The sequence below is a fragment of the Pipistrellus kuhlii genome, unplaced genomic scaffold (genome assembly GCF_014108245.1).
Source record: "Pipistrellus kuhlii isolate mPipKuh1 unplaced genomic scaffold, mPipKuh1.p scaffold_m20_p_1, whole genome shotgun sequence".
Taxonomy (NCBI): Eukaryota; Metazoa; Chordata; class Mammalia; order Chiroptera; family Vespertilionidae; genus Pipistrellus; species Pipistrellus kuhlii.
In genome coordinates, this window is record NW_023425404.1 from 60,844,633 (window position 1) to 60,916,403 (window position 71,771).

Consider the following 71,771-nt stretch of genomic DNA (forward strand, 5'->3'; position numbering starts at 1 on the left):
TGGTAGAAGATATTTGGAATATTTTCTCTTCCATAGAGATCATTGACCTACTCCAGGTCCTTTATAATGCAGGCCACAGTATGGGTCATTATTATATTGAGTGTGCCATAGCTGTGAAAACACATATCTTCTCCAAAAACCTGCTTAGAGTATTATCATTGCATTCTCTGCTCTGGCATTAGGGCAAAGGACTATTTCCTAAGAAATCACATGGCAATGGAAGGGATTGCTTGCTGACTTGCTGATGAAACTAGCAGCTGGGTAGCAATCCTAGCACTTGTTGCTCTGGTTCTCTGTTCTCTCACAACCTAAAGCTGCATAAAATGAAAAGTCATGTGACAGGAAAGTCAGTCTATATTTTCAAGTGAATCATTTGAGGAATTGAAGTTGGTCAACTTTGCAAAGAAAAGAAAACAAAGCCCTCACATGCCCAAGCACTTTGAAGATGGTTATATGCAAGGAAGACAATTCCACAAATGTGAAAAGGAAAATTTCTGTACAGACACAGCATAATTCTAGTAGCTGAGATATTTCAACTAAAAAACAGCCTTCTAATTTTGAAGGAATACAGATACTTTATACAGTAAGGGAGAGGAGAATAATTTTATCCAGACTGAAGCAAGCAAAGGAAATAAAGAAAAATGGAAGTTGCAAAAGTGATCATTGCCAACACTTACTGAGCATTTAACATGTACCTGGCATTATTATAAGCACTGAAAATCGATTTTATAATTTATTCCTCATAATATCCCTAAAATGTAGGTATTATTATACTCACTACTTAAGAGGAATAACACTGAGAGAGGTTAAGTAATTTTCCCAAGATCATGTAGTTAAAGTGGCAGAGCTAGTTCTTTGGGATCACATTATCAAAAGAAGTTCTTATTGAGAATCAGTGTGGCAAAGTGGAGGAAGTCTTGGGGCAAGTTCTGACCAAAAAAGTAAGTGTTCGGATGGTTTGAGGAACAATTCATTTCTGTTGTAGTTAGAGTTTTTAGATAAACTCATTGGTGGCTACATTGGACTTGTTGGCAAATATTTGTTGATGTCTTGTTAAATCAGTTTGTTTTTGTGGCAGAGGCTGTGGATTTGCTCTTGCATGAATAGTTTAGGTCTTCTCTGTAGCCAGTTATCTTTCTAAATCATATCTTGGTCACCAAGAAGCAGCATGAGAAAAAGTTAGACAGTCCCAGGAAAAATAAGAAGTGCAAGATTAAACCATGCAAGATCAGATTTGGGGAAAATAACCCAAAGTACATTGTTGTGATGAAGCTATGATCCAAGTGCTAAGTGTACCTTCATTAGTCTTAAGATGAGGAGTTAATCAAGCATCTTTTCTTCATGCCACTCTTGTTCCCACAACTGTTTCCTTCTCTCTCTTCCTAAGTCCATATCTCATATTTCATATCTATAGCTATAGGCACTGAAATGTGACCTAGAGCTTTCCAGTTTTTTGTATACAAGCAAAATGTGGCTGTGACTAAAGGAGATAGCATTGTAGAGAATGAAGGTATGTTAGAAACTGGTATGCAGATCCCTCATCAGCCATTTCAGTCACCCAGACAGTGTGACCTGCCATCATGAAGCAGCATTTTTGAAAACAGAGGGCAGTAGTACCCATATATATATCAAACAGGACTTTAGCTATGATCATCCCATGGACTGCATATGTAGAAATGGTCCTGTATGACCCTCAAAAAACTGTCCTTTCTGTTTTGGGTTGCTCACTTCCTGTTGAGTCAGAGATTAATTTTATTTGCTCTAGTACAGCAATTTTCAACTGGTATGCTGCAAGAATTTAAAAATATATATATATATATATGTTATTGATTTTTTACAGAGAGAAAGGAAGAGAGATAGAGAGCTAGAAAACATCGACGAGACAGAAACATCAATAGCTGCCTCCTGCACACCCACCACTGGGGATGTGCCCACAACCAAGATACATGCCCTTGACCAGAATCGAACCTGGGACCCCCAAGTCTGCAGGCCAACACTCTATCCACTGAGCCAAACCGGTTTCTGCGCTGCAAGAATTTTTAAAACATGCAATACTGACTATTTAGTCAGGAGCACTGACTTCTTTTCTCTTAGGTTGTCAAATTAAAATATGACAACCAGCACAATAGCTGCCTGGTGTGAATGAATCAAAATTATAGCTATTTATTTTGTCAGATTAACAAATGATATATTTTTTGGTGTGCTGCAGAATTTAATAACTAGTTTATGTGTTCCTTGAGATGAAAGAGGTTGAAAATCATTGCTCTAGTGAATCAGTACTGCCTCAATGCCAGGGTCAAGGAGAATCACAGTTCCTGAGTTCATGCCAATAGCGAGAGTGACCATCAGATGGCAGCATCTAACTAGTTGCTGTTGGTGAGGGATTCCCACTTCCACTCTTACCCTATTCCACCCCTGATTAAACTCTGTTGCTAGAGAGAAGAAACTCTGAACATAAATGTTTTGAGTATCCTGAATATTTGGGAAGTGGAAACAGAAAGGCTGCAGAAGATGTGAAAAAAGCACTAATTTTAGACTCAGATAGGTCTTGGTATCTTTCTCTACTCGGTCAACAAAAGCAACGTTCTGGCACTATATGGCAATGCTTTCTTTGTTGTGTCTCTGATTTGTGTTGTTTTTATTTTTATTTTTTAAATTTAATAAATCTTTATTGTTCAGATTGTTACAATTGTTCCTCTTTCTCCCTCCCATAGCTTCCCTCCACCCAGTTCCCATGTCACACTCTGCCCTTAACCCCCTCACCCCCCACTGTCCTCATCCATAGGTGTACAAATTTGTTAAGTCTTCTTGCACCCTCCACTTGCCTTTCCCCTTGAGAATTGTAAGTCCACTTCATTTCTATGCCCCTGATTCTATTATATTCACCAGTTTATTCTGTTCATCAGATTTTTCTTATTCACTTGATTTTTAGATTCACTTGTTGATAATATATGTATTTGTTGTTCATAATTTTATCTTTACCTTTTCTTCTCCTTCCTCTTCCTCTTCTTAAAAAATACCTTTCAGCCAAAACCGGTTTGGCTCAGCGGTAGAGCATTGGTCTGCGGACTGAAGGGTCCCAGGTTTGATTCCGGTCAAGAGCATGTGCCTTGGTTGCGGGCACATCCCCAGTGGGGGGTGTGCAAGAGGCAGCTGGTCGATGTTTCTCTCTCATCGATGTTTCTAGCTCTCTATCTCTCTCCCTTCATCTCTGTAAGAAAATCAATAAAATATATTTTAAAAAAATACCTTTCAGCATTTCGTATAATACTGGTGTGGTAGTGATAAACTTCTTTAGCTTTTTCTTATCTGTGAAGCTCTTTATCTGCCCTTCAATTCTGAATGATAGCTTTGCTGGGTAGAGTACTCTTGGTTGTAGATTCTTGTTATTCATCACTTTTATATTTCTTGCCACTCCCATCTGGCCGGCATGGTTACTGTTGAGAAATCAGCTGACAGTCATATGGGTACTCCCTTGTAGGTAACTAACTGTTTTTCTATTCCAGCTTTCAAGATTCTCTCTTTGTATTTTGCCCTTGGCATTTTAATTATAATGTGTCCTGGTGTGGTCCTCTTTGAATTCCTTTTGTTTGACGTTCTCTGTGCTTCTTGGACTTGTAAGTCTATTTCTTTCACCAGGTGGGGGAAGTTTTCAGTCATTATTTCTTCAAATAGGTTTTTAGTATCTTGCTCTCTCTCTTCTTCTGGCACCCCCCATAATTCTGATGTTGGTACGCTTGAAGTTGTCCCAGAGGCTTCTTACTCTATCTTCATATTTTTAAATTATTTTTGCTTTTTGCTTTTCTGGCTGAGTGTCCTTTGTTTCTTTTTGTATTTCAAATCTTTGACATGATTTTTGTGTTCCTCTACTCTGTTATTAGATCTTTGTATAATATTTTTTTATTTCAGTCAGTGTATGCTTAATTTTTAGTTGGTCCTTTTTCATATCATTGAGGGTCTTACTAAATTTATCATCCTTTTCTAGAAAATTATTGAAAAACTTTAAAAACTGAGGTTTTGAACTCTATATTCAGTCATTTGCTTTTCTCCATTTCTTTAATTTGTGATTTGTTTCTTTGTCTCCACATTTTGGCTGCTTCCCTGAGTTGATAGAGTGGCTTTGTGTGGTAGGTGTTCTGTAGGACCCAGTGGCTCAGCCTCCCCAGTTAAATGAGGTACACACTCTTGGTGCACCCCTTTGTGGGCTGTGTGCACAGTCTTGTTGTAGTTAAGTTTTTTTATGATGATATCACTGGGAGAAATTGACCTCCAGGTCAACTGGCTGTGAGATCAGCTGTATCTACACTGGGAGAATTTCTGTGCTGGAGACACCCTTATGGGAAAGAAATTGCAAAAGCCTCTGTGCTCAGCTTGGATGGGGCAGAGTCTCAGGGCAGAGAAGACTGCATTGGGTTCCCTTCAGCCCTGCCCTAATAAGCCCCTGTGTCTCAGTGTCCTCTGAGAGAAAGCTACTCTTGAGTTCCACCCACTGCCAGACAGTCCAGTTTCTCCCCAAATGAGTCTGGGTCCCCAGACTCTCACCCAGAACTGGAGTTCAGTGCAGTTGGGAGCTTTTGTCTCCCTCTTGCTTGAGAAAGCCAGCTGTGTACTCAATTGCACTCCCTCTTCACGTGTGCCCCTCAGTACCTCTGCCTTCTGCAGTTCCTCTGAGTCTCAGTGTGCCTTTTTCATTCCTGACAGTACAGTTTCACCCCATATAAATCTGGGTCCCCAGAGTCTTACTTGAATTGGAGGTCGGAATAGTTGGGAGCTTTTGTCTCCCTCCCACTTGAGAAAGCCAGCCGCACACTCAGTTGCCAGTCCTCTCCACATACACATGTCTTAGTAACTCTGTCTCCTGAAGCTCCTGTGAGTCTCAGTGTGCTTCTCTCTTTCCTTCTAGTTGTAGAATTTCCACTCAGCCAGCCTTCCTGTGGTTCTGGATGATGTCCATTTTGTCTTTTAGTTGTAGTTTTGAAATTGTTGTGAGAGGCAGCGGTTTAGATGTTTACCTATGCCAGCATCTTGGCTTCTCCCATTTGTGTTGTTTTAAACTCTATTCGACATATGTTTATTTTCCACTGCCAAAAGTGCCAACAAAAGGATTCTGCAAGTAGAGACAACAGAAAGCTAGCAACTGCTACTGACAAGACAGACAAGGCATCAAGGATACATGTTTGATGATGGAGTATATCACCAGGGTCTAGTTTTTGGTTGTGCATATCAGCAAGGAAAAAAGACAGTCGAGTCCTCTTTTGTGGCAATTGTGATATTGAGATTTATTTTTAAATTTTCTTTTGTCAGTCAATTCCAAAGCCATTTTGTTTCATTCATTCACTAGTTCCCTTGTTTTGTCTCTTAGTTCATTCAACCAATATTTACTATCTTTAGAGCATTTTTGCTGGATACTCTGTTTTTATTGTTGTTGTTGTTTTGTTGTTATTTTTAAAAAAATAGGATTAGCAAGATTTCAAAAAAATCTTGATTTTAATACCATTAAAAGAATGTCAACTAGGTGAAAAGGTGAAGGAATTAAAAAGTACAGCCGGGACTGGTTTGGCTCAATGGATAGAGCGTCGGCTTTGGGACTGAAGGGTCCCGGGTTCGATTCGGGTCAAGGGCATGTACCTTGGTTGCGGGCATATCCCCAGTAGGGGGTGTGCAAGATGTTTCTAACTATCTCTCTCCCTTCCTCTCTGTATAAAATCAATTAAAAAAAAAAGTACAAATGGCCAGTTTTAAAAATAGCCATGGGGATGCAAGTCAGCATAGGAAATACATTAAATAATATTGTAATAATGATGTATGGTGTCAGATGGGTGCTAGATTTATGTGGTGACTACTTCTTAAGCTATATAAATAAGTACATAGTATACCCATAGTACAGTATATCAACTATAATTTGTTTTTAATTAAAAAAAAGAATAGACACATGAGAGGAAAGGCTAACCCTAAAGGTTACTCTATCCCGTTTTCCTACAGCTTCCTCAGTTTCCAGATTTCAGGAATTAAAATCAGTTCACAAACTCTCATTAGCATGTCCTGTTTATCCAAACCTTCGGGAATCAGCGTCTACAGGGAACTGAACACTCTCCAAAAATCACATGACTAAAGAATTTCCTCAAGAGACAGACAACTCCAGTATCATTTAGATCTGCCTTTTCACACCCTGGCCATAAGGGACATATACACCTGGGCTTCCACCTTTTCAGTCCCTGCCCTGAGTCATTGTACTGGCTACAGCACCATCTCTCTTTGAGAGAAAAGCTCTTGCTTTCAGAGAAGATCACATTTGCAAACTTTTTACTCTTTGGAAAAGTTGTGAGCAGCGAAATGGGGAGGAAAGAGTAGACTATAGAGTTGAGGAAATATCAACTTGCCATTCTCAACACCTCTCTCTGGTGCCCACTTGTTATCTTCCTTTCTCCCCAGGCAGTGATGGCTCTCCAGAAGACCCTTTCATTGCTTCTGCTCTTGTTGGTGACCCTGCTGGGGCTGGGGCTGGTGCAGCCCTCATATGGCCAATCCATGTACCAACTATTCCTGCGGCAACATGTGGACACTAAACATAGAGGTGGCACCAGTTTTTACTGCAACAGGATGATGCAAATACGGGGGATGACTAGGCCCAGGTGCAAGCAATTCAACACCTTCATCCATGAAGACATCTGGGACATTAATAACATCTGCAAGAGCCCCAATATCCAGTGCAAGAATGGCAAGATGAATTGCCATGCAGATGTAGTGAGAGTCACAGACTGCAAGCTTACATCACGTTCCCGGCGAAACTGCAGATATCAGGGCAGGGGCAGCTCTAGGCGTGTTGTCATCGCCTGTGATGATAAAACCCTGATGCCTGTGTACTTTGATGGATAGATGCTATCCTGAAACAGTTATGGCCCTGTGGTTGACCTTTTACTTACTCCTTGAACAGCAATGAGTAATGCATTTGAGCTATGTCTACTTCTTTTTCTCTATATAATCCATTCTGTTAAATGCATCAAAGAGAAATGGAGACATAAATGTATAATGCAATGGGGCTTTCTTGAATAAAATTTTCTATAAAATCTGCTTCCTTTTAAAATACTGCTCAGCTTAGCTCTCTCAAATCCTATCCTCTGGAATTTTGTTATTATATGTATGATATAACATTTCACATATTTTAAAGTATTTCCATCTCCGTTATCTAATTTTAATACCACCGCACCTCTGTGATGTTCATGTTGCTACAAAAGGAACTCAAAGTTAAAAAGATTTACCGAAGAACATGAAGATGTGGAAAAGGTGATATAAAAAAATCCATTAAAAAATCCATTTCAACTGGCTACTAATCCAAGGCTTTTCCTACTTCATGACAGGGAGTGCTTTAAAAGTAACTGCTTTTTGATATTCTCAAAAGTCAGCTGTTGGGGGAAGCATTAAACATTTAGAAATATGAACTGGAAAAATGAGAGCCCTGTCTGTATAATTTGTCAACCTTGTTATGTTTGTCTCTAATAAGATTAAAAAATCATACAGGAACTTTCTTTTTCTCTTCACACACTTTTGAATCATAGTAGTAAGTCAGAATATTAACAATGTACTAGATCATTAGGACTCATTCTCTCTTCCTGACTGGAAAGATTTTTCACATTTTCTTTGTAATAAAGAACTGCAGATATCTGAAAAGATGGTGCTATGGTTCTTGTGTGGAATTTCTTTTCTTTTATCTTCTTTTAATTCTTTTCTAGTTTATAAACATGAGCGAACAGCTTCATACCTTCATAAACGGACCCATAATTAAAACCTATTGGATCAATGACCATGACCCAGAAATATTTGTGTCATTTACTAAAGACAATTATTACACCCTTCCCTTTTCCCTTTGATTATTTTGAAACAAATTGGAGAACAGAGATGTATGAAGACACTAGCAGCTAAAAATGGAAGTATGTATGTATGTGAGTGAGTGTGTGTGTGTGTGTGTGTGTGTGTGCACATGAAAAGACTAAACTGAAAATATTTGAATTAAAGCAAATATACATTGTTTATGTTTAAGGTGTGCAACCTCATTCAGTATACTAGTACATATGCATTGTGGAAGAATCACTACAATCAAGGTAATTCACCTATCTGTTATTTCACATGATTACCAAAAGTGACCCTATTTTGGATTGTTTTCTACTCCATTCTTTTTAACACTACTGAACATCATAGCTTAGCCACCAATTTCTTCTGACTACATGTAGCTTTCACACCATTGTAAAGTTAAAATATCCTAGGCATGAAAATCCTATATAATAAAAGAATAGTATGCAATTTGTCTCCTGGACCGGGAGTTTGACCAGGGGATAGAGCCAGCTGGAGCAAGGGAAGGAGGCCATGGCCTGCAGAAGCAGGCTGCTGGGCCAAGGAATGGAGTACCTGGTCGGTAATCGGCAGCCAGCAGGTGATAACAAACATACCAGTGCACAGATTTGGTGACCTAGGCCTCTAGTTCATAAATAAAATTGTGGATAATTTTTGCTAATCCATGTCACCAAACTAACCAAATTTCAGCTTCTTCCATGGGTGAAATTTTAAACCAATCAATTTAGAATTACTTGATCAGCATTGGTGAGGTAATATGGCTGATCAGACCCTCTGCCTTCCCCTGAGTGAAGGTGTCCTTGCTTAAAATAATCCAGTCTTTTTTTTTTATTGTTCATATTATTAAAAATGTTTATTCCCCCCCCCCTCCATTGCTCTCCTCCACCATGTTCCCACCCCACCCTCTGCCCTTTCCCCACTCCCCATTGTCCTCATCCATAGGTGCACAGTTTATGTTCAGTCTCTTCCCAAATCCCCCTCTCCCCTTTTCCCCAAGAATCGTCAGTTCGCTCCCATTCCATACCTCTGATTCTATTATATTCACCAGTTAATATTGTTAATCAGATTTTTAAAAAAATTTCCTTGGTTATTGGATTCGCTTGTTGATAGTTACGTATTTGTTGTTCATAATTTTTATCTTTATCTTCTTCCTCTTCCTAAAGAACCCCCTTCAGCACTTCATATAATTCTGATTTGGTGGTGATGAACTCCTTTAGCCTTTTTTTATTTGTGAAACTTTTTATCTGGCCTTTGATTCTGAGTGATAGCTTTGCAGGGTAGAGTATTTTTGGCTGTAGGTTCTTGTTATTCATCACCTTGAATATTTCTTGCCATTCCCGTCTGGCCTGCATGGTTTCTGTTGAGAAATCAGCTGACAATCGTATGGGTGATCCTTTATAGGTAACTACCTGCTTTTCTCTTGCTGCTTTTAATATTCTCTCTTTATCTTTTGCTCTTGGAATTTTAATTATGATTTGTCTTGGTGTGGTCCTCTTTGGATTCCTTTTGTTTGGAGTTCTGTGCGCTTCCTGGACTTGTAAGTCTAATTCTTTCACCAGGTGGGGGAAATTTTCTGTCACTATTTCTTTGAGTATGTTTTCCATATCTTGCTCTGTCTCATCTTCTGGGACCGCCATAATTCTGATGTTGGTTCGCTTGAAGTTGTCCCAGAGGTTTCTTACACTATCTTGAACTTTCTGGATTCTCTTGTCTTCTTGCTTCTGTGGAGGAGTGTCCTCTGACTCTTTGTGTTCCAAATCTTCTTTGACTTGATTCTTGTGATCTTCCATTCTGTTTTTAGGACTCTGTATAATATTTTTTTTTCCAGACAATGTATTCTTTATTTCTTGTTGATCCTTCATCATTTCTTGTTCATTCCTTATTAATTCTAGTTGATCTCTTTTCATATCCTCATAGGTCTTATCGATCTTTTCTAGGAAATTCTTGAAAAACCTTATAAGCGTAGATTTGAACTCTATATCCAGTCGCTTTTTGTCCTCCATTTCTTTCATTTGTGATCTATTTTATTTCGGCATTTTCACAGCTTTCCGGATGGGCCGGGGTTTCAGGGTGGAGCCTACAGCTTTGGCTTCCATCAGCCCTGCCTTATGCGGCTCCTGAGTCTCAGGGACCTTCAGTACTTGTTGCGAGCGCCTCTGAGAGAAAGGTGCTCTCAATTTTCGCCTGCTACCAAACAGTCTAGGCTCTCCCCCAATGAGCCCGGAACTGGGGTTCAGTTCAGTTGGAAGTGGGATTGGAGGTGGTGTTCAGAGCAGTCTGGAGCCCCTGTCCCCTTCCCGCCAGGGCAATCCCGCGGCACAGCCCTTCTCTGCATGCAATGTGCGCACCGCCAGGACCTCCTTTTGCCGCTCCCCTGGGGCTCCGCCTTACAGCCCAGATCCCTATGGATGAGCCTGGGTCCGCGAGTCTGGCCTAGAACTGGGGTTCAGTGCTGTCGGGTCTGAGGTTCAGCACAGTCGGAGTTTTTATCTCCTTCCTGCGAGGGAACGCCAGCCAGGTACTCGGCCTCCCTCCTCTCCGCCCGCGCCTCGTGTCTCCGTACCTCAGGCTTTTACAGGTCCTCCACGCTTCCTTATGGTTTTCTCCTTGCTTCTCGTTGTAGAATTTCCAGTCAATCAACTTTCCTGTCATTTTGGGTAATGCCCATTTTATATTTTAGTTGTATTTTATTGAAATTGTTGTGTGCGGCTGCAGCTAGGTGTTTACCTGGGCAGCCATCTTGGATTCTCTCCCGCTATCTCAAAATAACCCAGTCTTTTAACTACATAGTCCCACCCTCTTTCTGCCTGTGAAAACCCTCCATTTTGTACAACTCACCAAAGCACCTTTCTAGTTGCCAGATCCATGCTGCCCAACTCCTGAATTGCTTAATGAAGCCAATTAGATCTTCAAACTTACTTGGCTGAATTTTGTTCTTTAGCTCCTGCCCCCAGGGCCTTGTCATTTCTTTGTATACAGAAGACTGCTTTTGATGTATGACCCCTTTGCTTCAGGCTTTACATTGTACCTTATTTTATTTTTTTTTGCACATTTTTCTTTCTCACTTCTCTTTCTTTCCCCCCATTTCTCTTCTCCTATCTCTGTATCTGTTTTTTTCTTTCCTTTCTTTTTTATCCTTTCTAAAAATGGATCTTCTTTATCTGCTTTATTGATGTGTCTTTGTTGTTTTATTCATATATCTAATTTTTTCTTTCCTGCTCCTATTCCATTTATCCTTCTCTTTTCTTTCTCCTCCTACTCAATTTTTATCTTTTTTCTTTTTCTTGTTTTGCTATTTTCTTGTCTTAATTTTATAAAACATTTTGTACTTCCTAAATTTCTATCTGCTCTCTCCTCTACTCTCTGTCAAAAAACTTTTTTTTAATATTTATTTTTCTCCTGCCTCTATTCCAAACCATGATCCTTCCATATTCATCCAATTCCTCAACCTTATATTTTCTATTTAGGCTCTGCATCTATAGATTCTTCTCTCTCCTTTTTTTTTTTTTTTTTTTTTTTTGGTGTTTTTTGTTTGTCCTTTTTTAAAATTTATTTGTTGTGTTTCCTCCCCATAGACTTCCTTTCTTTCTTTTTTCTTTTCTTTTCACATCCTTGTTCTATTTTCTAAATCTCTTTTTTCTAGCTGTCACTTTTATTAGAGTTATCGGTGTCTTGTGTACATTCATGTTCTATTCCTCCTGTGTTGGTCTTCATGCTGGGGCCCTGTCTGATCCCACTGGCCCAGGCTCAGGATGAGAGGTACAGACACTTCCTGGACCAGCACTATGATGCCAATCCACGTGGTCATGATAACAGACACTGTAATACCATGATGAGGAGATGAGGCTTGACTTCACCCTGCAAATACACCAACGCCTTTATTCATGGCACCAGTAACAACATCAAGGCTGTCTGTGAAGACAAGAATGAAAAGTCTGATGGGCAATCTTCAGAATAAGCAAGTCTCCTTTCCAGGTCACTACTTGCAAGCACAGAGGAGCGTCCCCCAAGCCTCCCTGCCGATACAGAGCCACACCAGGGTTCAGAGACATAGTTATTGCCTGTGAACATGGCTTGCCTGTCCACTTTGATGAGTCCTTCTACCATTCATAACCAGCAGGCGTCTCTGCTCTCTATTCCTGGCATTTCCCCACACAACCTAGAACAGAGGTGGCCACATTCATTGCCAGGGGCCCAGAAAATGAGCTGCCTGGATCTTTGTTTTCTGTTTAACAATATGATAATAAATAAGAATGTCTCTGAAATCAATAAGAATCAAAGTCTTCTCATCAATTCTTGGCATTTGGATTTCCCCCCATTTTCTCTACTCAGCTGCCTCAGAGAGGATGGCATGGAATACAAATGCCTTTTCCCCTGTCAGTTACTTTGTTCTCAGTCAATAGGGAGGTAGACTTTCCTTTTTTGTGAGTTTAAGGATGTTAAATTCATCTTTTCCCAGAGCTGGGAAATTCCAGGGCACATGGCTGCTAAGCAGAATTTTCAGGAGGAGCAAATTATATTTGGGGTCAAATAACTCAATATTACTTTTACAAATGTTAAACTTTGAGGAGCAGTGTTTAGAACTAAATACCAATAGATTAATAAAACTTTACCTCTCTTAAATTTTCACATTTTTAAAGATATATTTCAAATAAAACACAAGGCATATTTATTAATGAATACAAATATATCCTCTAAATTCTCTATAAGAGGCAAATTCAAATTAATTTTCAGTATCCTGTTACTCCAAAATATCTAGATATTTAATTTTTTTACTATTTAACCCAGCAAAGTCCAAAGTTTTAAATCACCAAAAATTATCTGAAAAAGCTGTATCATAAATCCTTTCTTTTAATTACATCTATTTATGTTTTTGTCATGTTGTGATTTTAAAGCTAATTGTTTTTATCCAAGCCATTTTCTTGTCAGATTTTGTAACAGGGATAACTCACTGGCCTTCAGTGGCTTTAATGTAAAAGTACTATTTTATGTTATTTTCCTTTACAAAAATAGTGAAATATGGTAGCACTCATACTTGGGTAAAAACTGCTGTTTGAATTTTAACCTTGCTATCTGACTTCGACCTTCGATTACTTGCTTGAACAATAGGGTAGTTGCAGGAGATTGACTCCCACTGACTCAGTAGATAACCTTTAGTTCTGCTTTTGTATTATGGGCAAGATAGGGCCACATTCCAATGTCAAGCAGGGTGTGACTGGGAACCTACCCTGCTGGCTGTCCCCAGTCTTTAGAATTTAGTCCTGAGAGTCCAATCAGGGTTAGCCGAGGCAGTGATATCACCGACCTGAATAAAACTCCTGGACTGGGCGAAATTCGCTCTCTTCCGCCATGCTGCCGGCGTGGGTAGGAGGAGCACATGCTAGCATGGTGAAGGCTCTTTTGTTTATTGCATCGGACTCGGCTCCCTGGTGGTCCTTGGGGATCATGACTGGAATCCCCAGCCAGGACCATGAGGGACCCCCATTCCGGAGAGCCTGACTGGCCGCGGTAGGTGTGTGTTTGTCTGTGTTTTTGTGTGAGCGCTCTGGAGGGACTGCCCCTCCATCAGGGCTCTTACCTGGGTGTTTACCAGCTGCTGTGTCAGCCATGGTTTGAGTCCAGATTCGAATCTGTAATAAATTCTAGCATGCTTAATCAAATTGGCTCCGGTGGTCCATCTCTTGGGGACTTGCTTCGTAACAAATAGGAGTTCCCCCTCCCCTGACTGCCTTCACTGCTATTTCTGCACCTTCCTGGAGGGTTTTTCTACACAGCTGTTCCTCCCAGCGCTATGGACAAAAAAAGAGCATTGGGGACTAGTTATGGAAATATTAATCTGTTAGGCATGATTGCCTACCCAGGACATAGCACCTGGCTAGGAGTCAAAGGTCCCCTCCCTCCTTGGAATGTGGTACATTCTTATTCAAGAACTTCCCATTATCATGGAAACATTAACCCTGTTGCCCAAACAATGGAGTCCCAACCCAGACTGCATTGCTTACTTCCCATGCCCATAATCCCTACTTCCCCATGTAATTCTGTCCCTATATTCATAAACCAGGGAATAGCAAATTAAGGCCCCCAAAAGAGAGAAAGCCAAAATTACATTAGACACACAGACAGAAATCTCACTAGCTAAGAGTTTCTGGTGAATGATGTCCTGAGAGGGAGAGCAGGAAGAGTACATTCTGACAATCTCTGTCCCAAATTCAGCCTCAATACACATAACTGGGCTTCCCCAAAGCAGGACATGCCCCATCTTTAAAGAAATTAAACCAAACAACAAAGAAACACAAACATCAACAGAAACGCTCTTATACAGATGTGCACAATGCACCAAAACCTGCACCACAGAGTGCCCTGCTTTAACAAACCACCTAAGCAGAACAATATCTCCTGTTTCTGGTTTGGGGACTGTCCCTCCCCTGAACTTCAGTATTGTCCCAAATAGACTATTTGGGGAAGAATTCTGTGTAGGTCTAGAATTTTTGTTTCCCATCCTCAGAAAGTCCCTGTGACTCTGTTTCTGCTCAGTCCCCCATATTGGAGATGTCTCACAATCCCCGAGAGCCGTTTTGTCCCTCTGACCATTTCCCTTATGGGAGAACAGAACCGCAGATCAGAACTCCACACTTGCTTTATATGTCAGACCTTTCACAGTCACATATATCCGACCTCTGAGGATACCCAACCACCAACATGGTATTTCCACCTTGGCCTGCATGAGACTTGCCTGGTTACTGGGCATGTACCCTCTTTGTATCATTTTCATCACCTTCCAAAGAAAAACAGTCTTGGACTAACCTATGGAACCTGCAAAGAGACAGGGCCCAGGCAAAGGGCCACCCAAAATTGGATGAGACGTGCCTACCCTTCAACCAGTGTCCCTCCCTAGTCTGGGCACGGAAATCCAGACGTGCCCCCAAATTTTGAGAAATGGCTCATCTGTCTAAATTTCAAATGATGGTCTGGGAAACAGCAACATGGCAAAAATGAGACTTTTAATAACACTATTGACAGCGGGTGTCATTGTATGGCACACAAGTGGGGAAGGGAACATAGACTATTTATTTATTCCCTCTTTCGGTTCATAATTGGCTTCATCCTATGAGGTCACCTGTTTCTTTATACATTGCCTAGGTCTTGCTGTTTCCCATTGGGCTATTTAAAATATTGGCTGAGATATTTTCTTTCTTAATTTAGTACCATGCACTCCTGTGATGCTAATGTTGCTACATATAAGAGCCCAAAGTTAAAGGATTTGCTGAAGAACATGAAGTTAGTGGAAAAACTAAAGCAAAAAATCCACTTCAATTGGCTACTAATCCAGGACTTTTTCTACTTCATCACAAGGAGTGTTTTGAAAGTATCTGCTTTTTGGTATTCCTAGCAATCAATATTGGGGAAGCATTACAAATTTGGAAATATGGACTAGCAAAATAAGAGCTCTGTCTGTATACTAAGGCAGCTTTGTTATGTTTGGGTCTAATAAGATTATGATGTAAAGAATTTTCTTTTTCTCTTCCCAAACTTTTGAATCGCTGTAGCAAGTATTAAGAATGCACTAGATCATTAAGACTCATTCACTCTTCCTAACTGGAAAGATTTTTCATGTTTTCCTTTTAATAAAGAACTCAAGCCCAGCCAGCATGGCTCAGTGGTTGAGAATCAACCTATGAACCAGGAGATCAACAGTTCAATTCCTGGTCAGGGCACATGCCCAGTTGTGGGCCAGTCCCCCATATCAGGCATGCAGGAGGCAACCAATCAGTGATTCTCTCATCATTGATGTTTCTATGGCTCTTCCTCTCTGAAATCAATTTAAAAAAAAAATATATATATATATATAATATATATTAATATATCTTATTGATTTTTCTTACAGAGAGGAAGGGAGAGAGATAGAGAGCTAGAAACGTCAATGAGAGAAAAACATTGACCATCTGCCTCTTGCACACCCCCTACCGGGGATGTGCTCACAACCAATGTACATGCCCTTGACCGGAATCAAACCTGGGACCTTACAGTCTGCAGACAGTCGCTCTACCGCTGAGCCAAACCGGTTTCGGCCAATTAAAATATATTTTAAACAAAAACTCAAACTACAGATATCTTGAAGATGGTGCTATGGTTCTTGTGTGAGATATTTTCTTTTTCTACCCTCTTAATTATTTTCTATAGTTTATAAACATGCACCAACACCTTAATACCCTCATAAACTGGTCTATGACAAAAAGTCTATAGGATCAATAACCAGGACACAGAAACATTTGTGTCATTTACTAAAGACAATTCTCACATCCCTCCCTCTTCCCTTTGAATATTTTGAAACAAATTGGGGAACAGAAATGTATGGAGGCACCAGCAGCTAAAGAAGGAAAGTATGTATCTAAGAGTGTGTGCTCACACATGTGTATGTGTGTGTGTGTGTGTGTGTTTGTGTGTGTGTAAGGACTAAACTGAAAATACTTAAATTGTAGCAGATATACATTGTTTATATTTAAAGTGTGCAATCTGATTCAGTATACATATGCATTGTGAAAGAATCATGATAATCAAGCTAATTAATGCATCTGTTAACTCACATGGTTATCAAAAGTGACTCCATTTTGGACTGTTTTCACCTCCATTCTTCTCAACACTACTGAACAGCATAGCTTAACCCAGCCAATTTCTACTGAATGCATATTGCTTTCATACCATTGTAATGTCAAAAAATCATAAGCTTGAAAAATCATGAATAAAATTGTGAGTCATTTTTGTTATGCCATGACACCTAACAAAAACTTAATAAATAACCAAATTTCATTTTCAGCCTCTTCCAGAGATGGAATTGTAAACCAATCAATTACTGGTAAGGTAATCTGCCTGATAAGACTCGCTGCCTTCCCCTGAATAAAGGTGCCTTGTTAAAAATAATCCAGTATTTTTAAAAAATATATTTTATTGATTTTTTACAGAGAGGAAGAGAGAGGAGTAGAGAGCTAGAGACGTCGATGAGAGAGAACCATCGACCAGCTGCCTCATGCACACCCCCCACTGGGGATGTGCCCACAACCAATGTACATGCCCCTGACTGGAATCAGACCTGGGACCTTTCAGTCCACAGACCAATGCTCTACCACTGAGCCAAACTGGTTTCAGCAAAAATAATCCAGTATTTAACTTGGTAATCTCACCCTCTTTATGCCTATGAAAATCTTCCATTTTGTACAACTCACCAAAGTGGCTTTCTAGTGCTAGATGGCATGCAACCCAATTTCTGAATTGCTTAATAAAGCCAATTAGATCTTCAAACTTACTTGGCTGAATTTTGTTCTTTTGCTCTTTCCCCCAGGGCCTTGTCATTCCTTTGTACCCAGAAGGCTGCCTTTGATGTATGACTCCTTTGCTCTAGGCTCTTCTCAGAGTGACCCCCAGTGTTCTAGATGAGGAGATAAACAGGTGCACAGAGTAAGGCTGTCCCCTCTTCCCCCACCACCACTGCCAATCAGTTGGAACACTCCCCCTCCCACATCTATTCCTTTCTCATTGCTTTCTTATCTCTAAGAAAAGAAAAACAACACTGACTTTGTTCTGTAGATTCACACACTAATCCCTATGGACCTGTGAACGTAAGTATAAAATCTGAATAGGGCAAGTTAGAGTTAGAAGGGTTGGTACTGAGCATGGCTGGGGAAAAGGCCCAGGAACACTGGGAGGGGCTTGCTTGACCTTCTTGGTGATAGAGTTGAGCATGCAGTGATCCAACTTGTGAGAAGCAAAGGCCCAAATTTAACTCAGCATTAAACTTACTAACTCAGCCGAAGCCGGTTTGGCTCAGTGGTAGAGCTTCGGTCTGCGGACTGAAAGGTCCCAGGTTCGATTCCGGTCAAGGGCATGTACCTTGGTTGCGGGCACATCCCCAGTAGGGGGTGTGCAAGAGGCAGCTGGTCAATGTTTCTCTCTCATCGACGTTTCTGGCTCTCTATCTCTCTCCCTTCCTCTCTGTGAAAAATCAATAAAATATATTTAAAAAAATAAATAAATAAACTTACTAATTCACACCTCCCATCCTCCCCAACATTTTCAAGCATAACACATTGAACCTGCTTAAATCTTGGTCTTCTCATCCTCTTTAGGCCATTTGAGCTAGGGATAGGGCGTCACAAATGAGAACCTGCCTATCTCTTGTTCTGTGCCTGATAGAGCACTCAAGACCCCCAAAAGTGCTCTCATGCAAATCCCATTAGTCTCTTTCAGGTCTGTAAAGGAGCTACTATTAGGCCCATTTGAAGACACCAATTCTGAGATATTGAAACTTAGAGTTTTTATAGGGCCAGGTTAACTTCTTGTGGTAACTGAGGACAGGGAGCTGGTTTAAAGGAAAGACTTTTTCAAACATCTCTAGGCCCTGATTTTGACCAAAGCAGTTCCTGTGAGGTCAGTTTTAATCTTGGTATTTGGTTGCTTTGTTTTTCTTTTAAATATTTTTATTGATTTCAGAGAGGAAGGGACAGGGAGAGATAGAAACATCAATAATGAGAGAGAATCACCGATTAGCTATCTCCTACACACCCCACTCTGGGGATCAAGTCCATAAGCTGAGTATGTGCCCTGACTGGGTATTGAACCAAGACCTCCTGGTTCATAGGTCAACCACTGAGCCACGCTGGCTGGGATTTTTGTTTGTGTGTGTGTGTGTGTGTGTGTGTGTGTGTGTGTGTGTGTGTTTATTTTATTTTATTTGTCTGTTTGTTTTGTTTTTTTTGTTTGTTTTTTTCCTTCATTTTTTCATTAAGGTATTAGATGTATACATATCTTATCATTGCCTCCCACTCCCATATATGCCCTCATCCCCCAGTGTTTCGAGTTCATTGGTTATGCTTATACGCAGCATAAGTGTTCTTTGGTTGATCTTTGCTTAAAACACTATTTCAAAACTGCATTTCTTTTATGATAGTATTCTTAATGGCAAATCAAGATGATTCAGTATGACGATAATTAGGTAAATGGCCTCAGAGAAGACAAATGGGCAGTCAGAAATGCTACCGTGTTTCAGGCAGCCATTGGGGAAGTACTATGAGGAAGTCAATAGGAGATAAGCCCCACTTGAAGAGTCCGTTTTAATTGCAGCCTGGGATTTCAGGGAGCCAAAGCCTTCCTGCTTGGGAATGTTTCCCAAGTCTACTCATCTTCTACATTCCCTTAAGGATGAGAACCTTTTCTACTTCACAGACATAAAACTTAAAATCCCATTCTCTTTCAGACACACTCTCTTATGAGAACCCATCTGGACTGTAAAACAGAGCTAGCCAGAATGCTCCTTGTTTTGGGTGAAGAGGTATTTGGAATTCTCAAAATAAATTTCATCTATTTTCTACAATTTTGTGCTTGTCTCACTCAGGCTCTAGCCTCACTCTTGTAAAGTTTATTATCTAATGAGATTTATCATCTTCTAGTCTGGAACCAAATGGTAAAATTGAGCCTAAATATCTACAATGGAATTTTAAGGTGGAACTCAGCTCAGGCGTGTTGCAGTTATGCTTTCCTCTCTCTTCCATGTAGACCCACAGGTGATCCTGGTGACTGAGATGTCTTCCTCTCTGAAGGTCCTAGGTCCTCTCTTGCTCCTGCTGTTACCCTTTTGTGGACTCCAGGTACACAGCCAGAACCTTTCCTGGAGGGAATTCATGAAACAGCACCACCTGAGCACAAGCTGGGAACTCACTGAGTACAGATGCAATGACCTCATGAGAGGAAGAGAAGCTCCAAAAGCAGGAACTATCACATCTTTATCTATACCTTCTGGCACAAAATTGAGCATGTATGCACCAGGAACTGGAGAGATCGCTACAGTAATGTATACTAGTATATAGGTGCCCAACATCCCTTCAAAATGATCAGTGCTACTCAGTGAATAACAAAAAGGGCTACAAAAAGCACAGGAGCGATAGCTACTCTACTTCCCAACCCCCTTCCCAGTTTCTCTCTCACAGAGGATCCAGAAAGGCAGACCTCAGCAGTGCTAAGGTTGTTTTATATGAGCAGGAGAGAGTATCCCACTCTCAGCAAGCATGTGTGTGTGTGTGTGTGTGTTTGTGTGTGTGTGTGTGTGTGTGTGTGTGTGTTCGTTCGCGCACACGCGCGCGCGTAAGTGTTGGTACAGGACATCCAGCTCCCTCCACCAGCTGGGACTCAAGGTCTCTGTCAACAGGTCATGCAGTGACTGTGGACAAACTACATGACTTCTCTGAGCTTAGAATTGTTTTCAGAGAAATGAAAGTCTGAAGAAAGATGATTCTAAGATTGCACTCAGTTAAAACAATTTTTCAGTGTTTTCTGGTTCTAAAGGTCTTTCTCTCAATACTTCCCAGAAAGAAAGATTGGATTGCATATATGATATATTTCCTTAAGACCTTTATACTTTTCAAAGAGCCAAAGTTGCTTTTATGGAAGTATTCATCAATTAACTGCCCTCAGTTTAAATAAAAACAAGTATCATTCACTCAGAAACACAGAAAGGGGGAGAAAAATTCTTATTTACCCCCACTCTCACTCTCCTTATTTCCTGTCAAAATGCCAGCAAAAGATGAATTTTTATCCCAAGAAGGAATTTGTATATTTTCATATTAAGTGAAATGCATAAACACCTGTCAATACTGACAACCAATCATTGCATGCTGAATATTCTAAGCCCCCATTTCTTCCCATTCCTCCTCTCAAAAGGTATGTTCACCTCTGCACTGGTTGCTATTCTCCCCTTGCGAGACAGCCTGGCAGGTCTTTTTCTCCTAATAAAGCCTTCAATCCTAGTTTTCAACTCCTGATTGGTCTTTCATTCCGGTGCCAAAACCCAGTAGATATGAACAGGAGAATGGATGATCCTCGGATGCAGCCCTAGTTTCTCTGGCTCTGCTCAGTGGCACAGTTCTGAATTGATTGACCTGCCCCAGACCCTCTCTCAAATGCTGTTGGACCAGGACATGTGGGGATCTCGTTGCTTCTCTCCCATTGGTAGGCCTTCAGACCCAACTTGCCCCCCCTCCCCACCTTTATTCTTGCTCACTGTGACCTGGAGGGGCATTAGGGTCTCAGAGTTTCCCATCTACTTGGCTACTCATTCTATAAAAGCCAGGAATTCTCTTCTACTCCATAATACAGGTGTCTCAGGGTGATGATCTTGGAACATTTTCTCAGCCCCTTCTCTCTAAAGGTTGGTTGAGTGAACAGGAGGATGCTCCTTATTCCTTCCCCAACTTCCAATAGCCCTTCCCTCCAGTCATGGGGACCTATCAATCCAAATCCCCTTGAAATACACCCTTAGGGTGTTTTGGTCTTCTGGGTGGAGAGATTAGTGAGGAGACACCATAAGGGGGTATTTCAAGGGGATTTGGATTGATAGGTCCCCATGACTGGAGGGAAGGGCTATTGGAAGTTGGGGAAGGAATCAAACCAAAGAAGCTCTGCCTGACCACAAAATAAACTCAATAATGGCTCTCAGTGGCCTGTAAAAAAGCACTTTCAATTCCAATATCCTTTGAGACCTAGATAATTTTGCCACCAGACAGGGAAAACTTCTGAAATCCCCTATGTACAGGCATTCTTTTTCCTCTGCTCTCGCCCCTCACTTTCCACTCATCAGATCCTCCTCAGGAAGTTCTCTTTGCCCTCAAACCAGTCCTCAAAACTTTTCTCTGTCTTCTCACTCTTTCGACCCAGCTGATCATTCCTCTCCACCTCACCCACTCCCACCACCCTTACAACCAAGATTGCTCTACCCACCAAAGTTATAATTTAGAATTGAAGGTCAGATAAAGAGCTTCACAGATAAGAAAGTGCTGAAGGGTATTCTTTAAGAAGAGGAAGAAGAAGAAAAAGGTAAAGATAAAAAATTATGAACAACAAAGTGACAACAAATACATATCTATCAACAGGTGAATCTAAAAAATCAAGTGAATATAAAATCTGATGTACAGAATAAACTGGTGACTATAATAGAACCAGGGGCACAGAAAGGAAGTGGACTGAAAATTCTTGAGGGAAGGGGTATTGGGAGTTTAAGAAGAGATTGGACAAAAACAAAACAAAACAAAACAAAAAAACAACAACACAGGATCTTCCTTGCCTCCCTGCTGGTACAGAGCCACATCAAGGTCCAGAGACATGGTTGTTGCCTATGAACATGGCTTGCCTTTCCCTTTGATGAGTCCTTTTACCAGCAGGCCAGTGACCCCAAGGTGGCTCTGCTCTCCATTCCTGGCACTTACCCTACACAATCCAAAACAGGGGTGACTACATTCATTGCCAGGGGCCCAGAAAATGAACTGCCTGGATTTTTTGTTTTCTGTGTTACAATCCTATATAATAAAAGGCTAATATGCAAATCAACTGAATGGTGGAATGATCAATCACTATGATGCAAACTTACCACAAGGGGGCAGACACTCAATGCAGGAACTGCCCCCTAGTGGTCAGTGCACTTCCACAGGTTTGCGCAGCTCAGCCAGAAGCTCTGTGCCAAGCCCATGGGTGGTGAGCTCAGTGGTGGTGATGGGAGCCTCTCCCCACTCTGCAGCAGCACTAAGTATGTCCGATGGCCAACTTAGGCCTGCTGCCCACAGGAGCCGGCTGTCGGACATCCCCCAAGGTCTCCCGGATTGTGAGAGGGTGTAGGCTGGGCTAAGGGACCTTCCCCCCACAAGTGCATAATTTTTGTGCACCAGGCCTCCAGTATGTTAATAAGTAAAAATGTCTATGAAATCAGTAAAAATCAAACTCTTTTAATTAATTCTTGGCCTATTGATTTTTCCACATTTTTTCTACTCAGCTGTCCCCAGAAAGGATGGCATGGAATACAAATGCCCTTTTCCCTGTCAGTTAATACCTTCTCAGTCAATAGGAAAGTAGACTTTCCCTTCCTGTGAGTGGAAGGATGGATATAAATTCATCTTACAGAGAGAACTGGAAAATTCCAGGGCTCATGGCTGCTAAGCAAAATTTTCATGAGAGGCAAATTGTTCTTACTACTCTCAAATAAGCCAATATTACTTTTACAAAAGTTAAATTAAAAGAAGTAGTGTTTAGAATTAAATACCAACAGATTAAACTTTCTATCTACCTCTCTCATAAACTTTCTTTTTCCTCTCTGTTTCTCTCTCTCTCTCTCTCTCTCTCTCTCTCTCTCTCTCTCTCTCTCTCTCTCTCTCTCTCTCATACATACACCAACACACACACACACACACACACACACACACACACACACACACACACTTGTATGAATACCAAAATTCACTCCTGGTACTCACCTCTTGTCTCAGGCAGAAGTTAATTTTGAGTTGCTTTAATTAGACTGCTCCCAGAGCATTCTCATGGTTTTCTATCTAATCTATACTAATAAAAGGGTAATATGCTAATTAGATCAGGAGACCGGACATCTTCCTACCATCTGACTTCCTTCTGGACAAAGCCACAGTGGTGAGGGCCAAGGCAGAGGTGGTTAAGGATGATCAGGCCAGCAGGGAAGGGCAGTTGAAGGATATCAGGTGGGCAGGGGAGGGCAATTGGGAGCCATCAGGCTGACAGGGGAAGGCAGTTGGGGGCCATGAGGCTAGCAAGGGAGCAGTTAGGCAGCAATCAAGCTGGCAGGCAGGCAGGTGGTTAGGAGCCAGCAGTCCCGGATTGTGAGAGGAGTGTCCAACTGCTGGGATGGGGCCCAAACCAGCAGTTGACCTCCCCCGAGGAGTCCTGGATTGGAGAGGGTGCAGATTAGGCTAAGGTACCACCTCCCATGCATGAATTTTGTGCATCAGGCCTCTAGTTTCATATAAAGAGGTGTTTTTTGTTTTGTTTTGTTTTGTTTTAACTAATTACTTTCTATTATTTTCTCTTGAATCTTTTACTTTATCAACAGATGTCAGGCAACTATGAGGTCTTCGGGAATTTATAGAAAGATTCCAAGCTTATCACTTATTCGTCTTCATCTAGATTTGTTTTTAAGTGAAGACACCTTAGGTAAACAGACACTTTCTTTATAAAATACTAGAGGCCGGATGCATATAATTTGTGCAAGTGTAGGCCCTCATAGCTCTGGCTGTCTCACAGGACCACTCCCCACCCACTGGTCATTCCAGAAGGTCTAATTATCATATTGTTTTTTTATTATATAGGATACTAATCAAATCCCAGATTTAGTGGTTAACTTTCTGTTACCTAATTTCTAGCAACAGGTGCCTGTATATTTTATTTAGAAAGTATAAATATTTCTCTTCTTTACATCCAGCGCAGCTAGAAAGTGGTCTGGTTCCTGAGTAGGGAAGAGAGGAGATTGAGAAAATGAAAGAGACATACACAAATACAGAAATAAAGCTGGGACTGGATGGGACCACTGTCCTCTGATGGAGAGACAGGGACTCAGAGCCAATTCTGTGCATTTATTTTATACAGCAATAACCAGGAAGTTTTACTAAAGCCCAAGACAAAGGAGATTATGTGCATTCTTGTGGACTCTTTGCAATCGTCACTTCTGGGTGGGATCGGATAATCACGTTTGTTCCTTGTTGAACTCCCCAAGCTTCACCAATCTTTTGGTAAAACTCTTGTAATTATTACATGCTGGAACTGGTACTCGTCAATTGGTGGCTTAATGTATGGTCCATATAGGAACCATATTTGGCAGGTGTTATGGGTTGTTCAATGTATAGTTTCTATAGGGTACATGGTTAGTCACTCAGGTATTTCCCGGCAGCAGGTTACATCGTACTCCACCCACCAGTTGGGGGAAAAGAGGATCTATCACCTCCCATCTTCCTTTCCCCCCATTTTTTAAGGTATTATATGTGTGTCTTGCCATTGCACCCCCAACCCAATCCCATACATGTCCTCACCTCCAGTGTTTTGCGTCCATTGGTTATGCTTATATACATGCATACAAGTCCTTTGGTTGACCTCTTATCTTTCCCACACCTCCGTAATCTTCCCGCTGTAATTTGAGTCTGTTTGATGCTTTACTGCCTCTGTATCTATCTTTTTGTTCAACAGTTTATAATGTTCTTTATTATCCACAAATTAGTGAGATCATTTGGTATTTTTCTTTCATTGACTGGCTTATTTCACTTAGCATAAGCTCTCCAGTTCCATCCAGGTTGCTGCAAATGGTAAGAATTCCTTCTTTTTTATGGCAGCATAGTATTCCACTGTGTAGATGTGCCATAGTTGTCTGATCCAGTCATTTGCTGACGGTTACCTAGGCTGTTTCCAAATCTTAGCTATTGTAAATTGTGCTGCTATGAACATAGGGTGCATATATCCTTTCTGATTTGTGTTTCTAGTTTCTTAGGAAATATTCCCAGGAATGGGATTAGTGGGTCGAATGGAAGTTCCATTTTCAGTTTTTTGAGGAAACTCCATACTGTTCTCCACACTGGCTGCACCATTCTGCATTCCCACCAGCAGCGCACAAAGGTTCCTTTTTTTTCCACATCACCAGCACTTGTTGTTTATTGATTTGTTAATAATAGACATTCTGACACATCTGAGATGGTACCGCATTGTTTTGATTTGTATCTCTTGGATAATTAATGACTTTGAGCGTGTTTTCATGTGCCTTTTGGCCTTCCTTTTGTCTTCTTTTGAAAAGATTCTATTTAGGTCTGTTGCCCATTTTTTTTTTATTGGATCATTTATTTACCTTTTATTAAGTTGTATAAAAGCTATATATGATAATCCCACAGCTAACATACTCAAAGGGCAAAAACTGAAACAATTTCCCCAAGAACAGGAACAAGACAGGGATGCCCACTCTCATCACTCCTGTTTGACATAGTACTGAAGCATTAGCCATTGTGATTAGACAAGAAGAAGAAATAAATGACTATGTGATTTTTATCCCTCAATTTGTTTATGTGATGTGTCACGTTTATTGATTTTCAGATATTCCATCCTTGCATTCCTGGCATAAATGCTACTTGATCATGTATGATCTTTCTAATATACTGCTGGATCTGATTTACTAGAATTTTGTTGAGGATTTTGGCATCTATGTTCATGAGGGATACTGACCTATAATTCTCTTTCATTGTGTTATCTTTATCTGGTTTTTGTATTAGGGTGATGCTGGCTTCATAGAATGAGCTTGGAAGTGTTCCTTCCTCTTAAACTTTTTGGAATAGTATGAGGAGGATAGGTTTTAGGCCTTCCTTGAATGTTTAGTAAAACTCTCCTGTGAAGCCATCTGGCCCCAGGCTTTTGTTTGCTGTAAGCTGTTTAATGACTGCTTCAATTTATTCCATAGTTATTGGCCTATTGAGATGTTCAGATTCTTCCTGATTGAGTTTTTGAAGGTTGTATTTTTCTAGGAAAATATACATTTCCTCCAGATTGTCTAGTTTATTGGAATAGAGTTGTTCATAGTATTTTTTAACAATCCTTTGTATTTCTGTGGGCTCTGTTGTTATTTCACCTCTTTCATTTCTGATTTTGTTTATTTGGGTCATCTCTCTTTGCTTCTTGGTAAGCCTGGCAGAGGTTCATCAATCTTGTTTATCCTTTAAAAAAAAAATAGCTCTTGGTTTTGTTGATCTTTTGTATTGTTTCTTTGTTCACTATGTCACTTATCTTTGCTCTGATCTTTATTATTTCCTTTCTTCTGCTTACACTAGGCTTTTCTTGTTGCTCTCTTTCTAACTCTGAGTTGTAGGGTTAGTAATTTATTACCATTTTTCCTTGTTTTTTGCAGTAGGCTTGTAGAGCTATGAACTTCCCTTCAAGATTGCTTTCGCAGTGTCTCATAGATTTTGGGTTGTTGTGTTTTCATTGTCATTTGTTGCCATGATGTTTTTTTATTTCTTCCTTGATCTCTCTGGTAACCCAGTTATTGTTTAATAGCATACTGTTTAGCTCCATGTGTTTGATTTTTTTTGGTTGTTTTTAATGCAGTTGATTTCCAGTTTTATGCACTGTGATCTTAGAAGATGCTTGATATGATTTCTATCTTCTTGAATTTGAAGAAACTTTGCCTATGACCAACATATGGTCTATCTTTGAAAATGACCTATGTGCACTTGAGAAGAATGTATATTCTGTGGCTTTGAAGATGTCAATTAATGCTATCTGGTCTAATGAGTTATTTAGGATTGATGTTTCTTTGTTGATTTTTTTGTTTAGAGGATTTGTCCAATAGTGATAGTGGGATATGAAAGTTTCCTACTATGATTGTATTGCTGTCAATCTCTCCCTTGATATCCTCCAGGAGGTTTTTTGTTTGTTTGTTTGTTTTGTTTTTTAATGTATTTGGTACTCCTGTATTGGGTGCATATATGTTTGCCGGGGTTATTTCTTCTTGTTGAATTTCTCCCATTAGTATTATGAAGTAGCCTTTCTTATCTCTTGTAATGTCCTTCACTTTGAGATCTAATTTGTCAGATATAAGTATTGCTACCCCAGCTTTTTTTCATTTTCATTCTCCTGGTAAACCTCTTTTCATCCCTTCACCCTCAGTCTGCATGTGTCTTTTTTTTTCCTGAGGTGGGTTTCTTATAGACAGCAGACATAGGGTCTTGTTTTCTTATCCAATCCATTACTCTATGTCTTTTGATTGGGGCATTTAATCCATTTACATTTGAAGTTATTATTGATAGGTACTCATTTGTCACCATTTTTATTCTTTACCCCTGTGTTCCTTCTTCACTTCCTATTTCTCTTTCTTTCTTCCTTTTTTTTTTTTTTTTTTTTTTTTTTTTCCTGTGAAGCTCTTGATTTCACCTTCAGTTTTGATTGATAGCCTTACTGGGTACAACATTCTTAGATTCAGACCCTTCCTTTGCATGACTTTGTATATTTAATTCCATTCCCTTATGGCATGATGAGTTTCTGTTGAGAAATCAGTCACTAGTCTGATGGGGATTCCTTTGTATGTAACTTTCTGCCTCTCTCTGGCCACTTTTAAGATTCTTACTTTGTCGTTGGTGTTTGCCAATTTAATTATGATATGCCTTGGTGTCGGTCTTTTGGGGTTCATTTTGTTTGGGACTCTGTGAGCTTCTTGGATTTGTGTGAGTTTTTTCTTCCTATTAATATATTAGATAAGTTTTCAGTCATTATTTCTTCAAACAAGTTTTCTATTCTTTGCTCAGTTTCCTCTCCTTCTGGTACCCCTATTCTGCAAATGTTGTTTTGTTTCGTGTTGTCCCAAAATTCTCTTAGGCTCTCCCTTCTGCTTTTTATTTATTTTTCTAGAAGCTGCTCTACTTGGGTATTTTTTCCCACCTTGTCTTCTAGCTCACTGATTCTGTCCTCTGCTTCTTCTAGTCTACTCTTGATGCTTTCTATTCAGTTGTTTACAGCATTGATGTCAGTTTTCATGTCTTCTTGGTTCTTCATTTCCTCTTAGTTCTTATTCATGTTGTCTAATTTGTCTTCCATTCTTTTAAGCCACCTTATGACCATTTCTTTGAATTCTTCCTCTGGCAGGTTGCTTGCTTCCATTTTGTTTACTTCCTTTTCTGGTGATGCCAGCTTTTCTTTCATATTCAGGCTGTTTCTTTGTCTCCCGGTGGTCTCTCTTCTCCAGATGTCTGATTATGTAGTTCTCTCTCTCCTGTGTTGATTTAAAGGCACAAAATACAATGCAACCGGGTACCACACACAAGGCACTTGTCCCAGGGGAAATCTGACCCTTCTGTGGTGGAGTGTAGAGCTCCTCTGAATCCACGTGTTTGTGCCAATTGGGGACCAGTGTTCTCAGGTTTGCAGCTGTTTGGTGGGTGCCGTAGTGGTAGATTTTCAGGCTTCTGATAACATCCACTTTCTTCTTCAAGATGGCATGGTCTCTATATCTGAGCCGGTGGCTGTGGGAGGGAACCCAGCAGCAGTGGGGGCTACCTGGTCAGAGGAACCCTGTCCAGCAGTCCGCCACCTTCTCCTGGAGTATAGCTGTTCCTTAACTCGCCAACAAACTCTCCCTGTGCGACCTTCAGCTGTTCTTTCTATCTGCTCCAGAACAAGGCTCGTGACACATCTGTTTACTCTGTAGCCATTCCCCCCCCTAATTTTTAGAGAGAGAAACATTAGTTAGTTGCTCCACTTATTTATGCATTCATTAGTTGGTTCTTGTATGTGCTCTGAATGGGATAGAACCTTTAACCTTCACACATCTGGACAACACACCTACCAACTTTACTCACTTTTATTTGGTGACTGTTTTCTAGTCTGTGAAAGGCTTTGGAAACTAAAGGCTGTGTTACAAGAAGGAGAGCAGACTTGGAGATCACCTCTCATCTTCTTGAACTGGATCTTTTTGGTTAATGAATCTTTGCTTATTTCAAACTCTGAGATTTTAAATATTGGCCTTTTTTTTTTTTTTTCCTAGGTAGGATGAGCATCATAAATCATGAATTGTGCATGCAGAGAGCTGTCACATGTTCATGATAAAATCCCAGAAACAATATTGAAGTGCTTTCTGGCATGACTGAAAAGATTCAGAGCCCCTAGTGATCCTACTTGCTCTGTGAGGTCTGACTGAGACTAAGTGGGTAAGCATGGGGATTGGTAGTAGGCCTTCATTTCAAAGAGAAAAAGTTCAACATGCAAATACTAACAAGGCACCGCTTAGAAAGAAAAAATCTTATATGAAGTTCACTTAGTGTTAATCAAAGGACTCATTTTTTTAAATCTATTTTTATTTTTTTAAATTCTTTATTGTTGAAAGTATTACATATGTTTCCTTTCTTTCCCCATTGTGAAGGCTTAAAAAAATTTTTTTTTTTTTGGTATTTTTTCAGTTGAATTTATTGGGGTGACATTGGTTAACAAAACCATACAGTTTTCTTTTTATTATTATTATTATTAATTTTTTAAAATAAATCTTTATTGTTCATATTATTACAAATATTCTTCATTATTTTCCCATCCATTGTTCCCCTCCACCAGGTTCCCACCCCACCCTCTGCCCTTTCCCCACTCCCCATTGTCCTCATCCATAGGTGCACAGTTTTTGTTCAGACTCTTCCCGCACTCCCCACTCCCCTTTTCCCTGAGAATCGTCAGTTCACTCCCCTTCCATACCTCTGATTCTATTATATTCACCAGTTAATATTGTTCATCAGGTTTTTTAATTCCCTTGGCTTTTAGTTTCACTTGTTGATAGTTTCGTATTTGTTGATCATAATTTTTATCTATATCTTCTTCCTCTTCCTAAAGAACCCCTTTCAGCAATTTATATAATTCTGGTTTGGCGGTGATGAACTCCTTTAGCTTTTTTATTTTTATTTTTATTTTTTATTTGTGAAGCTCTTTATCTGGCCTTCGATTCTGAGTGATAGCTTTGCTGGGTAGAGTATTTTTGGCTGTAGGATCTTGCTATCCATCATCTTGAATATTTCTTGCCATTCCTGTCTGGCCTGCATAGTTTCTGTTGAGAAATCAACTGACAATCGTATGGGTACTCCTTTATAGGTAACTACCTGCTTTGCTCTTGCTGCTTTTAATATTCTCTCTTTGTCTTTTGCTCTTGGGATTTTAATTATGATGTGTCTTTGTGTGGTACTCTTTGGATTCCTTTTGTTTGAGGTTCTGTGCACTTCTTGGACTTGTAAGTCTAATTCTTTCACCAGGTGGGGAAGTTTTCTGTATTTTTTCAGTATCTTGCTCTCTCTCTTCTTCTAGGACCCCCATAATTCTGATGTTGGTTCGTTTGAAATTGTCCCAGAGTTTTCTTACACTATCTTCAACTTTCTGGATTCTCTTATCTTCTTGCTTCTGTGGAGGAGTGTCCTCTGGCTCTTTGTGTTCCAAATCTTTGACTTGATTCTTGCGATCTTCCATTCTGTTTTTAGGACTCTGTATAATTTTTTTTTTCAGACAATGTATTCTTTATTTCTAGTTGATCCCTTTTCATATCCTCATAGGTCTCATTTATTTTATCGGCCTTTTCTAAGAAACTCTTGAAAAACCTTATAAGCATGGTTTTGAACTCTATATCTAGTCGCTTCGTGTCCTCCTTTTCTTTTGTTTGTGATCTGTTTCCTTGTCTCGGCATTTTCACAACTTCCGAGTTGGTAGGGTGGCTTTGTGTGCTAAGGTGTCCTATATAGTTCAGTGAGTCAGCCTCCCAGTTACCTAAGGTGGACAGTCTTGGTGTAGCCCTTTGTGGGCTGTGTGTGCAGTCTTGTTGTTAAGCCTTGCTTGTTGTTGATATCACTGAGAAGCGTTGATCTCCAAGCCAATTGGCTATGAGGATCAGAAGTGTCTCAGCTAGGAGGGTTTCTGTATTCCACTTGAATGGGGCGGAGTCTCTGGGTGGGACAGACAAGCTTTGTTGAATCCCACACAATTGGTTACAGGCATGCTCACCTCTTTGGTATAGGTGCAGACAAGCTTTAGATTCATGTCTATCACTCCCTAGGAGAGTCCTATTCACTGCGAACTCAAAGCTAGCCACTGGAGGGCTTCTGTGCTCCGCTTGGATGGGGCGGAGTCTCAGGTGGTGCAGACAAACTTTATTTAGCCCCTTCCTACGAGAGTCTGGTTTCTGAGTCCCGCAGTAATGGCCGCTGGCTTCACACACCTCCTAGAGATCTCTGCCCACTGCCTGGCAGTCTGGCCTCTCCCTGTCTGGGGCCATCTATCAGAGCAAAAGGGTGGTTCTGTTTTCCTCCCGAATAAGAAAGCTAGCCGCCATGCATTAGCTGTCAGCCCTCTTCTCGCGCAGGGAGTAAGCCAGTAGGGAACTCAGCCCGCCCTCTCAGCGCTCCACAAGCAAGCCGGCAGTGAAGTCAGGCAGCTGCCTTTTCATGTGCACATTTCTCTGTACCTTCACAGTTCCTGAGATTCAGTGTGCCTTCTCTCTCCTTCCCAGATGGTAGAGCCTCCTCTCAGCCAGCCATCCGGCGCTTCAGGGCGATGTTTCCCCTGTTTTCCAGTTCTAAATTCAAATTTGTTGTGGTAGGCTATGCCACCATCTTTGTTTTTGCCTTGAAGGATTAATTTTAATTGTGGTTATAATACAGGACGGGGGGGACTATTGACCACTAGAAATGAAGGAAGAATTTACCAAAGAGAGAGACATGAGAGAATTGGCAGGCCAGAAAAGCAGAAGACAGAATGATTTTTTTTTTTTTTTTTGACAAGCAAACAGTGAACTACAGCAGATGTTACACCTTGGTCCTTGAGTTGGGCTAAGAAAAAAAAAAAAATTCAGAGCCAAGAAACTCCAGAACAAACAAAAGTTTATTTAGAAAGTCACAGAGGAAGAGGAAGTGAACCATGCAAGAAGTGAGCCAGCTAGGCTGCATGAACTCAGGAAGCAAGTTACAGAAGCAAAGAAGGGCCCTTGGAGCTTAAGAGAAAGAAAGCAAAGATAACTTTCTTAAAGGAAGAAATGGGGAAGGAAAGGCTTGGGTATGCTCTAGCGCAGTGATTCTCAACCTTTCTAATGCCACGACACTTTATTTTATTTATTTATTTATTTATTTATTTATTTATTTATTTATTTATTGGCTTCCAAAGGGGAGGTTAAGGTCAAAAGAAGTTTTGGGTGTGCCCAGATCCTATTCATCAAAATCTGGGTAATCTCCTTATTTTTTGGTACAAGAATTAGCATATCCAGACATGGGTGAGTCAAGGTCTTATTTGTTCCTTATTCCAAGCACATGGATTAAGAAATCAGTACTGATAAGAGGATTCTGCCAGTGACCTTGGGCTCAGCTGATAAGAATTAAAAGAATGTCCATGTGCCTTCTCAGGTGGCTCTCAACATCTTACCCTTTTTCACTAATTAAAATAAAATTTAAACATCAATAATAGGGCTCTAAAATTAAAAACAATTGCAAACAATGCCAATGCAAAAACTAAACCACATATATGTTATTTTCAAAACTTGAATGTCAAGAGCAAAACTCTGGCTATTAAATAATAACAACAATGCCAATGCAAAACAACAAAATGAGAAATCAGAATTATGGACATATTAATATTTTTGGCTACTAAATGAGTCTCTTGTTGCTGGTGTAGATTTACTTGAACTTGCTGCACAAGACTTTGCAGAAGACTGGAAGCTAACAGATGCTAGCATGACCAGGAACATGATTAAAGAAGTAGCTTCCACTTCAGTCTTTAATTTCTTCAGATGACTCCATGTTGGCACCTCAGTCCCTTGCGTAGCCTTCAGTTTTCTTCTCCCACTTTGCTGTCGTCTGGGCAACTCTCAGTCCTTTGGGTGAAGGGACACAGGAGCTTCTCTGAGTCCATTGTAATGCCACGACACTTTAATATAGCTCCTCATGTTGTGGTGATCCCCAATTATAAAATTATTTTCGTTGCTACTTCATAACTGTAATTTTGCTACTATTATGAATCGTTATGTAAATATTTGTGCTTTCCGATGGTCTTAGGCAATGCTGTGAAAGGGTTGTTTGACCCTCAAAGGGGTCAAGACACACAGGTTGAGAACTACTGCTCTAGAGAGAGAGTGCACCTGAGCAAAAAAGGGGACAGGGAAAGGTATGGTTCTGAGAGAGAGAGAGAGAGACAGACTTGGCCCTTCATATCTAGTTTGATCCGAACTCTCTCTAGGGTCAACAGATCCAAAGCATTGTTCATAAGATTTTTTCATGTGGGCCAAAACCTCATTGTTCTGGGGGTTTAATGCTTAAGGGAATTGTCAGACAACGGCTTATATGGGAGTTGTATGATGCTATTCTCTGGCCCCCTTGTTTCTCCTCTAAGGGTGTCTCCCCATGACTAATAAGATGCCAAGGGATGAAAGGTTAGAGGAGAATCTGAACTTCGTGACTAGAGATATAAAAGGCAAGGAGATCTATATGCATGTCGTCGTCGTCGTCTTCTTCTTCTTCTTCTTCTTCTTCTTCTTCTTCTTTTTAAAAATATATTTTTATTGAGGTTTTACAGAGAGGAAGGGAGAGGGATAGAGTGTTAGAAACATCAATGAGAAACATTGATTAGCTGCCTCTTGCACACCCCCTACTGGGGATGTGTCCACAATCAAGGTACATGCCCTTGACCGGAATAGAACCTGGGACCTTTCAGTCTGCAGGCCAAAGCTCTATCCACTGAGTCAAACCGGTTTTGGCTATGCATGTCTTCTTGCATTGAAATCTGATCTGGCAGGAGTTCCCTCTCTCTGAATATGGGTCTCTGAAAAGCCTCTCTGCTTTTCTGATATTCTACTTTTTTTCTTTTCTCCAGTTTATCCCTCACAGAGGATCTGGAAAATCAGACCTCAGAAATGCTATGGTTGTGTTACATGAGCAGGAGAGAGTATCCCACTGTCAGTAAGCATGTGTGTGAGCATAAGTGTTGGTACAGGACACCCGAAATCAGCCTCTATCAGCAGGTCATGCAGTGACTGTGGGCAAACATCTGACTTCTCTGAGCCTTTGAATTGTTTTCTAAGAAAACATTTTATTTCTGAGACATGAATGCGTGAAGAAAGATGATTTCTAAGTTTGCACTCAGTTAAAATAATTTTTTAGTGCTTTCTATTTCTAAAGATCTTCCTCTTAATACTTCCCACAAAGAAAGATTGGATTTCAGTATAAGGTCTATTTCCATAGTTTTCAAAGAGCCAAAGTTGCTTTTGTGGCAGTATTTACCAATTAATTGCCTTCAGTTTAAATAAAAAACATTCATTGACACAAAAAGGAAGAGAAAACTTCTTATTTACCCCCCACTCCTGCCTTCCTGATTTCCTGGCAAAATGCCAGCAAAAGATGAATTTTTATACCAATATGGAATTTGTATATTTTCATATTAAATGAAATCCACAAACTCCTATCTTTTAATTTACAGAAATTAAATGTCTGTAGAATAGACATTTAAAGCTTTAATTCTATAGCTAAGATGGCACAAAAATAAGCATTGCTATTTAATACACTAATTTATTATATGTTGATTTCTAATAATGTCAGCCTGTCTGTGACTACATCATCAATTCAATGAGTAAATGAAACGTTCAGGAATAGTCTTATCAGAGATCCATAAATTAGAGATAAACTGAGGAATAGAGTTCATAGAACTAGAGGCTCTCATTATTAACTTTGGGAACAATTCAATAGAAAGTAATTATTCAGTTAGAAAAGTTCCAGTATATATTTTTCTAAGTTACCAAATGGGTGGTAAATATTGAGAGATACAAAATAATAAAATTCTTGATAAACAAATAGAAATAAGTTACTTGTATTTTCATGACCTATAAAAACATTGATGTTTTAGTGCATAATTCTCCCCATTTTATCTATGCTATGTATATATTTTTATAAAATATAGGAAATTGAAATATATATATGGCTTCTGGTTCTGCTTTTTTTCTTAAAATGCATCTGGGCTCCTATTAAAATTTAGTTTCTTAACATAGATAGTAGTGAACAAAAATATGTTTACTTTGTATTAATTTATTGAGTTTTATACTTAATTTTGTTCATTTTCTGCTTGTATGATATATTTTATATATATGACAAAAAACTTAATAAAAATATGCATCCTATTTATTTCAAGTCTAAAAATCTATATTACTCTGAATGGCTCTATAGTATTTCTTGTTAGGGATATAGCATGGTCCATCAAACAAATTCCCTATTTTGGATATTCATAACATTTACAACTTTTTATATGTATGTATTCTAAAGTAAAAACCCATCTAGACCTGACGGTGTGGCTCAGAGGTGTAACGTGGACCCATGAACCAAGAGGTCATGGTTTGATTCTATTCAGGGCACATGCCTGTGTTGCAGGCTGGATCTCCAGTGGGGGGTATGTACGAGGCAGCCAATTGATGTTTTTAGCTCCCTGATCCTCTCCATCCACTCTCTCTAAAGTCAATAAAAAATATTGAAAAAACAAACAAACGAACAAACGACATCTAGCCCTGCCTGGGTAACTATTGGTGGTAGCATTGTACCTACTACACAGCAAAAGGTCATGGGTTGGGTTCCCAGTCAGGGCACATACCTAGATTGAGGGTTCCACTCCTCAGGCAAACACCTATAGGAGTCATCCAATAGATGTTTCTCTCTCACATCAACGTTAATCTCTCTCTCTCACTTATTCTCTCTTTCTCTCTCTCAAAAATCAATAAAACCTATCCTTAGGTGAGAATTAAAACAACAAAACATCACACTTGCATTTATATTCTTTTAAAAAATAAATTATTATTAATTTCAGAGAGGAAGGAAGAAGAATAGAGAGAGAGAGAAACATCTATGATGAGAGAGAATGATTGATCCTCTGCCTCCTGCATGCCCCCTATTAGGGATTGTACCTGCAACCTGAGCATGTGCCCTTGACCAGAACCAAACCCAGAACCCTTCCGTCCGCGGGCTGACGCTCTATCTACTGAGTTAAACCCGCTAGGGCTGCATTGATATTCTTGTATCATAAGTCTGGTTCACTGGCTAACAGTCTCTGAGATAAACATTTGCATTCTGGAAGTTTACTGGGAAGTGAATAATTACCTATAGATGGGTCCAAAGGGAACCTAAGTGTGGGTCACGCTTAACTGGATACTTTAGTGGAGGCAGTATAATTCCTGCTTTGGGTGCGAGAGGTTCTGGATTCAAATCCCAGACTAGGCCAGCTTTTAAAACTTACTTTTCCTTCTTCAGGAGTTTCTGAGAAAAGTTCTGTTCCCTGCCAAAGTTCTCCTGTGCCAAACTGTTCTGCAAAGGAGAAGTGCACTGAACACTAAGCAGAAGCAGGCTGGTGACTTGTATTGGAGACGAAATTGCCTGGCTTCCTGGGTTCTGGGGGCCTCTTTGCTCCTGGGAGCAGCAGCCCCTGACCCTTCGGGCTTCTGCAGGCAGGGCGGATGTCCCCATCTTGCAGTCCCAGCTGGCTGCCTCTTGGTGACCCTGTGTCTCCAATGCAGATCTGCAGGAAAGCTCCAGTGCTGGGCAGGGACTCTCCCACTGTGCCTGGGGAGGGGACTGCTGTGGTGCCACCTCCGGAGGCGGAGCCGGGACACTTGGGGTTTTCTCAGAGAAACTGGGCTTGGTACTTACTACCCAAGACCCCCTCACCCTGGTCTCCCCTACACACAGCACCCCAGTCCCCTTAGTGTACACACACGCACGCGGATCCCACGCAGATCCAAAGCAGGAGTCAGAACAGCACCTTCGCGTTTTCTAACAGCTCCCCGTTTTCTTACAAAGGAGGAAGAAGCATGTGAGAAACAAAAACTTCTCTTTCTAAGCCCTGCCCTTTTCTGCAACTTTGTCCCCAGACCAAGATGGGTTCAATTTCTGTTCCTCCTCCTGCTTTGAGTCCTAACTTTACCAGGGCGCTTTGGCCTGGGTAGTCCCTTCTTATCGGAGGTAACTGGACAGGAGTTTGAGGGACCAGACTGGGAACTGAGGAACGAAAGTGAAAGATGAGACCGAGGGCCGAAGAACCAGGACAGAGGCTTTATTAGAAGAGAAGACTCCTGCAAGGCTACCTTCCAAAGGGAGAAAGAGTACAGGGAGAAATAGCACATGTGCAAGGGTGAAGACGCCTTTAAAAAAAATTTTTTTTTATTGATTTTTTTTTTTACAGGAAGAGAGAGGGATAGAGAGTTAGAAACATCGAGTGAGAATAATCAACCAACTGCCTCTTGCACATACCCCTCTGGGAACACGCCTGCAACCATGGTACATACCCCTGACCAGAATCAAACCTGGGACCTTTCAGTCCTCAGGCCGACGCTCTATCCACTGAGCAAAAAACGGTTTCTGCTCTTGTTACATTTTGAAACACAAATGGATAAGCACTTAGATGCACTTTAATAAAACTGTAAAACTTTCTATTAAAAAAGAACCTCATTTTCTGTTTCCTCATAACCTCATTGTGCCAAGTTGAAAATAAAACCATTAAAATGAAAGCAACCATTCACCTTTCACCTACTCTGCACTGTCAGCTGTGTAGGCAGGTTGTGGATTTCCCCAAGGTTGCTCAGTGACATCCTCGAGGCAGAGAAGGGACTTGGCTGTGTTCAGAGGCTGGAGGCTGCTCCCGCAATCATTGCCAAACTAAACCCAGAAGCTTATCTATCTGTGTGAGCTGGGCTGGACTGGTGTTTCAGGCCATGGGACAGTTTGTGTGTGAAGGTGACATTGGAGTGGAGTCCCTTGTCTCTGTTGTTAGGCGAGTCATCAGAGAAGGGTTGTGTTGATCAAGCCATCTTGTCCCCAAAGGCTGAGGGAGGTGGCTGCTGCCTCAGTCTCCTGGGACTGCTGAGGCCCTCAGGGTGTTGGAATGGGCCTGGCAGCATCTCCCCTAACGAGTGACTGGCTGATAACATTTTAGAACTCACTTCTCAGTGTCTCCTGAATAAGTGATATATGATTAATTTAAATTCTGTCCCACTCCAAAAGGGTTTGTCTGCCCACAAAGGACAGTGAGGATTGGGCACTCTGCCAGGTGCCAGTAGAGGCCCCACTCTGAGGATTCCATATCCTGTTACCTTTTTGCTCCTAAAAGACACTGGGCTTTGGTGTTTGGCAGAACAAATGTTCTGGTCAGAGACATACCTGCCCTCCCTCTCCAGAGGCTTCAGTAACCCCGAGGCACAAGTACTGAGGGAAAGCTGTTTATGGCAGTGTGCTTGGTCCTCTGCTCACTACCCCCAGCTTTTCTCCTTCTGGCTCAGGATTTGGTTGGGGATGCAGGCAAGCAGGGAGAAGACAGGGGGAAAGTGAAGCTCAAGCAGTACTCTGTCCCAACACAACTGAAAAGCATGGGTAGTTTGTCCTTTTTGGGTTCTCCATGCTGCCCATGTCACCAGAAATGGACAAGACTGGGTCAGCAGGACTGGGATTTGTGGGGTTTTTTTTATTTCTGCAGGAAAGAATTCAAGTCACAAGCCCAACTGATTTTGAGAGTATGTTTATTAAAGATTGGGAAAGTGACACAAAGGACAAGCTTTGGGTAGAAGGGGCAAGATCACAGTAACAGAAGTGACCCTAGACTGGGCTGCCTAAACTCCTAAAGGGAAGACACAGCAACAGATGTGAGCACAGGCTGGGCTGCTACATCCCTGAGAAGTAAAAATCTTGTTATGGCTGATATCTGGCTGGTGGGAAGTAACAAACCATAAGCACTTAAAGGTTCAGAAAAGAACTGTTTTATTCACACTGATGCTGAGTCCCCACCAGAGGTTGAGCCCTGGGGCTGGGTTCCGACTTTCTTTTATACATGTCTAGTAGCCCTGCGCATGAATCCGTGTGCCAGTAGATCGACAATAGCTCGCCGCTTCCCTCCAATAGCTCTTTGCCCACTGCCCTACCTTCTTGTAGCTCCCTCTGCCCCTCCGCCCACCCTCCCTAATAGCTTGGTGCCCTGCTCTGTCCTGTAGCTCTCCCTGACCCGCTTGTTGCTTGATGCCCTACCCTCCTGCTGATTCGTGATCCGGTCATTATGCGTGTACTCTGAGTGACCATTGCATTTTATATCTTTATGATATAGGATAAGCTTCAGGGTACTCAAAGGGTCTTTCCACACAATGGCAGCCTGGGAGGTTGGCTGATTCAAGAAGCAAGCAAGATTACAGAAGCCAAGGGCATGGTTATGGTGGAGCAACTAAGGGGAGAATTAACTGCTATTGGCTTGCCTTCTCAGTCTGAGTGACAGAAGCCAGCAAGCAGGGGCTGTTTTGGATCACTGAAAAGTTAAAGAAGAGGAGGACCTTGGGAGCTTAGGAGGAAGAAAGTAAAATTATGCACCTGAGGAAAAGGAGGCAAGGGTGTGCTCAAGGGAAAGCATTCACTGGGTCCATTGTCTTGAGGATTTTTATGTGTTTTTCTATAGAGAGGAATTTTAGTGGAGGTCAATCAAAATACCGTATTTTTCCATGTATAAAACATTATTTTTAAAAATATATATTTTATTGATTTTTTTTACAGAGAGGAAGGGAGACGTTTCTAAGACATGATTTTTTTTTCTGAAACCGTTAGACTGAAAATCGAGGAGCACCTTATACACGGAAATCAGACAAGGAGAGAGCCTCATGGGTCGGTAGCTGCCCATTCCTTGTCAAACAGCTTCCTCCAGTCACTAGCCTTATTGTTACTGACATCAGCTGATGCTGTGATTGGAAGTGAAGGTGCAGAATGTGCAGATGCAACAGGGACCAGAGTGTTCTGAGCCTATGAAGTTGCCAAAAACTAAAAAAATAAATAAATAAAAATGTGTTCTGTTTTATGTTTAAAATATTGATTTCTTAATTTGGGTTTGGAAAAGTGGGGGTATTTTACACAAGGGGGTGTATTATACATGGAAACATAGAGTACTCATCAGCTTTTTAGGCATATCTTTTAATATGCTTATGTATCAAATGAACTTACAGTGGGGTTTAAGATCATTCTCTCAAAGAGTGATGTCTGATTAATTTAAAATAGGTCCCACTCTCAAATAGCTTGTCTGCCCACAAGAAGAAAGTGAGGATTTGGGCATGCTGCTAGGTGTCAGTAGAAACCCCACTCTATGAACCCCCTATCCTGTTACCTCTCTTTGCCCTAAAAGACATCAACTTTGAATAAGAGACATAGAAAAACATTTTAGAAAAAGGAGAATAACTTTCAAGTTAAGCTGTCAGAACATTTAAAAAACATATGAATATATTTTTCATATATTTTGTCTCTATCTTGGATTTGTTTGGCTCTAATTGTGTTTTTGTTGTTGTTTGTTTTTTGTAGGTTTTTTTTGTTTTGTTATTTATTCCTCTGACTTCATTTGTTCTTGGGTTTTGCACTAATGGCACCACTGGGTCTCTGTTACCTAACTCCCTGAGTAGGATGATTTTAGCTACTCTCTGGTTGGTTAGGTGTCCTTCCCTAACCAAGGACACATGCTTCTAAATGTCCTTGTTAGGCATGATATGTTACAGAAGACCAGAGAAAAACAAAACAACTCTTAGAGAGATGGAATTATACTTTATTATTATTATGCACAGACCGAGAGAAAACTGTATTTCAAATTCTGGGCCCCAACATGAAGGAATTTTCCCTATTAATATTTGTTTTACCTTCTTTGTCTCCCAAATATGGGGTTTTTCCGGTCCCCTTTGCAAGTTCTTAAAGAGCCCTATGTGCTGGGGCTTTGAGACCTCAACCAAAGGCTTGGCCTGGTGCCAGCACTGATAACTTCATCTAGGGAAGGTTTATGGCCCCTCTAAAGTGGGTGTAGTCTTATTTTCCTTATTATTCAAGCAAGCAAGCATTTACAGAAGCCAAAATAGCAGGGTTACACTTTTAAACAGCAATTTTTATATAAGATGGATGCTTCAGATATAGTCTTATGATTTATTAGCTGTCTGTTTATTGTTTGGTCCTTTGTTTAAATATTTTACTCTGTTGTCCTCATTCTACTTGGCAGATAATTTCCCTAGTTTTTTATTAACCTGCTTCACCCACTTCTCTTCCTCCTTAAGTCCTCAGGCCCTTCCAGGGACCAAAACTGCTCCTAAGACAGGCTCTAGAGCACATGCCCAAGCACGTGTACCCCACTGGCAGCTGTTTAAAGGGTTAATCTCTCCAGGAGAGGGTGCTTTGGAACAGGCACCAATGCCTCCAAAGTGAAGGCATATCCCTGGGTTTTTAGGATTTATCAGTAAGCTGGAAGCAGAGCTTTCCTGGGACTCTTGGAAGCTTTCCTACTCTACCTGCCTTGTTTGGCAACCACGACCAAACCCAGTTGTGCTGGTGAGCCCTGAGAGAAACCAGGGGAATTTTCATGGTTAAGGTCCCCAAAGTGAGATCAGAGAATGCATTTTCAGACCAGGAGGGATAATACAAAGACCTTTGGGCCTAGGTGTCAGCCACTGATTTAGAAATTAAGACTATAGAGATGATAAGACACTTATTCTTCTTTCAAAGGGTTCTATCCAATGGAGAGACAATGAGATCAAGTAACCATCTCAGGAGTGATGCTTGTCAGTGGAGATAATCAGTTTTGCAGCTCTGCCACAAGGAACAGAATACTGGGGACTCCTGGTTAGTCTCTTGTGGACAGCTAAGGATGAAGTAAGGAGAAGCCCAGGAAATAAGGCAAGGATAGTTCTGAGGGTTAGTGGCTGGGAGGCTGAGGTCAAGTAAGTGGGTACTAATAGCTGTCACATAACTTTCTCTACAAGTGCTTTCCTGGTTCTGTGAAATCTATGAATAACCTACTTATTGGCATGGCTTCCTTTCATGAAACTAAATTATGTGGGTAAATTGACAGTGCAGGGGAACAGCATTCTGCTGGGAGACCACATTTACTCTGTGGGGTTCTTCTAAGGCAGTTCTTGGAGTTGGCCCATAGACCAGAAACAACATCTTCTGGGTCCAGATCATGTATTTGAACAATGAAACCTTGGTCCTATCATGGGCAAGAGTAAGAACCACAGACATCAGAAAAAGGGCAGCTTTGGAACAAAGGGCCTCGCTTACCACATCAAACATTGCCTCAAGGAACAACTCTTTACTCCACTCCAGTGGGTGAATATTTGACCTAGTCATTGCGAAGACAATTCCCTTGTTTGCCAAGGTCAGGGTTCTTGGCTTCCTTATCTCTGCCAGGATTAATGTTCCTTGGAACTAGTTTCCCCACCCAGTTCATTTGCTCACTATATAATGAGAACCAGAAGCGTCCAGGAACAAAGAGCTGGAAACCATCTTCAGTTGGAGCGACTCTTCCAGATTTTTGTAAGATTCTTACCCCTGGGTAATCTATCGCTATACTTTTTTCATATATACATATTATTTCTAGCCACTTAGCTATTTCAATGAAACAATCCCCCTCACCCCCCCTTTAAAGCCTATGGGCCCAACTTATGAACTAAGAAAAAGTGAACCAGATTCTAAAGTTTAAAATGAAAGTAGATTTCTTTTGGTAGTGTGTGTGTGTGTGTGTGTGTGTGTGTGTGTGTGTGTGTGTAAAGGGGAAATCCTGGGGAAGACATTTGCTGAAGGGCATCTGGATGGTCACAGTGAACAGGCATTAAATGTGGCAGAGCAAGAAAAGAAACAAAAAGAGTGCTTTTAGTCCTTTTCTTCTAATCTTCTCTACTAATTTTTTTTACTTAAAAAAAGTTTTTAAAAAATATATTTCTTATTGATTTTTTTTTTACAGATAGGAAAGGAGAGGGATAAAGAAGGAACATTGATCAGCTGCCTCCTGCACACCCCCTGCTGGGATGTACCTACAACAAAGGTACATACCCTTGACTGTAATCGAACCTGGGATCCTTCAGTCCACAGTTTGATGCTCTATTCACTGAGCCAAACCAGTCAGGTAAAGAAAAGAAAAAAAAAAGTTTTGATTGCTCTTTAAGAGCCAAATGGAATACATCCAAGATCAAAAGAAGGTACACTGGCAGGTTGAAGGGAAGTAGAAGGAAAAGAGATAAAGGGAGGAGTATACATTGGGTGTTAATGCTTTTCGCTTTGAGGGATATTGTCCTAAAATAGGAAGCTACATGTATGGAAATTATAACTACAGTTACTCATCATAGACTTTAAGTTCCATGTGTGTAAAGTTGAACAAATCTCATGAATAAAAAACATTGCCTGTGGATAGAGGAAGAGAATATTCATTCTTGTGAAGATTAAAGGCTGGGTTTGAGACAGATGATAAAGTTAGTCTGAAGAACAGTTGTGATATATTTCACTGACAAAATGCTGACTTTGGAAGGTTGAATATGGAAGGTTATGTGTGAGTGAATTTGACCACCAGATGTGAAGCTCTAAACCCTTGACCTAGGGCAGATTCACTTCAGTAGCACAAATAATCTGTCTCATACTTGTTTTCTCCAAAACTCATTTTACCTCGTTAGGGGAAATTTAGGATTGAATATATGAGTGAGCCAGTTGTGAGTTGGGGAGCAGATATTCTATACTGGTGGCATTTTGTGTACTGGTTGGGCTTTGGTTTCTGGATATTTTAGGTATTTAAGATTATAATAAGCCTGAGCAAAATTTACCTAAATTATTATAGAATTAATGTGCAAATTCTGCAAGTTCAAACCAAAGATTTTCCTTTACCTCTCCAGACTGGGATGGGAGGCCTTTAATCTCTACTAGCAAGTGGCTTTGTAGGATATGAAGCCCTTGTGTGGCATCAGTCCAGGGCCTTATTAGAGGTGGTCTATGGGCTTGATTTATCCATTGAACCTTAAGAAATGATACATCTCAGTGAGATTGAGTCTCAGGTCTTCTTATCATCTATTTCTTTTTCAAGGTGCCTTCAACTATCAACTAAATTTATACAAACTTGTCTCTGTAATTCCACTAGACTTTTGCTAGTTAAACAGAAAAATATTCTCATGCTTAAAGAGAACCATGGAATTTTATATTTCATTTTTAAAAATAAATCTTTATTGTTCAGATTATTAGATTATTATAGGTATTCCCCCCCCCCCCATAGCTCCCCTCCATCCAATTCCCCACCCCACACCCTGCCCTTACCCCCCAGTACTGTCTTCATCCATAGGTGTAAGACTTTTGTCCAATCTCTTCCCACACCCCTCAGATCCCCTTCCCCCTGATAATTTTTTAAATATATATATTTTATTGATTTTTTACAGAGAGGAAGGGAGAGAGATAGAGCTAGAAATGTCGATGAGAGAAAAACATCGACCAGCTGCCTCTTGCACACCCCCTACCGGGGATGTGCCCGCAACCAATGTACATGCCCTTGACCCGAATTGAACCTGGGACCTTTCAGTCCACCGGCCGACACTCTACCACTGAGCCAAACAGGCTTTGGCCCCCCTGATAATTTTCAGTCCACTTCCTTTCTATGTCCATGATAGCATTATATTCACCAGACTTTTTATTCACTTGGTTTTTAGATTCACTTATTGGTAGCTATGTATTTGATGTCCTTTTGTTGTTCATAATTTTTATCTTTACCTTTTTTTTCTTCCTCTTCTTAAAAAATATCCTTCAACATTTCATGTAATCCTGGTTTTGTGGTGATGAACTCCTTTAGCTTTTTCTTGTCTATGAAGCTCTTGGTCTGACCTTCAATTCTGAATGATAGCTTTGCTGGGTAGAGCAATCTCAGTTGTAGGTTCTTGCTATTCATCACTTTGAATATTTCTTGCCACTCCCTTCTGGCCTGCAGAGTTTCTGTGTAGAAGTCAGCTGACATTTGTATAGTTACCATGTAGGTAACTAACTGTTTTTCTCTTGCTGCTTATAAAATTCTCTCTCTGTCTTTTGCCCTTGGCATTTTAATTATGATGTATCTTGGTGTGGTCCTCTTTGGATTCCTCTTGTTGAGGTTCAGTGCGCTTCCTGAACTTGTAAGTCTATTTCTTTCACCAGGTGGGGAAAGTTTTCTGTCATTATTTCTTCTAATAGGTTTTCAATATTTTGCTCTCTCTCTTCTGGCACCCCCAAAATTCAAAAGTTGGTACTCTTAAAGTTGTCCCAGAGGCTCCTTACATTATCTTCATATTTTTGGATCCTTTTTTCTTTTTGTTTTTCTGGTCAGGTGTCTTTTGTTTCCTCGTATTTCAGATCTTTCATTTGATTCTTGGGGTACGGTGATCTACAGTTGAGTTTCTGTAATTCTTTACTTCAGACAGTGTATTCTTAATTTCTGACTGGTCCTTTTCCTTTTTTCCTTTTTCTTCTTCTTCTTCTTCTTTTTTTTTTATTTTTTTTTTTTATTTTTTGCACTCTTATTAAGGTCCTTGAAGGTCTCTTCAAGTTTCTCAGCAGTTTTTAGAAGATTCTTGAGTAACCTTATAAATATGGTTCTGAACTCCATGTTGTCCTGTAGATTGCTTTCCTCCATTGCCCCCTTTCTCAACATGCCTCTGTGTCTCCACATTTTGGCTGCTTCCCTGTGTGGATGGAGTGGCTTTGTGTGGTAGGTGACCCATAGGGGCCAGTAGCTCAGCCTCCCTAATAACCCAAGGTAGACAGTCTTGATACACCCCTTTGTGGGCTGAGTGCAAAGTTTTGGTGTAGTTAAGCCCTGATTGCTGTTGGTACCCTGGGAGAAATTTTCCTCCAGGCCAATTGGCTGTGGGGACCCGCTGTGTTTATAATGAAAGAACTGCTGTGCTGGAGTCATGTTTATGGTGTAGGACTTGTTTCAGTGGGTATTTGGTGCTCACTGAGTCTGCCTCTTGAATGTGTCAGTTATGGATGTGAGGACTTGAAATCTGTGTTTCATACTGACCTCTAGGTACACTGACTTCTGGAACTCCAATGGGGTGCAGGTCAGCACTATCTGAGGTCACCCTGCAGGAGCTATAGGAAGAACTACAGTCCTCTCCTCCCTGCTAGGGATTTGTAGATTATGGAGCAGTCAGAACCAGTTTGGTTTTCAAAATAGCAGGGATAGTAAAGGCCATTTATATGCAAAAGCAGCTGCTTGGAGCTTGGGTGTGTTTGTAGATTGTGCAGGGTGGAGTCCCAGGGCATCACTAGGCTAGGGCCTTGCAAACAGAAATGGCTGCCAGTCAGCTGTCCCACTCCTCTGACCATGTTCCTGTGTCTCACACCCAAGTGTAGCAAACAATCATTTCTGTGCACAGCTCTGCAAGCCAACCACCCTCACTTTCCAACCCAATGGCAGAAAGTCCAGCTTCTCTCCATAGAAGTTTGGGTCTTGTGTGTCTCCCCTTCGGGTTGAAGAAAGCAATGCCTGCCACCAGCCGCTTAAAATGAAATGTCATGTGACAGGCAAGTCAATCTGTATCTCAAGTGAATCATTTGAGGAATTGAAGTGCTGGTCAACTTTGCAAGGAAAAGAAAACAAAACCCTCAAATGCCCAAGCCCTTCGAAGATGGTGATATGCAAGGAAGAGAATTTCAATCAATGTGAAGAGAAAATTTTTCTATAGGAACATAGCATAAATTCTGGTAGCTGAGATATTTCAACTTAAAAAAAAAAAAACAGCCTTCTAATTTTGAAGAAATACTGGTACTCTACACAAAATGAAAGAGGGGAATAATAATATATACAACTTTATGTTATTCAGATTGAAGGAAAAAAGGAAACCAAGAAAAATAGAAATTGCAAAAGTGATCATTACCAATAGTTACTGAGCACTTACTGTGTACCTGGCATTATGATAATCACTTAATATTGATTTTATCATTTATTCCTCATAACATCCCTAAGATGTAGGTAGTATTATTATACTCACTAATGAGGAATAACGCTGAGTGAGGTTAAGTAATTTTCCCAAGATCATGTAGTTAAAGTGGCAGAGCTAGTTCTTTGGGATCACAATATCAAAAGAAGTTCTTATTGAGAATCAATGTGGCAAAGTGGAGGAAGCTTTTGGGACAAGCTCTGACCAAAAAGTATGTGTTGGGATGGTTTGGGGATCAATTCATTTTCTGTTCCAGCTAGAGACTTGAAATACACTTATTGATGGCTACATTGAACTTCTGATGGCAAATATATGTTGATGGCTTATTAAATCAGTTTGTTATTGTGGCAGAGGCTGTGGATTTGCTCTTGCATAAATAATTTAGATCTTCTCTGTAGCCAATTTCTTTTTAAATCATATCTTAGACACCAAAAAGCAGGATGAGAAAAAGTTAGACAGTCCCAGGCAAAATCAGAAGTGCAAGATTAACCATGTAAGATTAGATTTGGGGAAAATAACCAAAGTACATTGTTGTGATGAAGCTATTATTCAAATGCTAAGTGTACCTTCAGAAATTCTATCCATTAGTCTTAGAATGAGGAGTTAATCAAGCATCATTTCTCCCAGTTACTCTTCTTCCCACACTGTTCCCTTCTCTGTCATCCTAAGTCCATATCTCATATCTATACCTGTAGGCACTGAAATGTGACTTAGAGCTTTCTAGCTTTTGTATACAAGCAAAATGTGGCTGTGACTATAGGAGATAGCATTTTAAAGAATGAAGTTATGTTTGAAACTGGTATGCAGATCCCTCATCAGCCATTTCAGTCACCCAGACAGTGTGACCTGCCATCATGAAGCAGCATGTTTGAAAACAAAGGACAGTAGTATCCATATACATCAAACCAGGACTTCAGCTACAATCAGCGCATGGACTGCATATGTAGAAATGGGCCTGTATAACCTGGGGTTGGTGAGGGATTCTCATTTCCATTCTTACCTTATTCCACCCCTGATTAAACTCTGTTGCTAGAGAGAAGCAACTCTGAACATAAATGTTTTGAATATCCTGAATATTTGGGGAGTGGAAAGAGAGAGGCAACAGAAGATGTGGAAAAGCACCGATTTTAGAGTCAGATAGATCTGGGTGTCTTTCTCTACTCAGTCAACAGAAGCAATACTCTGACACTATATGGAAATGCTTTCTTTGTTGTGTCTCTGAAGGTTTTTGTTTTGTGTTTGTGTTGTTTTTAAACTCTATTAAACATGTTTATTTTCCACTGCCAAAAGTGCCAACAAAAGGATTCTGCAAGTAGAGACAACAGAAGACTAGCAACAGCTATTGAGAAGACAGACAAAACATCAAGGATACATGCATAATGATGGAATATATCACCAGGGCCTAGTTTTTGGTTGTGCATAGCAGCAAGGAAAAAAGACAGTCTAAATCCCCTTTTGTGGCAATTGTGCTATTGAGATTTATTTTTTAAAAAAATTTATCAGTCAATTCTATAAGTTATTTTGTTTCATTCATTCGCTCGTTTTGTTTATTAGTTCTATCAACCAATATTTACTATCTTCAGAGAACTTTGGCTGGATACTCTGTGGTTTTTTTGTTGTTTGTGTTTGTTTGTTTGTTTTTTGTTCCATAGGTTTAACAAGATTTCAAAAAAGACTTGATTTAATATCATTAAAAGAATGCCAACTGGGTGAAAAAGGTGAAGGAATTAAGAAGCACAAATGGCCAGTTTTAAAAATAGCCATGGGAATGCCAAGGAAATACAGTCAATAATGTTGTAATAATGTTGTATGGTGTCATATGGGTGCTAGACTTATGTGGTTATCATAAGCTATATATTGTAAATCAGTGTGTACTATACCTGTTGTATAGTATGTCAACGGTAATTAATTTTTTTTAATTTTAAAAACGAATAGACACATGAAAGGAAAGGCTAATCCTAAACATTACTCTCTCCTTTTTCCTACAACTTCTTCAATTCCCAGATGTCAGGAATTAAAACCAGTTCACAAACTTTCATTGGCATATCCTGTATATCCAAACCTTTGGGAATCAGAGTCTCCAGGGAACTGAACACTCTTTAGAAATCACATGAGTAGAGAATTTTCTCAAGTTACAGACAACTCCAGTGTCATTTAGATCTGCCTTTTCACATCCTGGCAATATAGGACACACCTGGGCTTCCACCTGTTCAGTCTCTGCCCTGAGTCATTGTACTGGCTACAGCCCTGTCTCTCTATATAAGAAAAGCTCTTGCTTTCAGAGAAGATCATATTTACAAACATTTTACTCTTTGGGAAGCAATGATGAGAAAAGTTGTGAGCAGAGAGGTGAAGAGGAAAGAGTAGACTATAGAGTTGAGGAAATATCAACTTGCCATTCTCACCACCTCTCTCTGGTGCCCACTTGTTATCTTCCTTTCTCCTTCCCCTTGTTTTCTCTCCAGGCACCTCCAAGGCAGTGATGGCTCTCCAGAAGACCCTTTCATTGCTTCTGCTCCTGTTGGTGACCCTGCTGGGGCTGGGGCTGGTGCAGCCCTCTTATGGCCAGTCCATGTACCAACGATTCCAACGGCAACATGTGGACACTAAACAGAGAGGTGGCACCAGTTCTTACTGCAACAAGATGATGCAAACACAGGGGATGATGAGGCCTACGTGCAAGCAATTCAACACCTTCATCCATGCAGGTATCAAGGCCATTAATAACATCTGTAGGCACTCCAATATCCGGTGCAAGAATGGCAAGATGAACTGCCATAAGGGTGGAATGAGAGTCACAGACTGCAAGCTTACAGGAGGTTCCCCGGGAAACTGCAAATATCAGGGCAGGGGCAGCTTTAGGAGTGTTGTTATCGCCTGTGATGGTAAACCCCTGGTGCCTGTGCACTTTGATGGATAGATGCTACCCTGAAGCAGTTATGGCCCTATGTTGACCTTTTACTTACTCCTTCAATAGCAATGATTAATGCATTTGAGCTATGTCTACTTCTTTTTCTCTATACAATCCATTCTGTTAAGTGCATCTAAGAGAAATGGAGACATAAACGTATAATGGGACTGGGCTTTCTGTAATAAAATTTTCTATAAACTCCTGCTTCCTTTCATAATACTAATCAGCTTAGCTCTCTCAAATTCTATCCTCTAGAATTTCATCAATATATATATGATATTGAATTTCACACATTTTAAGGTATTTCCATCTTAGTTATCTCATTTTAATACCACCGCACCCCTGTGATGTTCATGTTGTTACAAAAGGTGCCCAAAGTTAAAGGATTTGCTGAAGAACATGAAGATAGTGGAAAAGATGAAACAAAAAAAAATCCATTAAAAAAATCAATTTCAATTGGCTATTAATCAGGCTTTTTCCTACTTCATCACAGGGAGTGCTTTAAAAGTAACTGCTTTTTGATATTCTCAAAATTCAGCTGTTGGGGCAAGCATTAAACATTTAGAAATATGAATAGACAAAATGAGAGCTCTGTCTGAATAATTTGGCAGTCTTGTTATGTTTGTATCTAGTAAGGTTAAGAAATTATACAGGAACTTTCTTTTTCTCTTTACAAACTTTTGAATCATAGTAGTAAGTTAGAGTGTTAACAATGTACTAGATCATTAAGACTCATTCTCTCTTCCTGACTCGAAAGATTTTTCATGTTTTCTTTGTAATAAAGAACTCAAACTACAGATATCTGTGAAGATGATGCTGTGGTTCTTGTGTGAGATTTCTTTTCTTTTACCCTTTTTTAATTCTTTTCTAGTTTATAAACATGAACAAATAGCTTCATACCTTCATAAACTGGCCCATAATTAAAACCTATTGGATCAATGACCACAACACAGAAATATTTGTGTCATTTACTAAAGACAATTCTTACACCCTTCCCTTTTCCCTTTGATTATTTTGAAACAAATTGGAGAACAGAGATGTATGAAGACACTAGCATCTAAAAGTGGAAGTATGTATGTGAATATGAGTGTGTGTTGTGTGTGTGCATGCACGTGTGTGTGTGTGTGTGTGTGTGTGCATTGAAAGAATTAAACTGAAAATATTTGAATTAAAGCAAATATACATTGTTTATATTTAAGGTGTGCTACCTCATTCAGTATACTAGTACATATGCATTGTGGAAGAATCACTGCAATCAAGGTAATTCACCTATCTGTTACTTCACATGATTACCAAAAGTGACCCCATTTTGGACTGCTTTCTACTCTATTCTTTCAACACTACTGATCATCATAGCTTAGTCCACCTATTTCTTCTGACTACATGTAGCTTTCACACCATTGTAAAGTTAAAAAATCCTAGGCATAAAAATCCTATATAATAAAAGCATAGTATGCAAATTGTTCCCTGGACCGGAAGTTTGACCAGGAGGTAAGGCCATCTGGGTCAAGGAAAGGAGGCCCTGTCCTGTGGCAGCAGGTGGCTGGGGAAGAGTGGGAGTTCCTGGTCCACAGCTGAGCCACTAAGGACCATACCAATGCATGGATTTCCTGACCTTGTTTCAGAAAACTGAAGAAGAATAAAGCAATACTTAGAGAGATGGAGTCACATTTATTTGGTGTGGGTCCAGAGGAAAATGTCTCTGAAATTTTGGGCCCCAACATGCAGGAATTCTCCCTATTTATATATTTTTATCTTCTTTGTCTCTCAAATATGGAGTGTTTCCAGCCCCTTTTGCAAGTTCTTTAAGAGCCATATGTGCTGGGCCCAACCTAGCCTGGAGCCAGCACTAATAACCTTGTCTGAGGAAGGTTTAATGTCCTCTCTGAGGTGGGAGTAGTCTTAGCAAGCAAGAATTTACAGGAGCCAAGTAGCAGGATTAAAATTTCAAACAGCAGTTTTTTATATAAGATGGATGCTTCAACCAAGTCTTCTGGTTCATAAAAAAAATAATAATAATAGAAATAAATAAATAAATATAAATAAATAAATAAATAAATAAATAAATAAATAAATCATGGATCATTTTTGCTAATCCATGTCACCAAACTAAAACTTAATAACTAACCAAATTTCAGCCTCTTTCACAGATGAAATTTAAACTAATCAATTTAGAATTACCTGATCAGCATTGGTGAATTAATATGGCTGATAAGACCCTCTGCCTTCCCCTAAATGAAGGTGTCCTTGCTTAAAATAATTTAGCCTTGCTGAAAGCGTTTTGGCTCAGTGGATAGAGCGTTGGCCTGCAAACTGAAGGGTCCCAAGTTCAATTCTGGTCAAGGACATGTATCTTGGTTGCTGGCACATCCCCAGTGGGGGGTGTGCAAGAGGCAGCTGATCGATGATTCTCTCTCATTGATGTTTCTAACTCTCTATCCCTCTCTCTTTCTTTCTGTAAAAAAATCAATAAAATATATTAAAAAATAATAATAACTCAGCCTTTTAACTATGTAGTCCCACCCTTTTTCTGCCTGTAAAAACCCTCCATTTTGTACAACTCACCAAAGTGTCTTTCTAGTTGCCAGATGGCATGCTGCCCAATTCCTGAATTGCTTAATAAAGCCAATTAGATTTTCAAACTTACTTGGCTGAATTTTGTTCTTTAGCTCTTTCCCCCAGGGCCTTGCCATTTCTTTGTACCCAGAAGACTGCCTTTGATGTATGACCCCTTTGCTTCAGGCTCTTCTCAGACTGACCCCCAGTGTTCTAGATGAGGAGATAAACAGGTGCACAGAGTAAGGATGTCCCTTCTTCCCCCACCACCACTGTCAATCAGTTGGAACACTCCCCCTCCCACATCTATTCCTTTCTTCACTGCCTCAGACTTCTTAGTTCTAAGAAAAGGAAAAGGACACTGACTCTGCTCTTCAGATTCACACATTAATCCCCATGGACCTGTGAACGTGAGCATGAAATCTGAATAGGGCAAGTTAGAGTTAGAAGGGCTGGTACTGAGCATGGCTGGGGAAAAGGCCCAGGAACACTGGGATGGGGCTTGTTTGTGTAAGAATGAAAATGTTTAAAAGCTGTCTCTGTTATCTCAACTCCCTAAGGTCCCACCCCCACCCCCATCAGTGATGGGAACAGGACCCTTAAAGTTGTCTCAGAAAACAGCCCCCAGCAGGGAGTAGAGGGAGCAATGTTTGCTCCAACAAGATAAGAGAAACAGGATAACAGAGTAAACTTTGCTTTGACAGTTAAGTGAAATAGGGTATGAGATTACCAGAATATGTTATTAACGAGCCCAGCACCCCTTTTAGAATTCCTTTGTTCCTCTCTTCCCCTCCATGTGTAACCCCTCCCTGAGGAAATGGAGAATAACTGACCTTGCCTGGAGGGTAGAAAGTTGCTACTAATCCCTCCTGGGCCTGAAGGCCAAATCAACAGTCTGGGGTAGATAAGGCTGAAGGCCAAATCAGCAGACTGTTAGTTTAGGCTAAACAAACAGAACAAACCAAGAAGGGAGATTAGGCCATCTGGCCAATGCATGCAGCCATAGAAACGACCTCCACCCCCTTTCTTTGAAATGTATATAAGAAGCTGGATTTGGGACTGCGGGCTGCTGTTTGCCGCCTGCTCCATCCTGGCGGTGGCAGCCCAGATTCGAATCTGTAATAAATTTGTAATTAGACTCTGCAATTGGCTAGTTGGAGTTATTTCCCGGGTAGGGGGGCTCTGCCTCTTGGGTGGTCTGGGCTCCATTTAACAGTTTGACCTTCTCAGTGGTAGAGTTGAGAAGGTCAAACAAGCCCCTCCCAGTGATCCATGTGAGAAGCAAAGACCTGAATTTAACTCAGCATTAATCTTACTAACTCACACCTCCCTTCCTCCTCAATATTTTCAAGCATAATACATTGAAGTAGCTTGAATCGTAGTCTTCTCATCCTGTTTAGGCCATTTGAGCTAGGGATAAGGTGCCATAAATGAGAACATGCCTATTTCTTGTTCTGTGCCTGATAGAGCACTTGAGATCCCAAAAGTTCTCTTATGCAAATCCCATTAGTCTCTCACAGGTCTGTAAAGGAGCTACTATTAGGCCCATTTGAGGACACCAGTTCTGAGATATTGAGAATTAGGTTAGAGTTTCTGTAGGGCCAGGTTAACTCCTTGTGCTAACAGAGGACAGGGAGCTGGTTTAAAGTGGAAACTTTTTCAAACATCTCTAGGCCCTGATTTTGACCAGAGCAGTTCCTGTGAGAGCAGTTTCAATCTTGGTATTGGTTGCTTAAAACACTATTTCCTTTTGATGGTATTCTTAATGGAAAATCAAGATGATTCAGTAAGATGATAATTAGGCAAATGGTCTCTGGGAAGGCAAGTGGGCAGTCAGAAGTGCTACCGTGTTTCAGGCAGCCATTGGGGAAGTGCTATGAGGAAGTCAAGATGAGATAAGCCCCACTTTCAGTGTCCGTTTTAATTGCAGCCTGGGATTTCAGGGAGCCAAAGCCTTCCTGCTTGGGAATGTTTCCCAAGTTTACTCATCTTCTACATTCTTTTACATTTTTTCTATTTCATAGACATAAAATTTTAAACACCATTCGCTTTCAGAAACATTCTCTTATGAGAACACATCTGGACTGTAAAATAGAGCTAGTTAGAATGCTCCTTGTTTTGTGTGAGGAGGTGTTTGGAATTCTCAAAATAAATTTCATCTATTTTCTACAATTTTGTGCTTGTCTCACTCAGGCTCTAGCATATTTTCAATTCTTGTAAATTTTATTATCTAATGAGATTTATCATCTTCTAGTCTGGAACCAAATGGTAAAATTGAGCCTAAGTATCTACATTGGCAGGGAAAGGAATTTTAAAGTGGAGCTCAGCTCAGGGCAGTACTGCAGTTATGTTTTCCTCTCTCTTCCGGGGAGACCTGCAGATGATCCTGGTGACTGAGATGTCCTCCTCTCTGAAAGTCCTAGGTTCTCTCTTATTCCTGCTGTTCCCCTTGTGTGGGCTCCACGTACACAGCCAGAACCTTTCCTGGAAGGAATTAATGAAACAGCACCTCTTGAGCACAAGCTGGGAATTCAATGAGTACAGATGCAATGATCTCATGAGAGGAAGAGAAGCTCCAAAAGACAGGAACTATCACATCTTCTTCTATACCTTCCGGCACAAATCAAGCATATATGCATCAGGAACCGGAGAGATTGCTACAGAAATGTATACTAGTATATATGGGCCCAATATTATTTCAACGTAATCAAGTGTTACCGGAGGAATAACAAAAAGGGCTACAAAGAGCACAGGAGCCACAGCCACATTGAATTCCATTGTGGCATGAATGGGTTTACTGATAGCATAGAGGACATCAGGTTGTTAGAGGTTATTAGTAACTTCTACCTGCACCCCCTTGTTTTAGTAGAGTGATGAGTGTTTCCCAAGTAGTGGACCTTGCCCACATCAATAGCCCTTGCTGATCATTACTTTGCATTTATGTGCTAATGTTTTCCAACTATTTAGAGTTATGTGTCACATGGTTTCTTGATATCATAACTTAACCTATATTAGTTCTCTGCCTGGATATCCTCTGTTGTCATTTACCTGCTCTACTAATATATATATATATATATATATATATATATATATATATATATATATATATATATATAATTTTTTTAAAGATTCAACTCACATGGCATCTCTTTTTTACTAACCCAGGAATTTTCTTGATTTGATTCCTTACACCTATCCAAGCTGAATGATCCTCCATGAACAATAAATTAATCATTCTAATGTGTGTAACATTTATATATGTTATATGTGCAGAGTATATGTGTTGATTGGTATAAGTATCCATTGACATGAATTTGTGCTATGTGTAGTTTAAGATGAGTATTATATGCTTATGTGTGTGATGAGAATGTAAATGTTTAAGTACTAAGTTGAGGAAAAGTTGTGATCTAGGCATTGATTGTGTCGACATGCTGAATTTCACTCAGATTGGGAGTGGGGGGGGGCAGAGCTGATTTAATATAACATGTAGTTTTAAAAATATTTATTTTTCATTTGTCTCTATTCCAAACCATGACCCTTCTCCTATTCATCCAATTTCTCAACCTTATATTTTCTATTTAAGCTCTGCATCTACAGATTCTCTCCCCCCCTCCCCCTTTTTTTTTGCCTGGGTATTTTTTTGTGCTTTTTTTGTTTATTTGTTTGCTTTGTTGTGTTTTCTCCCCTTAGACTAACTTTCTTTCTTTTTGTTTCTCACTATCATTCTTGTTCTATCTTCTAAATCTCTTTTCTCTTGCTGTCACTTTTATTAGAGTTATAGGTGTCTTGTGTACATTCATATTCTGTTCCTCCTGTGTTGTGTCTTGTCGTATTGTATTATGTGCCAGTCAGTCAGCACCTCCAAAACATTGGCTTGATGTGGTAGGAAGTGAGCCACATGATCAGACACCTTAAGAGGCAATTTCTTCCATGAGGAGGATGATAACATTAAAGACTGAACTACATCACAAGAACCCAAATATTTCATGTAGAGGGTTTTTCTAGAAATCCAGGCCCAGGAGATCTGAGACAATGAACCACTAGATCCCACAAAATGTCTACTACATAAAACCAATTCAAAAAATCTGGGTGGCATAGCAGTTTGATCTAATACATAGGAACATTCACAAAGCAATAGCAAAAATGGGGAGACAAAGAAACACTCCCAAATGAAAGAAAAGGAGGAATCACCAGAAAAGGAATGAAATGCAATGGAAGCAAGCAATTTTTCAAAGAAAGAATTCAGAGTAATGGCTATAAGGATGCTCAGATGTCTGGATCAGAAATTCACCAAGATGTGTAAGAATTAAGATGAAAGAATGGCATAGCAGAATAAAAAATACAATGGAAAGTTTCAACAGTAGACTAGTTAGAAGACAAGGTAGAAAAAATACCAAAGCAGAACAAATGGGGGGGGGGGGTTTAAAAGCAGGAGGAGACTCTAAAGGGAGCTCTGGGACAACAAGAATCAAAACATAACAGGCATAGCAGAAGGGGAAGAAGCTGAGCAAGGAACAGAAAACCTGTTTGAAGAAATAGTAACAGAAAACTTCCATGACTTTGAAAAGAAAAAAGTCACACACATCCAAGAAGCACAGAAAGTTCCAAACAAGATGAATCAAAAAAGACACATACCAAGACATACCATAATTACATTGGCAAATGCCAGTGATAAAGTAAGAATCTTAAAGGCTGTCAGAGAGAGACAGAGTTACCTACCAGGGATCTCCCATAAGACTATCCACTGATTTCTCGACAGAAACACATTAAGCCAAAAGATAATATAAAGAAGTATACAAAGTGATGAAAATCAAAGGACTGAATCCTAGAAGATTCTGTCCAGCAAGGCTATCATTCAAAAATGCAGGTGAAATCAGGAGCTTTGCAGACAAAAAAAGACTAAGGGAGTTTATTACCACCAAGCCAGCAGGGCCAGAAATGCTAACAGGACTGTTGTAAAAAGAAAAAATAGAATGGGAGGAAAGAACACAAGCATAGAGAGTAAAAATGGATACAAACAAGAACCTATCAATAATAACCTTAAATGTAAATTTATTAAATGCTCCAATCAAAAGATGTAGGGTAGCTGAATTGATATGAAAACATGACCCACGTATATGCTATCTACAAGACACCCTCCTCAGAAAAAAGAACTCACAGAGACTGAAAGAGAAGAAATGGAAAAACATTTTTTCAGGCATATGGAAATGAAAAAAAATAAAAGCTGGGGTAGCAATACTTATATCTGACAAACTTGACCTCACAGTGAAGGCCATAACAAGAGATAAGGAAGGTCATTTCATAATGTGAAAGGAATCAATTCAACATGAGGCTATAATTCTGATAAACATGTATGTAACCCACACATAGAAAACTTCTGTAAGATATTAAGGGAGAGATTGACAGCAACACAATCATTGTATGGGACATTATTATTATTATTATTATTATTGATCTGAAGTGATTTTACTTTTATTTCCTCCACGTTAAGCCAATCATGAAATTTCGTAGTGATTCTGGGGCAGGGGCAGAAGGAACGCGATGTTAGAATCCTCGGGGCTGTGGCCTATGGTAGGCAATGTCCTCTGCGGTTTCCAGTTGCGCAGCTCGATCAGCCTGTCTCCCACAGCAGCAAGCGAGTTTGTGATCAGCTCAGCAGCTTTGGAATCGCCCTCCGCAGAGATCATGGCTGCCTTCTTCTGCTGCTCGGCCTTTTCCACCACTAATCTGCCCCTTTCTGTTTCCTGCTGGGCCACTTGTTTGGCTTCTACTGCTTCTGTGAACTCCTTCCCAAAGGTCTGATGCATCAAGGACACATCATCCAGGATGAGCTCGCTCTGTAAGGCTGTCGCTCACCTGCCTGGAGACCAGCTCTCCCTGGGTGATGAGTTCTCCAGCGTCAAAGCGAGCCACCACTGACTTGAGGATCTCAGTGGTGATAGACAGCAGCACGCTCTCGTCATAGTCCTTTCCGATGCTGGTGAAGATGCGGGGAAGCTGGCTACCTACCGGGCGGAAGAGGATGTGCAGGATGATGTTGACATTCTGTTCATCTTTGCTACCCGTGATGACTGGCACGTTACGGCGTCGAGAGCGGCAGTGGAAGATGGTCGTTTTCTGTACCCAGGGGATGAGGAAGTGAGTCCCCTCCCCCACCACGATGTCCTGCATGCCATGAAACCGGTCGAAGATGACAGCTCTGTGCCCAGCATCCACATTGTACAAGGCCAAGTTCCCCACACCTCCCGCAATGGCTAAGGCCAGGCCAAACTTGCTGATGGATTCAAACAGCTTGGCAGCCATGTCTCCTTCTGCTGGGCCCGCTCACACCTGGACTCATGCTGGGAAATTTTTTCGGCACAAAGTCAAGAACCCACACAATATGGGCTGATCCTAGGCAGTCTGGTAAAGGGTCAGGTCCTTTTTCTGCTTCTACTCTGACCTCCACAAGGCTGCCCCAGCCACACTACTGCTGTATGGGACTTTAATACCCCATTGACATCACTGGGTAAATCTTCTAGACAAAAAGTCAACAAAGAAAGAGCAAACCTAAATAACTCACTAGGTTAGATGGAACTAATTGACATCTTCAGAACATGCACTCCAAAGCGACGGAATATACATTCTTCTCAAGTGCACATAGGATATTTTCAAAGTTAGAATAGATATTAGGACATAGTCTAAGTGTCTACAAATGCAAGAAGGTTGAAATCATATCAAGCACATTCTCAGATCACAGTGGCATAAAGTTAGAAATTAACTACAATAAAAACAATCAAACACATGGAGGGTAAATAGCATGCTATTAAGCAATGAATGGGTTACCAAAGAAATCAAAGAAGAAATAAAAAATAACCTGGAAACAAATGAAAATAAAAACACAAAATCTATGAGACACAATGAAAGCAGTCCATAGAGGCACTACAGGTCTCACTAAACAAACAAACAAACAAACAAAACAACACAAGAAAAACTGGTAATAAGATATCTAACCCTACAACTTAAAGAACTGGAAAGAGAGCAAGAAGAAAAGCCCAGAGCAAGTTGAAGGAAGGAAATAAAGAAGATCAGAGAGAGAATAAATGATATTGCAACCATTAAAATGTACAAAAAAATCAATGAAATCAAGAGCTGGTCCTTTGAAAGGATAAACAAGGATTACATTTTTGTTATTTATACATTACAAGAATTAAAGAAATGTGTACTATAGAAGTTTTGAATTGTTAAAAACATTAAAGGATGTAAAATATCACTTTAAAATAGAAAAATTAAGTCTGAGATATACATTCTATTTCATCTTTTTCTGTATCCTTAAAAATCACTGCAAATATTTTTCAAAAAAAATTTTAAAACAAAATATGAGTGCCATCTTTTAGAAACTTCAGCAATACCTAATTCTCCTCTTCTCTCTCCAACTTCTCCCTCCTCCGAGAGTTGTGGTCACTTTCTGTGTCTGATCAAGAAGAGATTAAGAATGAGGGTAACTGGGACAATCTTTCATGCCCAAACTCTTGAAGGTTTTAGTTTTAGCAAAATGGCTTATCCTGAGATGGAGACTCTCCCAGATTTGTTTTCTTTTCTTAGTGCAATTATATAATGTGGGAGAATTAAGGTAATGCACTAAATTAAAGTTCATTTAGCTGTATCCATAAATCAGATTAAATAACCTGACATACATTATAGAATAATCCCAAAAGTAAGCAAAGCTTAGGAACAAATTCAGCAAATGTTTCAACAACTCTCAACTTTTATTTCATATTAAATTCACCTGGGGGCTTTTAGAAAAACATCAATGACTAGTTCCCTGTGAGATAAATATACTTATTGGTTTCTGCCCCAATCCCCATTTCTGACACAAGGATCCTAAAAGCCTTAAAAAGTCCTAAGTGACAAGAGCACCTGCCTGAAGCCCTCTTGTTTATCATCTTTAATTCAAAAAAAACTGAAGCAGTTTTTTTTTTCTGCCTGAATGTCTTGGGTTTGATTCCTGATCAGGGCACATATTCAGGTTTCAGGTTCAATTCCTGGTTGGGATATGTATGGTAGATAACTGGTGGATGTTTCTCTTGCTCTCCCTCTCCTTCTCTCTCTAGATTCAATGGGGAAAAAAAAAAAAATCCTTAGATCAGGATGGAATCCAGTACCCTTCATTCCATGGGCTAACACTATATCCATTAAACCAAACCAACCAAAGCTATTATTATTTTTAATCTCATATAAGGGATCAAATCCATGACATTTTTGTGCATGAGACAGCACTTTACAAAACTGAGCCACACCAACCAGGACTAGAACACTATCCTATGTAATAAAGAGGTAATATGCAAATTGACCATTACTCCAACACACAAGATGGCCTCCCCAATGTGGTCAAAGATGTTTGCCCCATGTGGACACAGATGGTCGCCAGAAGATGACCACCAGGGGAGAGCAATTGTGGGCAATCAGGCCAGCAGGGGAAGGCAGTTTGGAGAGACCAGGCCTGCAAGGGAGGACAGTTGGGGGTGACTTGGCCAGCAAAGAGGGGGGGGGGGACCCAGGACTGCAGAAGAGGGCAGAATGGGGGGAGGCCAGCAGGGAAGGGCAGTTGTGGGGGACCAGGCATACAGGGGAGGGCAGTTGGTGGTGATCAGGCTGGCAGGGGAGGGCAATTATGGGTGATGAGGCCGGCAGGGGAGGGTAGTTGGGGTGACCAGGTCAGCAGGGTAGGGCAGTTAGGGCCAATCAGACAGGCAAGGGAGCAGTTAGGCGTCAATCAGGATGGCAGGGGAGTTGTTATAGGGAGATCAGGCTGGCAGGCAGAAGCAGTTAGGGTAATCATGCAGGCAGGCAGGTGTGTGGTTGGGAGCCAGAAGTCCTGGATTGTGAGAGTGATTTCCCAGATTTGAAAAGGTGCAGGCTGGACTGAGGGACACCCTCCACCACCACACAGTGCATGAATTTCATGCACTGGACCTCTAGTCCTATATAATAAAGAGGTAATATGAAAATTGATTTTTATGCCCTTGCACAGATGGCCACCCTCATGTGGTCAAAGATGGCTGCCACAAGATGGCCAGCACAGGTTGGTAGTTGTGGGAGATCAGGCCAGACGAAGAAGGAAGTTGGGAGTGGCAAGGCCAGCAGGGGAGGGCAGTTGTAGGTGATCAGGCCTGCAGGGGAGGACATTTGGGGGCAACCGAGCCAGCAGGGGAGGGCAGTTGGGGGCAATCAGGCTGGCAGAGGAGGGCTGTTGGGGGCAACCAGGCCACAAGGGAGGGCAGTTAAGGGTGCCTGGTCTTGCAGGAGAGGGCAGTTAGGGGTGACCAGTGGAGGGTAGTTGTAGGTGACCAGGCCTGCAGGGGAGGGCAGTTGGGGGTTACCAGGATAGTAAGAGAGGGTTGTTGTGGGTTATCATGCTGGCAGGGGAGGGTAGTTGGAGACAATCGGGTTGGCAGAGGAGCCATTGGGCATCACCAGGCTAGCAGGGAAGTGATTAGGGGGAAATCAAGCTGGCAGGCAGGCGATCAGTTGGGAGCCAGCAGTCCTGAATTGTGAGAGATGTCCATAGGGATCAGGTCTAAACAGGCAGTTGGACATCCCCCAAGGGACCCAGATTGAAGAGGGTGCAAGCTGGGCTGAGGGACACCCCTCCCCAGTGCACAAATTTTGTGTATCCAGCATCTAGTTTTTACATAAGTATACATTATTACAAAAACATTTTACCTAAAATATTTTTATTTTATTTATATGTATTGATTAGTTCATAACAACCCTATGTGATTTCAAAATTAATTATCACCAAAGCTATTTTCTTGACAAATTACATAACAAACTGTGGGACTGGGATTAAACCAGCAGTCAGACATCCCTCTCACAATCCAGGACTGCTGACTCCCAACCGATTGCCTGCCTGCCAGTCTGATCACCCTCTAACTACTCCCCTGCCAGCCTGATCAATGCCTAACTGCTCCCTTGCAGGCCTGATTGCCCACAACTGTCCTCCTCTGCTGGCCCGATTACTTTCAACTGCCCTCCCCTGCCAGCCTAGTTGCCCTCAACTACCCTCCCCTGTCAGCCCAGTTGTCTCCAAATTCCCTACCCTGCCGGCCTGGTTGCCTCTAACTGCTCTCCCCTGCTGACCTGGTTGTCCCCAACTGCCCTCCTTTGCAGGCCTGTTTGCCCCTAACTACCCTCCCTACCAACCTGGTTGCTCACAACAGCCCTCCCCTGCCATCCTGGTTCCCCACAACTGCCCTCCCCTGTCATCCTGATTGCCTCTAACTGCCCTCACCTGTAGGCCTGGTCCCCCCCAACTGCCCCCCCATCTCAGCCTGGCCTCCCCTAACTGGCCTCCCCTGCTGACCTGGTTGCCCCTAATTGCCCTTCCTGGCAGGCGTGGTCCACCCCAACTACCCTGCCCTGCTGGCCTGAATACCCACAGCTACCCTCCACAGCCAGCCATCTTTGACCACATAGGGGTGTCCATCTTATGTGAGAGTGTGAGGGCAATTTGCATATTACCTCTTTATTATATAGGATATAAACTTATTTTTGTTAACCCAGGTAAAACAAAAATACTGTATTCAATATTAATAACTAAAATGCATGTCTATTTAATTAAACCAACCTTAAATTAGCTTTAATATAAAAAATATTTTTTAGATTATAGGATTCTAAAAAATACGTGGGATGGCTTCTATATTTATTTATTTTTTATTTTTTCTTGTTGTTATTCCCCTCCCCAGAATATTTTTCCATTGATTTTGGTAAATATTAGGAAAGCCAAGGAGAGACAATGAAAAAGAAACATCCATGTGAGAGAAACACATCCGCTGATTACCTCCCCCAAGGTGCTCAGACTGGGGCCTGGGATTGAGCCTGCAACCAAGGTACATGCCCAAGATTGTAGTGGAACCCAGGACCTTCAGACCATGGGCCTACCTCTATCCATTGAAACAAATCTATTAGGGAATTTCTATTTCTAAATTTAGGTAATTAATTTTATTCCTTTAAGCCAATAAATTATTGCAACCTAATGATATTATCAGGAGACAGAAAGTACTCCACATATAAACACAAATATCACCAACAGATCATACAAATGAACAGAATTATGAATAATTGTAGAGACCACAAGATTTTTCATTTGCCTTCAATACCTTTTAAGGAACCTGGAGATGGGAGGGGGGAGTATCAGGCATGATGACTTTAGCCACTTGTTTTTAGTTTTTATCTTTGTTAAATTTATTGAGGTGACATTGGTCAACATGAACATGTGGGTTTCAGGTGTGGGTTCCTAGTTACAAGATCTCTATTCTATATTGCACCAAGTCAGATACCACTTATTTGTAACAGTGCCCTTTTTTTTCCCTTTGGTTACCTCAGCCTCAGGCCCTAGTGAACTGTACTTACCCTGCAGGAAGACATGTTGAAACTTTCAAAATATTCCTATTAGTCTTCGAAAAATTAGCTTCCAACTTTGTTAAGTTTCTGGTCAGTTATTGAATCCTTTCAAAACCTGTTCAATATATTCTCATAATCTTTTTATCGCAATAACCTTTTTAAAATGGCCACCTTATTGGGCAGTCTCTAAATTTTTCTTCTGCATTTGAAAATAATGATCTTGTTAATTAACCTAATTAGCACTTGTAACACCCAAAAAGCTAGATAGCTAATTCAAAAGTCTCAAGTTATATTTCTGAGTATCAATCTTTTTTCTTCAAAAGGACTTGGCAATTATGCTTCCAGTGACCTAATTTTTACAATATCTATAAATTTCTGGAAGTAATTCGGAAGGGGTCTGAGTGAACTTTGATTTTTATTTTAATTTCTGTCCTTCCATCTTATTAAGGGTCTCTAAATGGCTAGTTACTATACCAATGAGAGAGCTCTCTAAAATTTTTCATTTAAAAGTTCTTCAATTCAAAACATAATAGTAGGTTTTTAATAACAATAAGTCTTTTACAGGAAGTAGAAAGGCTTACACAAAGAAAGTGCAAAAGATACAGCTCTCATAGCTTCACATGTTCACTCTCAGAGAAAGCACAGACCTTCATTACACAGGAAGTCAGAAAGATGGAGTGTATGCCACAATATGTGAGATGCCTCCAGCCACAACCCACTCATTTGTGGCACCATGCAGGCCCTACAAAATGGGATTTTTTCCAGCACTAACAAGTAACAAAGATTTAGATGACAAATACCCTCTTTTTTTGTTTCTTAAAAAACATCTTAAAAACAATATCCCAGAAAGGTAGCTTCAGGGTGGCATAACTTTGATCCCTTTGTTAATAAAAGTTGGAATGGCATAAACACCAAGATAAATACCAAGCTGGTGATGTTATCAATTATAAAAGAACATCCAGCACAAGACCACCAGGATGTATGGGCCCAGGTGGGTACTACATTTTTTGTCCATTTGTCTTGTCAATCATTAGTACCTGAGCTCTACTATTAAGAAAGTGCTATAACTGCGGCCTGTTAGTAGAGAATAATTTGTGTAAAACTCCTGGTCTGACTCTTCGTGCCTGTAAATTAATTGCCCTTTAATAAATTCTGTTATGTCCTATGGAGTTGCCTGCATCATCCTTGAGTCTAAAGATAACTTTTCATTACAATGGCCAATACACCTTTGCCATATCATGAGACATTTACTATCTGTGAAAGTTACTTAGCTCTGCAGATGATCAGTTGCCTCATTAACTACAGGGTATTTAATTAATTAAATACTCTCCTTGGTCTGACATCCTGCAAATCACCAGCCATACAGAGGTAAAGAGACCTGTTTTCTGTTCTCTAATAGCTTTCAGTTTAATGCAAAAGACAAACAATAAACTCTAATTTTCAATAAAGAGTGATTAGTATTCATTATTAGGACAGTTTCAAGACCTATATAAACAAATATAGATATAAAATGGGTTTGATAAAATTCCTGGAATATAAATATTTCTCTCTTTTCTGCATCCAGCATGGCTAGAGAGAGGTTCCTGACTAGAGGCAGCTGGGGATTGAGAAAATGAAAGGAACAGACACAGAAATAGAAGGAAAAAGCTGGGTCCAGGTGGGACAGCTGTCCTCTGATTGTTAGACAGTCACCCAGATCAGATACAGTGCCTTTATTTGATACAGCAAAATACCAGCAAGTTTTACTAAAGCCCAAGACAAAGGAGGTTATGTGCATTCTTATGACTTCCTTGTAATCATCACTTCTAGGTGAACCAGGTTTGTTCCAGATAATGAAACCTACCCCCAGGTGCCTGAGTTGAAGGTCAGGGTGACAACACACCTGCCATTGGCAAGGAATGTTTTCAGGGCATGGCTCTGCCAGGCACAGCTGGATTCAGATGACAATCAGTTTAGGGGCCTTTCCAGGTGCTCTCTACACTAGTATATCAAAGTTAGTTGATGTCCCCTTGAATGTTACAAGCTTTGAGGGGAGTTAGTTTATTCCTCTAAAACAAGATATTCTCAAATAGCTCACTTTCTAGCAAGCTCCCAACTTCCTTTCTTTCATCCTGTGACAGTGATTTGTGATAGCAGTCCTTCCTTAGTTAAATATTAACATTGCAATCACTGCCTAACACCCTTCTAAAGGGATTAGGAAGCACTCAGTGACCCTGGAGCTGGCCTGGAGACAGTGTGCTTTGTGGCAGGTAGGCAGTGCCACAATTATTCCTGCACTGTATTCACACTGAGAGTTAAAGGATGACAACACTGGATTCTGGTATGGCAGACAAGGAGCCTGAGTGAGGAGCCAGCCAAAATCATCTGGAAGGAGGGAAGTGGAGAGGCTCAGGGTTTTCCCTACAGTCTGTAGTGATGGATCCCTCTGTCCCAAAGGGATTGAGCTAGTTTGCCTTTATGAAAACTGCTGTGGTAACCAAGGGTGTTTAATAAGTTTTTTTAAGTATTTTTTTTTATTTTCTCTTAGTTATTACTGAGCCTAGTCATGTATTCTGGGAACTATGAAAAGCCTCCATGAGCACAGAGGAAACTATGTTTAACATTGGTGGAGAAGGAGATGGGATTGTGGTATAGAAATCACATTTCAAAAATAGTTTTATTGAGGTATAATTGCATATTTTAAAGCATATATATTTAAATTAGCAGTTTGATAACTTTTGACCAGGCCTCTAGGGGAGGGCAGTTAGGTGTGACCAAGCCAGCAAGGGAGGGCAGTAAGGGGCAATCAGACTGGCAGGAGAGCAGTTGGGCATAAATCAGGCTGGCAAGGGAGTGTTTAGGGGGTGATCAGGTTGGCTGGCAGAAGTGGTTAAGGCAATCAGGAAGGCAGGCAGGTGAGCAGTTGGGATCGAGCCTAAATGGGCAGTTGGACATCTCTCGAGGGGTCCCAGATTGGAGAGGGTGCAGGCTGAACTGAAGGACACACACCCCAGGCAAGAATTTTGTGCATCAGGCCTTTAGTATATTCATAAAAACAATCACCACAATAAGAATATTGAACAATAATCTACCCAACCACATAGTCAGGGAATGCAAAAGCGGAAGGAAATTGGCCTTCAGAGTCACTTTGCCCAGATATATAACAAGAAGAAACTAGAGAATGACCATAGAAGTAATGAGTTTTAAAGGGCAATCACCACTCTCACTTGTAAAACATGCCTAGTGATGAGACAGTATAGGGGTAACATCTAGGTTCCATCTTGACTTGAAAGGACATCCACTGAGAGCCCTGACTACGATTCCTTACTCTCAGTAAAATTCCACAGTTGAAATTAATATAACCATATTCTTTCAAAGTAACAGAATGAAATGTTTCTCTCTGATGATCTGCAAGCTAATAGCTCCTGCTATAGATATCTCAATTAATTGCAGGAATTCTGCTTGAGCCTTAAGCAGCTCCTTTGTTAGCAGAGGTGAAGAAAACGCAAAAAGTAATGACTATTTTTCAGAGATTTCACAGGAGTATCCATAACCGGACTCAGATCAGTGGATCAATGAAGGAGCCAGGAATAAAGGCACTGAGAAGTTTCACCCTCTTTTTTTTTAATTTAATAAATCTTTATTGCTCAGATTATTACAATTGTTTCTCCCCCCCCCCCCATAGTTCCCTTCCACCTGGTTCCCACCCCACCCTCTGCCCCATTGTCCTCATCCATAGGTGTACGATTTTAGTCCAGTCTCTTCCTGCACCTCCCACACACCTTTCCCCCTGATAATTATCAATCCACTTCCTTTCTTTGCCCCTGATTCTATTATATTCACCAGTTTATACTGTTCCTCATATTTTTAATTCACTTGATTTTTAGATACACTTGTTGATAGATATGTATTTGTTGATCATAATTTTTTTCTTCTTCTTCCTCTTCTTAAAGAATACCTTTCAGCATTTCATATAATACTGAATTGGTGGTGATGAACTCCGTTAGCATTTTCTTATCTGTGAAGATCTTTTTATCTGCCATTCAATTATGAATGATAACTTTGCTGGATACAGTAATCTTGTTTGTAGGTTCTCACTATTCATAGCTTTGAATATTTCTTGCCACTCCCATCTGGCCTGCATTGTTTCTGTTGAGAAATCAGCTGATACCTGTGTTTCCTTGAAAATAAGACATCCTCCGAAAATAAGACCTACTTACTGGTTTCCTTCTGAGTGAAATATAAGGCATCCCCCGAAAATAAGGCCCCCCCCTAGGCTAAACATGAGAGATTTGGTCCACTGATTCTGAAAGAAATGGAGTCAGAAGAAATTCACCAGGAAATTCAGGAATTGGATTGTTATGATGATGTTCCAGAAGATGATGACATGATTGTCATTGAATAAATGAGTAAATTCTTGACACTGTAGGATTCACAGTTTGTCTGGTTTGTGTTGACAACTACCATACTACCGTACTGTATACAGGTAATAAATTTCCTTTATTTTAATTTAACAATAAATGTGTACCGTATTCTTCTTCATGGAAAAATAAGACATCCCCTGAAAATAAAATCTAGCGCATCTTTGGGAGCAAAAATTAATATAAGACACTGTCTTGTTTTCGGGGAAACAGGGTAGTAGTATGGGTGCTCCCTTATAGGTAACTGCTTTTCTCTTGCTGCTTATAAAATTCTCTCTTTGTCTTTTCCCCTTGGCATTTTAATTATGATGTGTCTTGGTGTGGTCCTCTTTGGATTCCTTTTGTTTGGGGTTCTATGTGCTTCTGGACTTGTAAATCTATTTCTTTCACCAGGTGAGGGAAGTTTTCTGACATTATTTCTTCAAATAGGTTTTCAGTATCTTGCTCTCTCTTTTTTTCTGGCACCCCTATAATTCTGATGTTGATATGCTTGAAGTTGTCCCAGAGGCTCCTTACATTATCTTCAATTTTCTGGATTCTCTTTCCTTCTTGCTTCTCCAAAGGAGTGTCCTTTGCCTCTTTGTATTCCAAATCTTTGACTGATTTTTATCAGGGAAATTTCACACTCTTTCTAGAATCCCTGTAGATGTCTACCTGTCTAAAACCAGCACTCACTTCTTATCTCTCCTTTCCGTCCTTCATTTAACTGGAAAAGCTGCCTAGATTTCTGACTCTTTTATGTTGGGTTTGCGAATAAGTTCCATAAATCTTTTCTTGATCCTAACTCTGATGAATGGAATATTGGCTTTTCTTTTGAAGCATCAAGCCCAAAAACACTGGACCTGTTTCAAAAAGAAAGAATGTACAACAACCATACATCATTTTTTAACATCATGTTCTGCAAAATAGATGATTTGTCAATTAAGTGGTAATGAGATAATGTATGTGGCAAAAAAGCTATAATAAATAAAAGCTGTAGAAACTGTCACTTTTCACCAGATTTATGGCTTAAAACCTGCAGAGACCAGCTTAATTTAATTGTTCTGGGTGAAATTAGTGGGTAAAATTTCTTTAACACTAGTGGGTATAGGGTGGTTCTTGCTATAGTTTCAAAAAATTGAGCTGTGGGGAACAGACTTAGAGAATGTTAAATTACAGCTATTTAGCAAGGCTGTATAAAGGGCATGCCTATATTATCTAGTCTTCCCTGTACTCCTTTCCTGTTACATAATAACCAGATTATGGCAATGGTATCACAACAAGATGACTAGTTTCACCACATTATGCAATCATTTGAATACATTATCATGTTAAACAACACACCCTGAGCCATCCTGATCAGAAATGGAAAGAACATAAAATGGCTGACAGAGCTCCTCTGAGAAGTCTCCACCCCTTTCCCAAGGTTATGCTAAAAGTTCCCCCCCTCCCTTGTTGAATACTCAAACCCTGATTAATAAAGAAAGCAATTCTTCTAATGGGGACTGTTCTGCCTGTGAAGGAGCCCATTTTGTCTCAAGGCTTCACCAGTAACCTCACTTTCACTTTAAACTCTATGCTGGCTTGTCTTTGAATTCTTTCCTGCGTGAAGTTAAAAACCCACAGTGAATCTCAGATCCTCAGATTCTCTGACCCACGACCTGAATCAGTAACTAGAATATTTATGGAAGCATTATTTTACAGGCTCTTCAAGTGGTCCACTGACCATGGAAAATTTCTTGTGGTTCCCCAGAATCAGTGGGCCCCAAGTGACTATGATTATGGAATAATTGATCTCATCATCACTCCCAAGTCCTACACCCACACCTAAGTCCCTATTTAAATCACCCAAAAGAACCCCTCAGAGAGCTCAACTTCTCTTTTCTGGTCCTTCCCTTGTCTACAAACTGTCTGCAAAAAAAATCTATATGCCTGCCGAGACCGGTTTGGCTCAATGGATAGAGCGTTGGCTTGGGGACTGAAAGGTCCCGGGTTCGATTCCGGTCAAGGGCATGTACCTTGGTTGCGGGCATATCCCCAGTAGGGAGTGTGCAAGAGGCAGCCAATCGATGACTCTCTCTCATCGATGTTTCTAACTCTCTATCTCTCTCCCTTCCTCTCTGTGCAAAATCAATAAAATATATATTAAAAAAAAAAAAAAAAAAATCTATATGCCTGATCTTGTACAGAGTTCAGTACTTATTTCTATGACATTGAGACTCAAGAACTTGTCATTTAAGGTAAGAAACAGTGAGACTATGTCCATTCAGATGAATGATATCTAATTTGCTGTTGTTAGTTAGAAAGATAGTAAGTGTGAGAAATGACAGACTTGGAAAAAGTATGAGAAAAATGAGACTTTTAATGCACTCTACAGAGAATGGACATCTATTGTACATGCTCAAGTGGGTCAAAGAACATAGCCTATTTATTTAGTCCCTCCTCTAGTTCCTCATTGGTTGAGTGCTCTAAAATCACCTGTTTCTTTATACATTGCCTGGGTCTTGCTGTTTCCCATTGGGCCATTAAAAAAAATTGGGCTGAGGCCTTTCTAGCAGACTCCACCTCCCCTGTCTACCTGAGGCAGATGCCTGGGATGGTTTCTACTATAATGCTGGGCAGTGTGCACTTCTTTGTTCCTACATCCTCTTCTCTCCTCTCCACATTCTGCTTGTCCTGGGGGAATTCAGTAAATTTCATCAGAAGCAGACCTTGCTGCAGATGGATCACAAAGGTCCATTTTTTTTTTTTTTTAAGGAAGTGAGATAGAAGATAAGCATGGAGGCAGGAAGGTGAGAAAACACCTTTGCATTTCCACTTTCTAAAAGCCACAAAGAAACCCAAAGTACATATGAATTCCCTGAATGATTTGCAGAGGTACTTATGGGATTTGTCCCCCAGAAAGTGTTGAGATGCTTCCATTAGTGCCACTGTCTGGTCTTTAAGAGATGCACTTTCATTTTGTACCTGAAACAGTGAAATGCTTGCTTTGTCTGACTATCTTAATTCTAACCCGCATTTCTCCCATGACTTTCAGGCTAATAATTCTCAATACAGATATGCTAATTAACTGGAGGAATTCAGCTTAAGGCTTGAGTTTTTATAAGAGTAGCTAGCCACTTGTCAGATGGAGCCTTTACCAAAGAGGTGAAAAAATATATACAAAGTAATAGCAGTTTATCAAAGATTTACAAGAGTCTCCTGACTGGACTCAGTTCAGCTGGGGGTCAGGGAACAGATGGGAACAAAAGGATTTAAAAACTTTTTGCTTTGTTGTATCCCTGTAATGCCTAACTGTCTAAGACCCCCACCAACCTCAACATTCTTTCATCCATTGACATAAAGACATCTTAATTCTGTTTTTTTAAAATATATTTTATTAATTTTTTACAGAGAGGAAGAGAAAGGGATAGAGAGCTAGAAACACTGATGAGAGAAAAACATCGACCATCTGCCTCCTGCATACTCCTTAGTGGGGATGTGCCCGCAACCCATGTACATGCCCTTGACCGGAATCAAAACTGGGACCTTTCAATCCACAGACCGATGCTCTATCCACTGTGCCAAACTGGTTTCAGCTTGAGTTTTCTTAATATGGATGTTTGGAAGCTATAAGGTGATAAGTCTGATT

The 71,771-nt window shown here is 40.5% G+C and overlaps 2 protein-coding genes, 2 long non-coding RNA genes and 3 pseudogenes across 7 annotated transcripts; 4 read left to right on the forward strand and 3 right to left on the reverse strand.

The window, feature by feature from the left end:
* The first annotated feature begins 6,413 nt into the window (after window positions 1-6,413).
* On the forward strand, window positions 6,414-7,168 carry LOC118724385 (ribonuclease 4). Its single transcript, XM_036447617.2, has one exon. The coding sequence runs from the start codon at window positions 6,439-6,441 to the stop codon at window positions 6,874-6,876; it is 438 nt and encodes a 145-aa protein (XP_036303510.1). The 5' UTR covers window positions 6,414-6,438; the 3' UTR covers window positions 6,877-7,168.
* Window positions 7,169-7,344: 176 nt separating this feature from the next.
* On the reverse strand, window positions 7,345-15,574 carry LOC123652652. The gene is made up of 3 exons (XR_006742099.1): window positions 15,414-15,574; window positions 8,465-8,470; window positions 7,345-7,582 (listed from the first exon to the last, which is right to left on the reverse strand). It is a non-coding gene; the product is annotated as an uncharacterized LOC123652652 (long non-coding RNA).
* Window positions 15,575-16,447: 873 nt separating this feature from the next.
* On the forward strand, window positions 16,448-21,096 carry LOC118707118 (annotated as a pseudogene).
* Window positions 21,097-27,916: 6,820 nt separating this feature from the next.
* Window positions 27,917-50,022, reverse strand: LOC123652650. Its single transcript, XR_006742098.1, has 3 exons — window positions 49,917-50,022; window positions 44,482-44,486; window positions 27,917-28,130 (listed from the first exon to the last, which is right to left on the reverse strand). It is a non-coding gene; the product is annotated as an uncharacterized LOC123652650 (long non-coding RNA).
* Window positions 36,452-50,617, forward strand: LOC118724373 (ribonuclease 4). Of its 4 annotated transcripts, XM_045584022.1 has the most exons (3): window positions 36,452-36,510; window positions 36,879-37,002; window positions 49,375-50,617. In XM_045584022.1, exon 3 carries the CDS (start codon window positions 49,392-49,394, stop codon window positions 49,827-49,829), a length of 438 nt encoding a protein of 145 aa, XP_045439978.1. In that variant the 5' UTR covers window positions 36,452-36,510; window positions 36,879-37,002; window positions 49,375-49,391; the 3' UTR covers window positions 49,830-50,617. The 4 variants fall into 4 exon arrangements, with proteins under 4 accessions (XP_045439978.1, XP_036303458.1, XP_036303449.1 ...); XM_036447565.2 differs by lacking the exon at window positions 36,452-36,510 and having other exon boundaries at window positions 36,837-37,002; XM_036447556.2 differs by lacking the exons at window positions 36,452-36,510; window positions 36,879-37,002 and adding an exon at window positions 42,446-42,497.
* Window positions 50,618-51,918: 1,301 nt separating this feature from the next.
* On the forward strand, window positions 51,919-55,250 carry LOC118707658 (annotated as a pseudogene).
* Window positions 55,251-57,920: 2,670 nt separating this feature from the next.
* LOC118708279 lies at window positions 57,921-58,736 on the reverse strand (annotated as a pseudogene).
* Window positions 58,737-71,771: the final 13,035 nt, after the last annotated feature.

Excerpts from the sequence above, each read along its gene's own strand:
- LOC118724373 (XM_045584022.1), top strand. The coding sequence starts at position 49,392 with ATGGCTCTCCAGAAGACCCTTTCATTGCTTCTGCTCCTGTTGGTGACC.
- LOC118724385 (XM_036447617.2), top strand. The coding sequence starts at position 6,439 with ATGGCTCTCCAGAAGACCCTTTCATTGCTTCTGCTCTTGTTGGTGACC.